The sequence below is a fragment of the Chenopodium quinoa genome, unplaced genomic scaffold (genome assembly GCF_001683475.1).
Source record: "Chenopodium quinoa cultivar QQ74 unplaced genomic scaffold, ASM168347v1, whole genome shotgun sequence".
Lineage (NCBI taxonomy): Eukaryota > Viridiplantae > Streptophyta > Magnoliopsida > Caryophyllales > Amaranthaceae > Chenopodium > Chenopodium quinoa.
The window spans coordinates 760,803-832,891 of NW_018743946.1; the positions used below are offsets into that span (position 1 = coordinate 760,803).

At 32.8% G+C, this 72,089-nt stretch overlaps 7 protein-coding genes and 1 pseudogene across 7 annotated transcripts; 2 read left to right on the forward strand and 6 right to left on the reverse strand.

Moving 5' to 3' along the window:
- Window positions 1–1,200: 1,200 nt before the first annotated feature.
- Window positions 1,201–4,839, forward strand: LOC110688951 (myb-related protein 306-like). The gene is made up of 3 exons (XM_021865698.1): window positions 1,201–1,570; window positions 2,231–2,360; window positions 3,703–4,839. Exons 1-3 carry the CDS (start codon window positions 1,438–1,440, stop codon window positions 4,505–4,507), a joined length of 1,068 nt encoding a protein of 355 aa, XP_021721390.1. The 5' UTR covers window positions 1,201–1,437; the 3' UTR covers window positions 4,508–4,839.
- Window positions 4,840–14,189: 9,350 nt separating this feature from the next.
- Window positions 14,190–15,464, reverse strand: LOC110689033 (protein FAR-RED IMPAIRED RESPONSE 1-like). Its single transcript, XM_021865783.1, has 3 exons — window positions 15,021–15,464; window positions 14,319–14,978; window positions 14,190–14,201 (listed from the first exon to the last, which is right to left on the reverse strand). Exons 1-3 carry the CDS (start codon window positions 15,462–15,464, stop codon window positions 14,190–14,192), a joined length of 1,116 nt encoding a protein of 371 aa, XP_021721475.1.
- A 16-nt stretch (window positions 15,465–15,480) lies between these two features.
- LOC110689034 (protein FAR1-RELATED SEQUENCE 5-like) lies at window positions 15,481–16,586 on the reverse strand. The gene is made up of 2 exons (XM_021865784.1): window positions 16,181–16,586; window positions 15,481–15,742 (listed from the first exon to the last, which is right to left on the reverse strand). The coding sequence occupies exons 1-2, from the start codon at window positions 16,462–16,464 to the stop codon at window positions 15,481–15,483; spliced, it is 546 nt and encodes a 181-aa protein (XP_021721476.1). The 5' UTR covers window positions 16,465–16,586.
- Window positions 16,587–40,501: 23,915 nt separating this feature from the next.
- LOC110689035 lies at window positions 40,502–41,766 on the reverse strand. Its single transcript, XM_021865785.1, has 2 exons — window positions 41,139–41,766; window positions 40,502–41,031 (listed from the first exon to the last, which is right to left on the reverse strand). Exons 1-2 carry the CDS (start codon window positions 41,764–41,766, stop codon window positions 40,502–40,504), a joined length of 1,158 nt encoding a protein of 385 aa, XP_021721477.1.
- Window positions 41,767–42,415: 649 nt separating this feature from the next.
- LOC110689036 (glutathione S-transferase T3-like) lies at window positions 42,416–43,498 on the reverse strand. The gene has a single exon (XM_021865786.1). The coding sequence runs from the start codon at window positions 43,496–43,498 to the stop codon at window positions 42,416–42,418; it is 1,083 nt and encodes a 360-aa protein (XP_021721478.1).
- A 2,359-nt stretch (window positions 43,499–45,857) lies between these two features.
- On the reverse strand, window positions 45,858–46,277 carry LOC110689037 (annotated as a pseudogene).
- A 5,409-nt stretch (window positions 46,278–51,686) lies between these two features.
- LOC110688952 (protein FAR1-RELATED SEQUENCE 5-like) lies at window positions 51,687–53,184 on the forward strand. Its single transcript, XM_021865699.1, has 2 exons — window positions 51,687–51,975; window positions 52,437–53,184. Exons 1-2 carry the CDS (start codon window positions 51,692–51,694, stop codon window positions 52,813–52,815), a joined length of 663 nt encoding a protein of 220 aa, XP_021721391.1. The 5' UTR covers window positions 51,687–51,691; the 3' UTR covers window positions 52,816–53,184.
- Window positions 53,185–60,875: 7,691 nt separating this feature from the next.
- LOC110689063 lies at window positions 60,876–64,869 on the reverse strand. The gene is made up of 3 exons (XM_021865808.1): window positions 64,693–64,869; window positions 62,324–62,398; window positions 60,876–61,658 (listed from the first exon to the last, which is right to left on the reverse strand). Exons 2-3 carry the CDS (start codon window positions 62,392–62,394, stop codon window positions 61,142–61,144), a joined length of 588 nt encoding a protein of 195 aa, XP_021721500.1. The 5' UTR covers window positions 62,395–62,398; window positions 64,693–64,869; the 3' UTR covers window positions 60,876–61,141.
- Between the last annotated feature and the right edge of the window lie 7,220 nt (window positions 64,870–72,089).

Below are 72,089 nucleotides of genomic sequence, written 5' to 3' on the forward strand. Positions count from 1 at the left end.
TTGTTTAATTTAATATCTTTATTTTGCCCTAGTTACCATTCAAAATTTTAAATCTAGCCAATAAGAATGGTAAAAGAGAAATGGAGGCTGATTGCTAACCCTTGTTGCCTAATTAATTTACACTTCCATAGCAAATTAACCAATATTATATCAATTCGTCTTGTGTGTGGCTAGCCAAGTCATGTGACCACTTAAAAAAAAATAACGAAATAACCCCTATAACATTGACCGAGTAACCCCTACACCATTGACTGAGTAACTCCCTTAATACTGACCAAGTAACCTCTATTACACTCACGAAAGAACCCCTACAATGGCTGGCCACACTGTGTGGCCAACTATATACGTAGTATAAGAATTTGTGTATCTATATTTATATTTATCTAGAAAAAATCAAGTATATAAGCTTATAATAAATGGCATGAAACCGATAACTAGTTGACTTTAACAAACATATAAATAGGTCGGGTTTCAAATTAAACATTGCATGTTCGACTTGAGCTTAATTGGTAAGAAATATTGGTGTTTGATCATGCTCGAGCTCGCTTGATGAGCTTGCCGCTTTTAATATTATTTTACGTTATGAGCTTGGTGGTGTTTTGTAAAAAACTTTCTCATCCTTAGCTTGTGCTTCTTCATGTGTATTTTGAGCTCGAATTACCTTTAAGTAAGTTCGGTTTAGCAAAAATGTTTTGGTACAAAGCAATGAAAAAAATATATACATTTCACAATGAGCTCTAAATGGATGATAAGAAGAGCTTTGTAAGTTAATCCCCAAAATAAATGGAATATGACATGTTTTGAGTAATTCTTGTTTAGTAAACAAGCCTTATATTATATATAGTTCAAATTTGTCCAATTTAAATGAGATTAAACTAATAAGCTTTAACCAAGCTTATTACAAGTTGTTCAAAAATAAACGCATATATGCAACTAACACAGTAACACTACATATATAAAATCTTATACGAGTAGTAGTTATTATAGAACCATTATATTGAGAGTATTTGTCTATTTGACAAGGTCATAGGTGACAATTGATTAGCCTAGTTGTTCAATAATAACTTTACCCTTCTTGTAAGCTTTATTTTGAAATCCAGCCGACTAGTAAATGCAATTTGCTGCCATCTTTTGACTCTCTCCACTCTCATCACATTTCTTTCTTGGACCCCCACTAAAGCTTTTGCTTCCTATATTAATACCTCACTCTTTCTCTCTCTCTTGGATCACCATTATTTCATTTCCTCGCTTAAACAAATTAAGTAGTTCTAATTTCTCTTCTTTCTATTTATGTAGTTTAAGCTTAACCAAAGTACTTGCACCTTTGCTTCACCACTTCAAGATAAAACTCAAATAAGAGTTTATATCATAAACTTTGAATATATAATCACATACATAATATAAAGCTAAAGCTTAAAGCTAAGAGTGTATTGTGAAATGGGAAGACCTCCATGTTGTGATAAAGAAGGTGTTAAGAAAGGACCTTGGACTCCTGAAGAAGATATCTTGTTAGTCTCTTATATTCAAGAACATGGTCCTGGTAATTGGAGGGCTGTTCCTACTGATACAGGTATACTTTTTTCTTCGATTTCTTTAAATCGTACTCCTTTCGTGTCTAAAAGTTTTCCCTGTTTTCAAGTTTTTGTGAGACAATTATTGTCTTGATAACAAGAAGTTATAGAGTAAGGAGATGTATATTGCACACTAAGATGTTGCTACTCCATGAATTTTACTTGTAAATTGTAATTATCTAGATAAAGTCTAATTTCAAGATTAGGGTTTAGGATCTAATCATTTGTTGCCTAAACCCTTTTTTCCTTCTATGTTACTGGATCTCTACTCGAACTCGAGTACTTGTGTTTGACACCGGTATTAATTTGTACATAAGTGTTAGATTTGACTACTTTATAAGTATACAAGTGTTAGATTTTGAGTATCATTAGTTCATTACCCATGTCTTAGTGTCTAAGTCAAGAATTCAAAACGGGTATTTGAAGTAAAATGAAGATTGGAGTTTGAGTAAAAAAAAAAACAGTATCTTTATGTCTTAAGTTCTTAATTGTATCAATACAATAGATTTTGATGTAGGGCAATAGATCTCATTTCTTTCATATTGCTTGATTTGTTCAAATATCAATAAATTAATCTGTAACACATTGAGCATAAAATTAGTTTTTGTTTGATATACTATAAATTATTGACTAATTAAGTGTGTTTTTATTTTGTTTAGGGTTACTTAGGTGTAGCAAGAGTTGTAGGCTGAGATGGACAAACTACCTAAGACCAGGAATCAAAAGAGGCAATTTTACAGATCAAGAGGAAAAGATGATCATCCATCTTCAAGCTCTTCTTGGAAATAGGTAAAAAAAAACAAAAACTCCAATTCCCAATCTTCTTAATGTAATTAATCTTCTGTCCATTTGTTAATTACAGGTCTATAACACAATTAATAGAGCTTAATTCTAGTTGGTTTGTATTATATTACCTCTCGTATCTCCAAAAGTTCTTATTTTGACGGTGATTGTCTCATCAGAAAAAGTCTTTTAGTGACTAATAAAGTAGTCGAAAGTTGAAATTTAAAAAACTAGCTAATCTATCTAAGTACAATAATTTTGATAATATTTCCTTAATAGATCTATGGATATTATTAAATGTAGAATCGGAAAAAAGAAATAAATATTTTTTTGCTTGTTAGGGTAAGACTGTGTACACTTGACTTGGCATGTTAGCATTAGGGTAGAGGTCCCCTAAGAGCAAACTTATTAAATGATTTGGCCCTACACATGCCATCCACAATTACGGTAAATTATGACATGACAGCTTGGATGATTTAGTTTAATAATCCCTCCATTTATTTATTTATTTTTTTAATTTTCCATGTTACATCCAATACACAGTTTTTAATGAACACGTTTAAACATAAATATGTTCAAGTATGTATTAATGAACACGGTTTCAAAAATTAAAAAAAAATGTATTAATGAATGACGCGTAATTTTGTCATGAATTCCTAACTTAATACCATTTCAACCAATATAATTTATCCTTATCTAACGCCCCGCGGCGCTCGTTAGCAAGATCGTTAAAAAAATTCAAGTTACTCCCTAATATTTTTAAATTACACATTGAAATGTCTAAGGTTATATTCTATAGAATATGTTCTTTCTTACTCCGTATATGTTTCGTGATCATTAAGTGATCATCGTATTACATTGTCATAAGAACCTTTCCAGATTTCAAAAAAAATAAAACAATATCTAGTGAAAGGTGTATAAGTTATATAGGTTTTATTTAATATAGTAGTTTTTATTCTTAATTGTAAAAGTAATCTAGAGTAAAATAAGCATAATTACTTTGTGTTTTTACCTAAGGCAGGATATATATCATTAATGAAACTACAAGTATAATTGTACTCTTTTTTAGATCCATCATTTTTTTTATGACCACACATGTGAATATTGAATGTGGTGGCCTTAAACATAATTGTGCAATAATGATCATCATATAGTAGCAAGATTCTCTCACTAATATACACAACAAAGTGTCCCTTTCCTATATTACTCCATCAAATATGAATTGTCACATATACTTGAGTATCAACTTACATTATTTAAATTACAATATCAACATGATTATTTGTTAAATTTCATGTAATTTACGAGGAATAATCGTATGTTAACCATGATTAATTTCGTGTTACAGATGGGCTGCAATAGCATCATACCTTCCACAACGAACAGACAACGATATAAAAAATTATTGGAACACCCATCTGAAAAAGAAGCTAAAAAAGAAACAATCGGATAATAATCATCATCAAAGCTCGAGATCAGATGGATTTATTTCGTCACCTTCTTCTCCTGAAAATCAGAGTTCGAATAGTCGAGGTCAATGGGAAAGAAGGCTTCAAACCGATATTCACATGGCGAAACAAGCCTTATGTGATGCCCTTTCAACAATGGATCAAAAACCAACCTCGAATATGCCTGATATGATGAACTCATCACAAAATATTAGCTTGAATACAAGCCATAATAATAGTAGTAAGCAAGGGCAAACGGCATCATCTATCTATGCTTCGAGTACTGAGAATATAGCGCGATTGCTACAAGGGTGGAACATGAAGTCCCCTAAGAAAGAGCAATCGAGCTCGGTGTCAACGGATCATCACTCTCTTAGTAGCACAATGGAGGTTGAGTATGGCCATGAACAAAAGCCTAAAGTTGCAAGTGATCATAATTTTTCGAAAAATGAGGCGTTTCACTCTTTGTTTGGTACAATCGAATCGAGTGAATCTCCATACTCGGATTTCTCTCAGACAGTGTCTCCGGAGGAGGCTAGCTTCTTCGAGCACGAAAGCAAGCCGTTGAGTGATGGCGGTCGAGGCACGTTGTCCGTGCTAGAGAAATGGTTGTTTGACGATTGTTCAATTCAACACTGTGGACCACAAAGCCAAGTTCATGATCTTATTGATATGCCCTTGCAAGAAACGGCTGATTTTGAATGAGGAATTTATTATTGGTATTATTATTATTATTATTATTATTATTATTATTATTATTATTATTGTTATTATTGAAAGTTTTTTTTCTTAGAAAAATTCTAAGGACAATGAAAATTAAAAAGGGTATCCTCATTTTCATATTCCTTGGAATTTTTCTTAGATTAAAACGTAGATTTTATTTAGTAGGACTAAGTCAACAAGCATAATAATCTTAGCTTGTTGTAACTAGGGCAGACCATTTGTTATTTGTGGGATAATTATTTATCGTAGTGCATGCGAATAATAAGACTCCTGATTCATTTGTTAATCTAGGCATTATATCATTTTCATTGTTATTGTTTATTAACATTATGACGGCATTATTAATTCGCCAGACATTTAAATTTTAGTACTAATGTGCTATCATATTATGGAGTATCTTTAATTTCTAAGTAAGTTAGTGATCGAGATATATTGTAAATAAAGATATACTCGGTATATACAACAAATTTAGGGTGGCCTTATCTCAAAACATGATCATAGTTACTTTTATTACTTCGTATATACTCTCTCCGTTTCATAATGTTAGTCTCATATACTATTTTGGGCGTTTTAAAAAGATATACTCATATTAAATATATTTCATTTATAACATGATTTTTTTTTTGAATTAATAAGTTGTGAATTTGGTTTGGATTGGATTGGATTGGATTGAATCTTAATTCGGTTTGGATTCGAATTGAGATTTCCGAAACCGAATTAATATTATAGGGGTGAAAGTTCGGTTTGCGGTTTGGATTATAGCCAAAACCGAATCCAGTCCGAATTAATTCGGTTTCGGAAATCTCAATCCGAATCCAAACCGAATTAAGATTCAATCCAATCCAAACCAAACCAAATTAATTCGGTTTTTCAAATTAGAATCCAATCCAAACCGAAATTTGTTCCCTTCTTTTGCAACATTCAAATCCGAAACTCAAATTTTACCCGAAAATTCCTACAATCATTTCTTGTTAACTACATTCTTTGTGAGAGATTAAGATATCGAGAAAGGAGAATTGAGAATTAGGTTCTTTTTTTTTTTAAGTTTATATATGAAAGGGGAAAGTGGTTGGATACTTTGAAAAAGAAAATGGGCTTAAAGTATTAGGTTAAAATTCGGTTTGTAATTCGGTTTTCGGTTTTTTAAAACCCCAAACCGAATCCAATCCGTAATCCATATTTTTTAATTTTTCCAATCCGATCCAATCCGAATTCAAAAAAATCCAAACCGAATTACTAATTCGGTTTGGTTTTCGGTTCGGTTCGGTTTTAATCCGAATTATATATATATATATATGAGAAGTTTGTTAAAATGAGAAGGATTTTATATGCATATGTGATTATATTGAATATGGAATTATTTTTTTTCAATTGAATGTGCATATATTTTTCGATTTATATTCGATGTGCATAAAAATTTAACAAACTGTGCATAAATTTACATCTAAATATGTATATTGTTTACTCATCTTATTCATTCACCTTAGAATAGTTTGGCAGAGAGTGCACAAATTCCAATAGACATTTCAAGTTATCCTTTAGATTTAATTTAGTTGCTTAGTTTTCTCATTCATTCACCTAAAAACACCCTAATTATCTTCTCTCTCATCCTCGATCTATTTCCATTAAATAGTTGTGGAACAACATTCATTGGCGATCATTGCGGGGAGCTTCAAAATGAAAATCTGATACACTACAAGAAAAATCACTTTTCGTAACGATTGTTCATTCGCTACAATATGCAAGTATGTTTGTGAAATAATTAAGGATGTCGTATCATTTTTACAATCGCCATGGTTTTCCCATATAAAATCGATACGGAAAGCATAATAATACATATCCACACTATTTTTACACATTTATATAATTTTGAGAAATCGTATCATTTACAATCGCCACTAAATCCTAAAAATCGATACAAAAAGCCTTTTCAACACTAGATATATAAATATTGTTTGACAAAGAATACATAAAATATGTCATAGCTTACTGGTGAAACATTTAATATAAGAGTTTAAGGTTGCATGTTCGAATCTTGTAAAGAGCATACGCATGTTTTTATTTTTTTGAAGAAAATGAGTTGAACATTTATAGCGATTGTAATCGCTACAATAATCACCACGATTAGATGTAGTTTTTCGTATCGATTATTGAGGCCAACCCCAACGATATTGAAAACCACTACTAAAGGCTAAGGCAACGGGGGTATTGTATCGAATGACCATTCGTTGGGAAAGCTTTTTGTTGCAATTACAATCGATACTAAAGGTTAAAATAATCGCTACGAAAAGGTTATTTTCTTGTAGTGATATGATCTAAAATGGTGAAGTTGTTCGCATTCCTTCTACTGGAAAGAAGAATTGAAGGCAAGGAAAATGTAATCATGAAACTTGTGGAACGAAGAGAGAGAAAAGACGAATATATAGTAAAAATTGGGGACGACGGTCGAACTTGAATAGATGGAAGAGAAGCGTGAATTTGTGGGAACTAAGCTCTATAATCAAGGATCTTTGATCAGTAGAGAGATGGTGAGAGAGATGAAGTAGAGTAGCGTGTTTTTTTGTTCTAATATCAACCGCTAGATTGCTCATATGAATGATTAAGATTCCTTCTCATCTTTCTCATTTTAAGATCCTTCTCATTGGAATTATTTTATAAAGGTAAATATCACTGCTATTTATATAGTAATTAAATTTTATAAATAATTTCTTTTAATAAATTTTCAATTAAATTATTTTTTTTTAAAAAAATACTAATGACACGCGAGAAGATGACATGTGTTATTGCTAATGTATCTTTTACTCCGTAGTATATAGTTGATGATTATTGATGATTGATTGCTTTTACATGTTATTTTAGACTTTTATACAATTTATTTACACATTCAGTTATAATACAAAGTATGAGTAAAAAAACAAAGTAATGTACAATCTTGTTAGATATTTCTCTATACATATACTTTAATTATAAATATATTGGTTCAATATTTTTCAATCTTTAAAAAACCAATATATAATGTTTGAATTGTGATTTGAAAAATGTTACCTCCTCATGTTATATTATGTAAGAAGTATGCAACAGAGGATGGATGTGTATGATTTACTTATTGGTAGATTATTTTGATTGTTGAGGATGTCACAAAAATTCGTTATGCATTGTCGACCTGTCTTCTTAATTCCATCAAATATTGTGAAGCTCATAGAATTTTATAGGCACACCATATATATATATATATATAGAAATGGGATCATATGAGACCACATCCCTTATGTGAGAACCCTATTATATGTGAGGAGTAATTATAACCGTTGGATCAATTACATCCAACGACCACAATTAAATCCCGGTCAAACAAAACTACTGTCTTTTTTCTCTCTTCTCCTTCCTCTTTCACGCACTATTTCCTCTCTCCTCACAATTTCACTATTTTCTACTCTCTTTCTCTCTGCTTTTCTCTCTGATTTCTCATCACTACTCCTCCAATCTTCATCAATTGTTTTTCAAGGTGAGTTTATTGTTTATATTTTCGTGTTCATCAATTAATTTTAGGTCACATTCAGTTACATTTTTTGATTTTCATTTTGATTTTCGTTTGATTTTCGCTGATTTCAGCTCACATTGTTTATCAATTTCTGTCGATAATGTTTTACTTTGTTTTTTTCATTGATTTCAGTTTTATTTTCGTTTTTTTGAGTAGTTATCAAGTTGATTTTGCTTATTTTCGTTATTGTCCAGTTTTTTTCGTTTTTTTGGAAACCTACAATTCACTGATAATTTGTGCTATTATGTTCATTTTAGCTTGATTTTAGGTATTTTAATTATTTTGTGTATTTTAATTTGATTTTCGGTTTACTTTAGTTCTCAATTATGTTTTATTTTCTGGTTTTATCTTATTTTTTGTTTGATTATATCTTTATTTGAGTAATTATTAGTTGATTTTAGTTTTCATTTTGCTTCATATGAGTAATTATCTTACATTTTCTTTGTTTTTTTTGGAAACCTAGAAGTAATTGCTATGGATTCTGCAAATGTTCCTCAAGAAAATACAATGTATGTGTTTCTGCTCATTTTATTTTTATTATTTGAGTTATTATTATTTTTGTTGTTGTTGTAGATTAGTTGATTAGTTGTATTACTTGTATGGGAGTTCTTGTAGATTAGTTGATAACTTGTTCATTTTATGTTTTGTTGTTCATTTATGAAATATTAGAATTTTAATTGACAGTTACAAGAAATAAAAAGTTGTAGATTATGTTGGGAAGTAATTTTCAATACATCTAAAACTGCCACAGGTTAATACTTGTATGTGAAAGCAAATAGGAAAAAAAAAACAGTTTAAGATGGGAAGTAATTTTCAATACATCTCTTTTGTTTGTCTTAGAAATTATCACAATCAAAATTCCCTGTGCAATGTTATTACTATCGTCACCACAAAGCTACCAACTTCGTTGTGTACTTAGTTCGGCTTTTCACATTAGAAGCCAAGAAACTGATAGTTAGAAGGCGTTTTACTGTTCGGCTTTTCACATCAGAAGCCTAGAAGTTAGTTCATTATGTTGCACATCAGGTCTTAAAGTATATATCAGTGAGAAAGAATTTGAGTTTAAAAACAAGTTCTCTAACTTCTTCACAGCTTTGAAAGTAGTTGATAACTTGTTCATTTTATGTTTTGTTTTTCATTTTAGCACTAAGTATTTGCTCATTTGAGAAATGAGCATTTAACTATTTGCTCATTTGAGAAATGAGCATTTAAGTTTTGTTCATTTTGTTAAATTAGTAGCTAAGTATTTGCTCATTTGACATCAAGGATACCTATTTTGTTGAGCAGGACATCTGTTGAGACAAATTCTGCTGTTAATGTTGGTGAGCAAGATGCAGCAGGGGCGGGACAGTTAAGAGTTATTGGTGGTGACCAAGATGCAGCAGGGGCAGCACAGTTAAGAGTTGGTGGTGACCAAGATGCAGCAGGGGCATCACAGTTAGGAGTTGTTGGTGGTGATGAAGATGCGGCAGGGCCAGCACAATTAGGAGTTGTTGGTCGTTCTACACAGCCACAATATAAAGTAATGAGTTTCAAGACAGGATCTTCTAATGACAAAGGAAAAATGGTTTTAAAGGACACATTAAAGAAAGAAAAACAGATGATTAAGGTAGTGGAGATGAAATCCAGCAATGAATTGCAAGTTTTGAAGTCAGGTAATGAAGTGGAAGGTTTGAAGTCTCACATTCATGGGACATTGCATAGTCGGATGTCACCCTCATCCATTGTTCAAGTTATGGAATCAGTTTTACTTTAACAAAATCAGTTGAAAGCAATTAGAGATATAGGATTTGGGTCGATGGAGTTTTTGAAGGTGACCCAACTGCCTTTGCGGTTGGGTTTATGGTTGGTGCAGCACTTTGATGCTAAGACGTGCTCATTAAATATTCCTGATTCTGATCCTTTCCGTATTATTGAAGACCATGTGCATGAAGTTCTTGGGTTGCCAATAGGGGGCATAGAGATTGATAAAAATAATTTTTCCAGAAATAAAAAAGTCATTCAACAATGGAAAAAGCAATTCCAAACCAACTCACTCTCTATCAAAATAGGGGAGCTTAAAGAGTTTTTGAAGGAGCATAAGTCAGCTGGTGCTATGTTCAAACGGAACTTTGTAGTTCTTTGTGTGTCTACACTGATGGATGGTAGTCTTCTTATTTTTATTATGCTCATTTTACTTTCAATTTGCTCATTTTCAATTTAGTTTGCTCATTTCTATTTTATTTTGCTCAGTTAAATTTCTATTTGCTCATTTCTCTTTTGTTTTGCTCATTTTTTTGTCAGGGAAACAAAACATGAATATTAATTATGATATTCTTACATTTCTTTCTGATGTTGATAAAATCAAGGACTTGAATTGGTCAAAGTATATCCTTGATTCTCTCGTGAAGGGCAAGCTTTTATGGGAAGAACGTCCAACTCGTTCTTTTCCTGGGTCTTTATTGTTTCTTATGGTATTACTATAATTTTTGTATATTTTTAATGTAGTATTTCTTACTTATTTGTTGATTTTTAATTTACTAATTTTTCTTTTCTTACTTGTTTGTAGTTATTATATGTTGATCAATTTGTACTTGAGGAAGTTCGAGCTGCACGTGAAATTCCAATCTTGAAAGGGTGGACAACAGCTATGCTGTCAACACGTGAGAAACTGGAACTCTTTAAAGGGAGGCTTGGAAATATTCGTGCTAAAAAACTTGATGTTGGTTCTTCTAGCATGACACAGCCTAAAATGGTGTTTAACTATAATTTTCTGTTTTATTTTTTTCCTTTTTATCCTACTTTTTTAACTTTTTTGTTTTTTATTTAGGAAAAATTCATTCCTTCTGAAGTGGAAACTCAAGTAGTTTCCAATAAGGTAACCATATATACTGTAATATTCTTTGTTCTTTTTGGAAATGACCAACTAATTTTTGTTCATTTGTCTAATGAGTAAGCAATTACTTACTCATATTTGAAATGAGCAAATAATTTTATACTCATTTGACAGATGAGCAAATTATGCAATTGGTTATGTGTTATAAGTAAGCTTGGTTTATATTTGTTAGGATATTTGGTTTCAACTTGTTCTAACTTTCTTTTTCTTTTTTTTAGTTTTGTTTATGTTTGTCTTTAGGAACAATTTGATCCAATTCGTACAAAAAATGAAGAAAGTGAACAAGATCCAAAGAAAGTATTTATATGAGTTTTCTGGAAGCCAATATTAATTTTTTGTTTATTTTTAGAGTTCTTCTCAGTATGATGCATAGAGGCAAGTGGCCATATGTGTGCTTTTGCATTACTCATATGCATGTCATGAATATAGAAAAAGTATTTTATGTAAATGTTGGTCTTTGGTTACTGCAATCTTGTGAAACTCATATATGATAAAGATGTGGATATTTCTTGTGAGCAGGAGCATTATAGTTCTTAATTTTTTGCTCATTTGTCAAATGAGCAAAAACTTCAATGCTCATATAAAGTTCAATTTGCTCATTTTTATATGACTTTGCTCATTCCATATCCACTTTGCTTATTCCATATTTACTCTTCTCATTTATATTTATCTTATTTATATATTTTTTATTTATTTATTTTTTTTTACAGAAATGCCTTATGGAGCTTGCAACAGCATCTACAAACCTGGTCTTGGCATACATGTATTTCAGTAAAAAACATGAAACTGCCATCAAGTATTTTCCAAACAACGAGAAGATACAAAAGTTGAAGGAAGATGCCATGGGCATTTGTGATGAGCATAAGATGAGCTCCAAAACTTTGACTGAAGATAATACTCTTTCATTTAGCCAAGATGAAGAGTATTGGCAAGATCCAGCAGTAATTGAAGCTTGGGATAGGTTTTCTCAGATTTCAAGCAACAAAAAGCATGCTGAATCTTCAATCAATGCAATGGTTGTTCATCCAAATGAATCGGAACCCATTGATGTTACTAAGATTGCTTCTGAAAGTGTTCAGATAGCAAGTTGTATCCCTGATGTTGGATGTTCAGATAGGACTGCTAAAAATGTGTTCAAAAAAATTGGAGATTCAAGTTTCAAATTTGCTTCAGGACATTCACTTGCCAAAGGATCTGGAACTCCTACATTCAGTTTAGGAGTCTTTTCTCAAGAAACTAATTCTCCCCCTAGCAATGCGCCTACTGAACCTGTAGTTGCTTCTGTCAGTGCACAAGTTGGTGCTTCTGTTGCTGATGCTTCTCAAGCTGTTGGTGATGCTCTGATTGCTAATCCTCAAGATCTCATTTCTGATGCTCAAGAAGCTTTAATTGTGCATAAGAGAAAAGGTGATACTGAAAAGAAGAGTTATATTCCAAAGAAACGCAAACCTCAGCCATCAGTGCTTCTTAGATCACCTTTTAAGTCCTGCATTATGATAATTTACAATCCATTATCACCAGTTCAGATGAGCGTCTTGAAGGCAATGTTTGCTGATGATAAAAATCGTTTGTAAGTATTTTTTTTATCTATAGAATTTATTATCTTGTACATTAACTTCCATTTATTTTAGACATACTAACTTTCTTTATTCTTTTTATGCAGTGAACCAGTATTTAATGGAGAGAATGGTCTTGAAATTCTGAGAGTACATCTTGAGAATCTTTATAATAAATATAAAGTTGATACAGAGATCATTAATGCTCGGTGTAGCATTCTGAATTATAATGAGCAGTTTAGAGATCCAAATTCTCCTGCTCGTTTCTTTTTTTACCTTAGTGCTACCGTAAGTTCAAATTCTTTCATTTATTTTGTTTTATTGAATTATTTTGTTTTTTTGTTGTAATTAATTTTTTTTTCTTTAACATGTAGGACTGTCTTATTCACTATGAGATAGATTCTGTTGCCCATCGGAATAAGATGTTTTTTGAGGTTGCTGAGAATTTGTACATGAAATCAGTTGTACCACACAAGGATATTCATCTTTTTTTCTTCCCAGTTTATGAAGAAGATCATTACTATTTGGTATGTTTTAACACTACCACACTGAATGGTAATATCGAGCTTTTTGATTATAACAAAGATGCTGGAGATCATAAACAGCTTTTAAAACATTTGGTATGGCTTAAAAGTTAATCTCTGTTCACATTATGTTTGTTTCTTTTACTTGAATGATTAGATTTTATTATGTTTTCTTATTTGATGTTTTGGTTTTCAGAGAACTGATTTTTCAAACTTTATTCAATGTGAAGGAAATGTACAGAGTTCTATTTTGGAAAATGATATCAAGCGGATGGAAATTTCTGTGATTAATGGTTCATGGAAGTCTTCGGATAAAAATCATTTGCATTGTGGAGTTGCAGTGATGAGACTCATGGAAACATACATGGGTTGTGCAAAGTGGGATCCTGGTTTGAAGAAAAATAATGTAAATTCTTTGCTCATTTGAGAAATGAGCAATTAACTTTTTGATTATTTGCTAAATGAGCAAGAAATTACTTGCTCATTTATCAAATGAGCAAAGAAATGTTTGCTCATTTGACAAATGAGCAAGGATTTACTTGTTCAGTTCATAAATGAACAAAGAAATGTTTGCTCATTTCACAAATGAGCAACTAATTCTTTTCTCATTTAAGAAATGAGCAATTAACTTTTTGATTATTTGCTAAATGAGCAAGAAATTACTTGCTCATTTATCAAATGAGCAAAGAAATGTTTGCTCATTTGACAAATGAGCAAGGATTCCTATCAAATGTTTACTTTAATTTTGAGGTCTATGGTCCATTAATCTAGCAATACCGTAGGCCATTGCCTTACAAGTTACAACTGCAACTTGTGGTGTTACTTTTACATGTTTGCTCATGTTATTGAAATCTCCTTAATTGTATAGGGTTTGATTATGTTATTTGTTTTGCAGCTGATAATCTTGACTAAACTTCGTGAAAAGTACACCCTGGGAATAATTAAAAGTGAAGTGAACACTATTCAATCTGTTAAAGAAATTGCTCAGAAGAAGAAAAAGCAAAGTAAAGTTTCTGTTGCTGACAAAGAAGAAAATGCTGAAAAAGAAAAGCCTGAAGAAGAAAAAGTTCAAGGAAGAAAGAGAAAAAGACTGAAGAAAGCTGAATGTTAGGGAATTAAATAGTTAGTAGTGATGATTTGTCTTTTTTGGTTTAGGGAATTGGGTAAATTAAGATTTTATCTACTTTTAAGTAGTCTTTGAATGATGTAAAACTTTTTTTGGACAATTTCTAATATCATGATGACTCAATTCACCACAACCTCTACATAATCTCTTCTTCTTTTGGTTTTGCTCTACAGCCTTTTCTTTTTCTCCCTTAAACCTTTTTGCACTTCTACCTCTTGTTTCAACATTTGACACATCAATCTCAGTCGCATTCTTTTTTGAAGTCTCTTCATTTGATACATGAACTCCAGTCCCTTTATTCTTTGAAACTTTTGGAGGTTTGACAATTATTTCAGTTGGCACACTAGCTCCAATCAATAGCTCAATGTCTTGCTCTTTGTTTTTTGCACTTCCTGCTGTTGTTTCATTATTTCTTGCAATCCTCTTTGCTTCCAAATCCTTTCTTATTCCTTGAAGATTTATCACAAGGTCTTGAATATCTTCATCTTTGCCTTCTGCCAAACTTACACAAGTGTGTATCTCTGACCATAAATCATTTAACAATTTTTTCTTGTCTATTATATTAGCACATTGCTCCAACAGGTTTCCTCCCAAGTCAAAAATTGGTTTCTTTAATGCCATAGTAGTCCACCTGTGTAGCATATACTGCTCGGGAATGGTTTCAAACCTTTTTGCTTTCCAAACCCAAATCTTATGTCTACATGGAATTCCTTGCCTATAAAATAGCTTGCAAGAACATGTGGTGTCATAGTTAGTTGGATTAAACACAACATCAAATGTTCTAGTCCGATTTCCTTCACTTACTGTTGCAACTTCCAATTCATTTTCTTTCTTCAATTCATCAACACCACAAGAAAAACAAGCAATTTCAACCTCGTATTGAAAATCATAAAAGACAGAGTTAGTATATAAATGTGAGGCATGCTTTTCTATCCCTAGTGGTGTTTTGCACTCAGGATATTTGTGCTTTGAATCATTATCAATCTGACCTTGAGTGTGTCTCTGGGCATCAATTGCAGCTTCATATCTCAAGTAAAACTCAACAAGTGACACATGAGGATTGATAAAGGAGCAGAAAAAGTTGTTTTCACTTTCGGATCTTGATGTTGTACGCATTATTCCTCCAAGGAACACATCTCTGAAATAGACCGGAATCCACTTGTCTCTTATCTTGTACATATAACCTAACCATTCATGTTGTTCCAAGTGGTATTCAATCATCACCTTGTTCCACCTTTCTTCAAACTCAGCAGGTTCAATTTCAAGGTGCCAAACGCAAGCACATAATTTTTTTAGGAAACCAGTTTCTTCTTGCATGATTGATTTCTCCACCTTATCTGGTAACTTTTTTCATTATGTGCCACATACAGAACCGATGTTCAGTCTTCTTAAACACACTTCTAATAGCAATTTTCATTGCTGGATCCTGATCTGTGATCATACAATTAGGTTCATTCCCACCCATTGCCTTGAGGAATGATCTGAACAACCATTCAAATGACACGATATCTTCCTTTGCTATGAAACCAGCAGCAAAATTAATGCAATTCTTATTATGGTCAACGCCTGTAAATGGAGTAAACACCATGTTGTACCTGTTTACACATACAAAATAAAGTTTAAATGAGCAAATAATTTAATACTCATTTGAAAAATTATCAAATAATCGATTGCTCATTTGTCAAATGAGCAAATAACTCAATGCTTATTTGTGAAATAAGCAAACAATTCTTTGCTCTTTTGTCAAATGTGCAAATAATTGAATGCTCATTTCTCATATGAGCAAATAACTCAATGCTCATTTGTGAAATGAGCAAACAATTCAATGCTCATTTGTCAAATGAGCAAATAATTCAATGCTCATTTGTCAAATGAACATGTAATTCAATGCCCATATACATACTCTTATCAAAGAATATTAGACTTATGGGGATATTCAATTTCCACATAGAAGTAATGAGCAATTAAAATAATTTTATTTAAAACAGTCATTAATTTCAGCCATAGCTAGTAATAACACATAAATGAATTACCTATTGGTTTGGTATGTGGTATCAAAGGATACCATATCACCAAATAGAGCATAACTCTTTTTACAAAGGGGGTCTGCCCACAATGCTCTACAAAGGCAATAATCTTCATCCATCTCAAAATCAAAGAAAAAAGCGCTCCACATCAGCTTTTTGTTGGTAAAGTTATCCACGAACATTTGAGCATCGCTTCCTTGAATGTATGCTTTTAAATCTCTATGAAAATTTTTGAAATCTTCCTTAGATGCACCAATGTTTTCATATCCTCCAACAATTTCCTTCACCATTCGAAAAGTTGTAACGGGACCAATATTCACCTATTTAAAGAACAAAACAGTTTGTCACATGAGCAAATAATTCAATGCTCATTTTTAAAATGAGCAAACAATTCAATGCTCATTTGTCAAATGAGAAAAAAATTATTTGCCCATTTGTCAAATGAGCAAACAGCTTTTATTAGAACATACAGAGAATCCATGAAACATAAGAGAATTTGAAACATAAGAGAATTCATGAAACAATTCAATGCTCATTTGGCAAATGAGCAAAAAATTATTTGCTCATTTGTCAAATGAGCAAACAACTTTTATTAGAACATACATAGAATTCATGAAACATAAGAGAATTTGAAAGTGTTACCTTAGAATTATTCACAATTATTTTTTTTTGTGTAAAATGTTCATTTTCCTTCCTTCTTTTTGGAATACATTGCAGCTAGGTATATAAAGTGCATGAGTATGTCCCTCATGAAATTTTGTCACTATGAATGTGTTATCATCACAATGCTTTAGGACAATATGTGCCTTGCACCCAACACGAGTAACGAGTCTCTTCCTTTTGATTGAAGATTTTTCTTCATTGTTTTCCCCTTCCTTGTTATTTAAATCTTTTTCTACAGTAGTCTTTCTTTTTTCTTTGTATCCTTCCTTATTGCACAAGATATACTGATATTTTAATTCTTTGCTTCTTCTTTGTCTTTTAGTTGTAGACTTCCTTGTATTGAAACCAGAAGAAAATGCATAGTCTTTATAAAATTCAAGGCCCTCTTCAAGATTATTAAACTTCATCCCTATAGCTGGTTTCAACTCATTGGGGCATATTGGATGCCATTCTTTTGTTCCTCCAGGAGTGATCAAAGGTGCTACTTTAGGAGAAACTACTATTGTAGGAGTAGTTGGCACATTTGTGATGGTACTTGATTGACTCTCAACTTGTTCGTTGTTGCTCATCATTTGTGAATATGCACCTCCTTAAACACACTTAAACACACACATACACTCTTAATAAGTAGAACTGGAATCAGATTCTTAAACAAACTTACACACACACAAACATAGATACACACTTACACACACACACACACATACACACACACACACTCAATAATTTCATAATCTATAATATAACTGAAATCAGTTTCTGAAATCAGAATTGCAAGCAGAAAGAGGAGGGGGCAGGGGGGGATAGGTTTGCTCATTTGTCAAATGAACATGCAATTCAATGCCCACATATATAAACTCTTACACTCAATCACACTTACACTCACACTCACACTCACACTCACACTCACACACAGACACACTGTTACACTCACTCACACACACACACACACTCTCTCTCACACACACACACGTACATACACAATTCTGTATACTTAGTGTTTTTACAAGCTAATATTTGCAAAACTTATAGATCCTTGAATTACTTATGAATGTCATTAATATTTGCTCATTTTAATTGTAGTTACCTCATTTTAAATGTTCTATTATACATATTTAGGTTTGCTCATTTTAATTTATTTGCTCATTTTGAATTTGATTGAAAATAAGAACATAATAACAGCAAAGTTCAATTTGCTCATTTTTATATGACTTTGATCATTCCATATCCACTTTGCTCATTTCATATCCACTTTGTTCTATTATACATATTTAGGTTTGCTCATTTTAATTTATTTGCTCATTTTGAATTTGATTGAATATAAGAAGATAAATAATTGATTCAATCACTATAAAGTTTAATCTGATATTATTAAAATCTCTATCAAATTAATCAAACCTAAATAATTGATTCAATTCAATCAAATAATTGATGCAATTAAACATTCAATTCGATTAATGTAATTCGAAAATTAACATGTAATTCAATTCGAAAATTAACATGCAATTCCAAATTTTTAAGAGATGTAAAATCAAAATATATTGAATATTCAGATTAACATGCAATTCAAAATTAAAATTACGAACAAACCTCAATGGCGGATGAAATTGCGACCGTTAAAATTTGCAAAAAGAAACCGTTGAAAATTGCAGAAAGAAACCGCTGAAATTTGCCGAAAGAAGAGCATACTCAGTGAATCGCCATTGATAAGTAAATCGCCATTGATGAGCTTTGAATTGCAGACAGAATAGAGGGGAGAGATAAATTAGATGCTGAAAGTTAGCTTGTAGGCAGGCTTATAATCTCAGCAGTTGGATTTCATCTAATCTAGCGGCTGAGATTTGTTCTCACATAAGGTGTGGGTTCTCACATAAAGGGTGGTTCTCATCGGATCCCGACCCTATATATATGATATGTACGTGCAATGCCATGTAAATCATGAAATAAAGTGGCACAAGGTAAACAAAAGTCATCCGAGCCCTCGGAAGTATTGGTCGGCAATTGCTAAGCCAAAGTAAATGCATCAAGTTGCAACAAGAATTAGGCAATAGATAATTGATGATTGATGGTCATAAGGGGTCGTCATAAGACAAAATTACTTTAAAAAAAAATAAAAAACTTTATGGACGGGATATTTTATAGGCACACCATATATATATATATATATATATATAATAATAATAATAATAATAATAATAATAATAATAAAAAAAAATTAAAAAAAAAAAAAAAAAAGCAAAAGTACCTATTTTGGGTAAAAATATCCCGTCCATGTGGACCAATAAGAGAGGGCCACATGTCAAGCATAGGCAGGTCCATTTGGGCCAATTTCCAGCTGACACGTATCAGCCTCAGATGTCTTCCTAAATTGCGGCCTTCAAGGTCCAATTCTCAAGAATGCTGCAAAACGGCGCAGCCCACCAAATCTAGGTCAAATGACTTAAGAGAGAGCACGTTCTCCAATGACCCTATAAATAGGGAGATATCCCCCAATTTTGGGACGACACATTTAATCATTTTTTACACCTACCCTACAGTCTCTCACATCAGAGAACACCTGATCTCGGAATCCTAGAAGATCTCATTTCACTTTCCGCACATCCTCCTACTTACATTCGAGTACTAACTTGATCGTCGGAGGTGGAGCTCCGAACACCCGGAGTCTCCGTTGTTTTGCAGGTACATGCCACATGCAACCAGTCTCTGAATTGTAACTCTCCCGAACGATAAAAACACGTACCTATTGTAAGTTCCATCCAAGTTGGCTGAGGCTCTGTGAAAGATTTGATACCTATTGTAGAGCTTTAACTTAATTTTGTGATAGTTAAAACTTTTTCAAATGGACTAAACAATAACTGTGAGACTAATTTTTTTTTTAGTATTAGGGCCATTTGTATTCCGCTATATGCTTTGTGTTGACCTAATTGTGAGAGATATTAGTTTATATTAGTAGGATTTTTCCCACTAAAAATTAAAATAAAAAGAAGACCAACCCTAGCTAGTAATTGTTTCAATTATGTTTCATCAACCAAGGTTAACTATCAAAATGTGATGGTTGATAATTACTTCAGCTCTATGCTTGAGCTAGTAAAGGAGATTATGGATTCCCTTGGCGATGAACATGAAGCAGTTTTATTAGAGGGCTAATTCAAATACATTTTTGGATAGTATATGAAATTTTAGATCATTAATCACTGGAAAATTTGCAAATTGCAGCCATTTAAAATTCGTATTTTGCAAATTGTAGCCTTTAAAAAAAATTGCAAACTGCAGCCCAAAATTTCATATAAATTGTAAATTGCAGCCCGATTCAACTTTTTCATCGGTTTACAAGATGAAAAATCTTCGATTAAGATTTTAGGGGCCATTTTAGTTCTTAAGGGACCGAATTGAGCTCGAAATTAGCAAAAAAGTAACGCAAGTATCTCGTTTTGCGTAACAAAAATGTATCGATTTGTGGAAAACTGTAAATATGAGACACTTACGTTATTTTTTTTGCTAATTCCGAGCTCAATTCGGGCCCTTAAGGGCTAAAGGGCTAAAATGGCCCTTAAAACCTTAACCGAATATTTTTTTCAACATGTAAACCGATGAAAAAATTAAATCGGGCTGCAATTTACAATTTATATGAACTTTTGGGCTGCAATTTGCAAAAAAAAAATTTAAATGGCTGCAATTTGCAAAATACGAACTTTAAATGGCTGCAATTTGCAAATTTTCCTTAATCACTCCTAATATTATTATAATCCTTCTATAGCTCTAAAACAACTTAAGATCGGTGTTCTTACTGCCCTAATTGTTAAGTACGAGTATAAAGTAAATAAAATGCTTTTTTCCCTTCACATTTGCCCTTTATGGCTTTATGTCATCGTTATCTTGCATTTAAAGCGTGTTTGACAAACATAAATTAAAACTCTTAACTTGAAAAGTTAATAGTGAAAAATATGGATATGCTTGGCACAACTGATTAAGTTGAAAAATACTTTTTAACTATTTTCTTACTTCGTACAAGTATTATTAATTTCGTCAAATTTGATTTGTTCACGTAGTATAGAATGACTAACTAAAGTCAACTTTAACTTGTTCACCAATTGGATCATCAATTTGCAACACGTTGAAATAATAAATTGTACGTCCTTGTATTAAATTTTGACTACGATTTTTTTATTTTTATATATTTTTTTATTTTATTTTATTTTTTGTGGGAGATTTATCCATCTAAGAATTGGGTTAATAGCAATAAGTGCATATGATATAGTGGTCATACCTAGCTATATAAAATAATAATATAAATAATAAAAATAATGGGTGTCTTAGAGTTTAAGGGCATGCTACATTATCCAACGCATTGACGCCTGTTGTTATAATTAATTTGTGTGTGTCAGTCAAACACAATTGAAGAAGTTGTATTATTTTAATGGAGTAGTAATTACTCCTTCCGTTAATGTTCCTGTTTTGAATCTTTGACTCTTTTAAGAAAAAGATAATCTTCTAAATTTGTCTTAATCTATAAGAGCAAATATAATCATGTGGGATCTAGTTTGATTCGTCTTGGTGAGTAGATTATTAATATCTAACTTTTATAATTTTTGCTAGTGTGAGATTAAAGATATTTGCGGTCAAAGATGGGTAAAATTTTGCATTGATTTGCGAAACAGGATCATTATGAAACGGAGGGAGTAAATTTTATTGGTGCTCACATTTAGGTCTTGGCAGACATTAAAAAAAAAAAAAAAAAAAAAAAAAAAAGCTTACAATTTACATGTGTTTATGTAGAAATTCAAATCTGTGTTATGCTGTACTAATTGACCGCAACTTTTGGGCAATTACTGACTACTGTAAGTCAACCTAGTTCATAATAACCGCTACTGTTATTTCATGTACCAAGGAAAACTGGCGTGGTCAAAATACAAAGGAGGTATGTAAGATAGTGAAATTTGGTTGATCAGGTAAAATAAGAAAATTCCGGAGTTTGATTAAAGGTGAATGAAAATAATAAGGAAGAGAATGTGCCTTATTTGATTAATTATATGTTAATATAAAAAAAAGATATGGAGTAGTTGTACTTTGTATAGCCCAACAATCTTTATATTAATCATTCTCCTTCTATTATTTCTTCGATATGGGATAATTAGTCTCAACTTACATGTAGATTGTGGTTGACTGGTAGATTGCCCTAACGTATTCTTTTAGTTTTCTGTGATCTTTAGACATAAACTCCTCTCTAATGAAGGGCCAATATGGTCATTGAAACAAATGACCATGTACCATCAAATTAAATAAGAATAGACTAATTTTTTAGTTGTGCTATACATTGGCTAAATATCCAATACACGTGATGTAATATATATATTTTTTTTTATAATACATATGTCAATATGTATATATGCTTGTTTTGAAAAATTACTAAATTTTTGGAAGTTTGAAGGAAAAATTGTATGTTTTTATAAAGGTAGAAAATAAAATTATAAAACTGATTCAATAAACATAACCAATTCATTTACATATAGGAAATGACATAGAAAGATGTTTATCAATTGAAGGAATAACCCGATGGAGAGGAGGAGAGTGTAAAGGAGACATGTGACATCATAACATGCAAACTTCCTTGTTATAGATCGACGTATCGTATGAGGATAGATATATGCATGTGATCGTTTCTTATGAAATTATAGACCACATTGCACATACATATGAGTTACTAACCATGAAAAAAATAGGGTTACCGTTGGGCGATAATTGATCATGCCTAAATGAGGTTATTATGTGATAACCAATGAGAATGCTACTAATACAACGTAACGATGAAGCAACTACTATAGTTATAGAAGGCTATTGCTAATGATTTGACGGGGTATTGATTATGTATGTTGCACCATCAAATCATCCATTGAGCATGTAACACCTCAAACTAAATACTACTAACTAATTAATTAACCACATTCATGGGAAAATCATCAAATTTCCAAAATAAATTTGGAGCACAGCACGTTCAAAAACCACAAATGCAATAAACTTGTAGTTTGTAAGACTATGCAATCATTTACACAAATTGGTTCTAAAATGATTGGCTGGTAAAATTCCCATTATCATGGGAACTCATTGACATATAAGTGGAATTCTCGTGCACATCTTTTATCCCTTAGCTTAACAAATTAAAGCAATGGTATTGTCTTTCATGCATGCTTGCTTGCAAATTAAAAGTAGGAAGAAATAAGAAAGAATGTATTTTTTCGTGCACAAGCTTAATTAGTTATACACGTGCAAAGGGCAAAAACTATAATAATATAACATAAGATTATTATTTTTTTTTTCAAATCTATTTATATTTTAATTCAAGTGTAAATATGATAATTTAAAAGTTACTTGTCATGAGAGTGTACCAAAAGTCCACTCTAAAAATCTTATGCAATAGACATGCTAAGCCATTGATTTTTGTCCAAACCTCTTTGTTGTCCACAAGTGAACTGTTTCACACTGGAGAAAAAATAGAATAAGTAAATGCTCCCTCTATTTTAATTTAAGTGCTTCAATTTGACTGCACATTTATCAGTATATAACTTTGACTAATAATATATTTAGTTATTATAAGTTGGCAAATGTTAAACGGGCTATGTATAACCATTAATACATGTCTAGATTCTCTTATATTTTCAATAAAAATAATAGTGTACACGTTTAATATTTATGGGGAATAATAAAAAAAACAACAAGTCAATAAATAGCACATATGCACACAAATATGTTAATTCCCCATGAAACTAATGCTTGGCGCCTAAATTAGAATCAGATTTTTCATCTTACTTATACCATAAAAATATATGAGGAAAAAAAAAAAAAACTGAAGTCTCCATCAAATCATCTTACAACATTTCCTCTTCGTCATTTTACATCTTTACTATCTATACTAGTGGGGAAAAAAAAAAGGTAGCAAGAGTCTTATGAATTATTTTTTATTCTAAAAGGTATGTCTTTTGGTCTTTTATGAGATGAATATTTTGTTTTAATGAGTAATGATCATCAATTCATCACCATCAGTATTGCGAAAATATTTTGCATTGTGATAATCTTATTGCCCACAACCTGTTTGATAAATTGTCTTTTTTTTTTCTTTTTTCCTGTTAATGATGTAATGTATACTGGTTTGATGAATTGTTTATTTATTTATTTATTTTTTAATGAAGTAAATTACGATCATGCTAGTTGTTTTAATACTTGTGATTCTACCCTAACATTATAACCCACTCTTACGTATTTGGAGTAAAAAAGAAGGATACAAATCCTAATTGACTTGCTGATATTGTCTACTAACTTCTTGAAATATATTTTACTATTTTAATTGTAAAATTTCTTAAATCAAGTAGTTAATCTTTTTACTTTTGAAAATTTTAGATTGATATTGCTGTTCAAGAAATTGTTCAAGGACGAATATATAATATTATGACTGTCATACTTAGACCAATTCCAGTGAAATCAAAGTCGTTAAAATAATCGTGTGCTCTTTTTTTTATTTTTCCCTTTATAAAAAAAAAATTGCTTTCAAGATGATTTACAGAATTGCAGTACAATGAACGTATTTTATTTCCTAAAATAATGTGTATAACTAATAAGTGGGTAGGAAATAATTATATTTTAATAAATACAATTTAATGAGAATTGAATGATGGTCTAATTATTAATATTAAGTTTGTCATAGATTCCATTGGAATAAGATATATACCATTATCCGGAGGAATTTGCTCGTTTTTATGCATAGCCCTTAGGGCTATGAATAACAAAACCGTTATAAGTTTAAACTATAAAAAGTCGATATTTGAAACATATGTGTTGAGACAATTCCAACAAGTACCCACATAACTATATTACATCTTATATATAAAGCAAAAACATTGATCATGTAAAACGGTGCAAGTGAATAGTGCCAAAGTTAAAATGGGACACTAAAATAAAAAACGGAGGGAGTATCACCTTATAAGTTATAAGCTAAAGGAATTACTCCTATTATATCATCAGTTAGTTTTAAGCCCCGTTTGGTGGTGGGACTTGTTAAACATCGCCCGCGTTTTTCTACATAAAGCCCACAATTTATAAAATTTTGACAACTTTGCCCTTGTTCTAATTTTAACCTAAAACGAAATTTTGTCTCACCCAAAATGTGGAACAGCGCCGGATCGCCGAGGGACACCAAAGAGCCGCCGTCGTCGCCGGAAAACGAGGTTTGAAGTGGTTAAAAATCAAGTTTTGGCGGCGAACGTCTGGCCGGGACGCCGCCACCGTGGAGGTGGCGCCTGGCCAGGACGCCGCCACCGTGGCTGGGGCGCCTGGCCAGGACGCCATCACCGTGGCTGGGGCGCCTGGCCAGGACGCCGCCACCATGGTAGTGGCGTCCTGGCCAGGCGCCCCAGCCACGGTGGTGGCGTCCTGGCCAGGCGCCACCTCCTCGGTATATTTTTTTTTAAATCTTTTTTTTCGTTTTGGTTTTTTTTTTTTTTTTTATTTTGTTTGAATTTTGATAAATTTGAATTTTTTTTAAAAAAAACAAAATAAAATATTAATTTATTTTGAAAATATGCTTTAGTAAATTCAAAAAATAAACAAAATTAGAAAGAAAAAACCAAAATAATAAAAAAATTTAGGAAACAAAAACATAATAAAGAAAAAAATTGCAATGAAAATCTAAAAAACAAAATACATTTTAAAAAAAAAATAGGAAAAAAAATTTGAAAAAAAAAATTAAAAAAAATTTGAAAAAAAAAAAAAAAAAGGCTACTGGCGCCTGGCCAGGACGCCACCGCCACGGTGGCGGCGCCTGGGCAAGACGCCGTAGCCACGGTCGTGGCGTCTTCAGTGGACGCCGCCACCGTGGCCACGGCGTCTTGCCCAGGCGCCGCCACCGTGGCGGTGGCGTCCTGGCCAGGCGCCAGTAGCCTTGGTTGTGGCGCCTGGGTGGGGCGCTGCCACCACGGCTCCTTCGCGATCCGGCGACTTTGTTTACTTCCACCGCGAAACCGCCTCCGGTGCCGCCACTTCCCGTTTATTAGCCATAACAGTGTGTTTTAAGATAAAAGTGTGTTTTTGATGTTGAAGGCAAAAATGTCATTTCATTTCAAATTTGTGGGCTTTATGTGGAGATTTGCGGGCGATGTTTAGCGTTTCACTTGGTTTAATGTAAAACATTTTCAATGGAAAATTAGTTTTCATGGAAAACATATTTTCAAGGAAAAACACAATTGCAAATTAGTTTTCCTTTGTTTGGCTGCATACAAGAAAAGTTCAAGAAAAATAAAAAATAAGAGTGGAAATGTAAGGATGAATGAGAGGGAAGTAAAAAAAGAGGTAAGGAGAAGAGAGGAAAATGTGGCTTCCCTTGTTTTTAGAAGGAAAATGTTTTCCATCATTAAGGATGGAATTTTCCACCCTTGAAAAATTGTTTTCCACTCCTTAACAAACCAAACAAAGGAAAATGGGAAAAAATGGAAAATTCATTTTCTATGAAAACATTTTACATCAAACCAAACAGGGCCTTAGTACGAAACTTCATAGATATTGAGCTTTTAAGTGGACTAAACTTTCCTCCTTATCATTTAATGGGTGATTTTTTTCTAAGGCAAAAACGTCTCGAGAGTGTTGGATAAAATAATTAAAAGTAAAAATATTAGATTGAAATAAATATTAATTACATCAATCGATTCATGATTTTGGCATGCATTATCAAATTAATACTATTTTAGGAAATATTTTATAATTATCCAATGCCTCGGGACGCTTGTTAGAAAGATAAGTTGCATGATATTAAGTGTGCATTGAAATATTACATGAAAAGGGTCTATTCTCATTTACTGAATTGAGCTGAATATTTTATGAGAGAAAAAAATTAAAAACTGAGTTGAAAATAAAGTGAAGAGAACATGCCAAATACTTTGTTACCGTTGACTTACATATCCTTTACTCGTAGCGATTATCTAACTTTATTAAAAGTAAGTATTTAGCTACATAATAATTCAAACATACCTTTTATTTTCTTAGAAGGGGGGCTCAAAAATAGGTGAAGTTCACAGAGTAAAAGTAATGCAACAAAACACAGGGAATCACACGATAAGTTTGGTAACAAAATTAAAGAGGGTTGTCTTTGGCTATCTTTATCATGATACCTTTACTATTGTTTTATTATTAATGTCAAAAGCTGTTGAAATTGATCATAAGAATTTACTGAGAATCTACATGAAATATCAATTAATGTAACCCATGTGAACTTCTTGTGGTATTCATTTTCATAGACTAGCATGTAGTTTTTCTTGTCTCTCCTTTTTTTTCTTTAGGATAAAGTATAAAATAAAGTATAAACCAATTAATCTTTGCCACGCAAATGTATTGTGCCAATCTGTAAATTATAAAGTGTAATTCTAGTCATTTAATGTAAGTTTTTATGTCTTCAAAATACTTGTATCAAGCATATAGGCTGTCAAGTGCTGGAAACTTGATTATTTTTTCCTTATTTCTTCTATTATTCCAACTTTTTTGGGTTGTGGAGGAACAAGTTACTAGGTGTCAAAAACTGATCCGATCAATCCGATTAATCCATGAGTACAATAATTTAGCATGACACAAACCTTAACAAGCCCGACCCTATTACCCGAATTGAAAGCTCTAGCTCAAAGTGCTTTTTATTTCGGATTATTTCATTTTTTTTTTATTTGGTACGACATAGCTTCGTAATTTATTTTTTAAAAACTTTTGTATACACTCGTTTTGCAATAATATCAGGGTACATCAAACAATTATAGGGTAACTTTTAGTCAATTTGGGGTAACTTTTAATTCTTTGGGGTAACTTTAAACATGGTGAGATTTTAAAGTATATTGAAAACGGAATAAGTTTTATAAAGGTGATATATTTACTTTTACTCATTGAAATTTGAGTTTACAAATCATTAGGGTAATGTAACATATCAGTAAAACATAAATTACTTTATATATATATATATAAGTTATATATATATATATATATATATATATATTACTCCATCCGTCCCTAAATTACATTACTCTTTGGAAATTTACACGGGAATTAAGGAAGAAAGAATAGGACAAATAACAATAATTAGATAATGCAATGGGAAGTACAAAGATAGATTAGTTATTACTCATGACATGTCATCAATCCTTTGCAAAAAAAAAAGGACCAATCACATGCTTCTAATTGAAAATTTTTAACCAATCATATTCATTGTAATTTGGCACAAGGATTATGAGTGAGATTAGGTATGGATGAGTGAGAAAGCATTAAATATAAAACAGAAAAAGAGAGTTGATTTACTAAAAAAAACTTACCAAAAATAGAAAGGAGGAATGTAATTTTGGAATACCAAAAATAAAAAGGAGGAATGTAATTTAGGGACGGAGGGAGTATGACAACTTTGCAATAGATGTACAATATTCATTATACACTCGATTTTTTTTTATTATTATTTTGAAATAGAGATAAATTTCAGCAAACGTATTTTGTCCTAAATTATATGTCAAAATGAATGGCTTGTTTTTCTTCAATTCTTTACTTTCTATGTACCATTGATTTAAGTTGTTGTACTCCACATCAAACATTATTGTTGTGGTAAATTGTGTATTTGGTTTTAAAACTATGTTTATAACATGCCGAGTAAATGTTAGCCAATTTTATTTGTTTAAGTACGTGTATTGTATGGGCCTAATCTAGCAAGTTATAAAGAATGAGTTTACATGTGAAAGGAGTGTATAAACACAACACACGTTATGAAATGAGTTGTAATGCAAAGAAGAAGAGTGATGGGGATAAGCATGCAAGTCTTATTCGAATGTTATGTAGTTTAATCCGATGTGAAGTTTGTTTAATTAACCCATTTAATTAATATCTATCAAAGTTCTTCTAGTTTACAAAGTTGGTATAATCATTTAAAGCCCAATTGTATGATCAGATTATCAAAGTTGATTTGTGTTTTATACGAAGAAATTTTCTTTGGTAATAAATTGGGTGGGGCACGCTAAATAATAAAATTGATCCTCACATTATTGAGGGTGAAGGCCAAAAATGTACGTATATTTGTTTCCTCGTTTAGTCTTTGGCTTATTTCTTTGTGTGAAATTGACAGATATTGCAGCATTTTCTTAGGCCAAATCGTTATATGGCCATTGCACGAATTATATATAGCATACCGTTGTGTTCATTGTTTAACATGTTCGAAATTTTTCTAAGACGTTTGTTTTGGACTTCTGGGTCCATTAATAGATATGGATGTATATAACATTATTATGTTTTTTTAATAACGTAAACAATTTTTTAACAACTAACAAGTAATAATAATAAATACTACATCCATTAACTATTATTTGCAACAAAGGAATATTTTATATCTCACAAATAATACCCCTTTGTTGCAAATAATAGTTAACGGAGGTAGTAATTAATTTTATGGAGCATCATACTTGCAATTGTTGTAAATAAAAGATTTTTATTAGTGTTAGTCACATGATATTTCCTTGTTTATTGATTTATCATTATGATGTGAGATAGCGCATGTAAGATACTTTGTAATTAACAATAAACATTTACGTAGAACAAATTAGATTACATCCTATGATTAATATGAGTTAACTTATAAACATATTATGTTGTCCAAAAAAAAAAAAAAACTTTTACACATAAACTCTAGTTCCTTATAATTAACAAACATATACAATAATCAAGATATTGATCCTTGGACATAATTATTTTCTTACATTTACATAATCTTGAAAGAAGTCACACCTAATTTCCTCCGTGTATCTAATTATCTAAAACAAAAGTTATCTAAAGTTAATATACTTCATAATGTTAAAGTGATGTAACTCTAAAGATGTAAGTAACTATTGAAATACCTTAGTAATTAGGGGTCGTTTGGTTCACCTAAGGAATTCAGATTGGAATGAAGAAAGGGAATCAAAGAGAATGGAATGAAGAAAGGGAATCATTCTTTTTAACATGTTGTTTGTTTTTAAAAAAAAACACCCAAGAATCATACCGCCACAACACATACAACCACAACACCTCCAATTTCAACAGTTGTAGCTACCCACAGGCCACAGCCTAGCCGCGCCCCTCCCGCTGTTGCTGGCTTCCCTTACCTTCGCCGCTCCTCCCGTCCTAAAAAATCCACCCCCTCCCATCACGCCGTTACCCCCACCCTCGAAACCCTAGCGGCGGTTTCAACCTCAACAGTCCTCGAAGTAAAAGTATTTGCAGAAACCGAAGCTCCGGAAATGGTTCAAAACGCGGTTTCCGGCCCACCAACTCTAGTCGGTTGTCGTGTCGGGTCGGATCTATCGTCGAAACAAAGAGAATGAGAAGGAGAGAAAAAATGATCGGAAGAAGTAGGAGAGAGAAAACGAGCAGAAGAGGTTGTTCCACCGCAAAAACAACCGGGTCTTGGTGGTTATGGTTGCTAGAATCGAAGCTCTTGTTATGGTGGTGGCTGTTATGGTGGTTGTACTTAGGTTTGAGACATGGGATGGGGCGGGGCAGCGATGACAGGGGAGAGGTGGCAAGGTGGCTAGACGGTGGGGTAGGGCAGCAAGGTGATGGTTGGTGTGAGGTTGGTGGTGTAGTGGTGATGAGGGGAATGGGAATGCAAGGGGGGGGGGGTGGGGAATGAGTGTAGAGGGAAAGTGCGTGAACCCAAAAATAAAAAGTGGTAAAGGAAATGGGAAAATGGGGCAAACAAACAATAACAAAGGGAATGAAACCCTCTCATTCTCATTCCCTCTGATTATTACCCCCAACCAAACGCCCCCTTAAAGTTTTTCAAATTTCTTTTATTTTGATGCGTCATAAATGTTTAAAATTACCAAAATTTATAAAAATTATTGAATTTAATGAAATTTCATTGGTTTAACAGAAAAAAAAAACTCCATACCCCTATGTAACATGCTTACGAGTTACGATTGGACTATTGCACTTGAAATTTAGGTCTTTAAGCATGTTGTGTCAAAGTGACATATTGCACTTATGAAAGAGAGCTACCATGTTAACTGGCATGCGTACTCATTCTTCTTAGCATAATTTAAGACTTTTTAATGTAAGATGCATGAGATCAAAAATCCGACCAATTAAGGCTTGACTCACTTAATACGGTTATATTCTAAATTTATTATTGTATAAAGATTCCAGGTTTAAATCTCGAACGGTTAGGGAGTGCTTATAGCTAGGGGTGGTGATTCGCTTATCCTCTCCTTACTCCAGAAGTTCAAAGCATCTAGTTTGTAATATAATACTAGACCGTACCAAAATTTGTAAATCTATGATGATTGAGTTTTGAACAGGGTTCTTTTCCTATCCAAAAAATTATAAAAGAAAGACCAAAAATCCTTTCATTGGACCCATTTGTTATGTGTAATACAAGCAATTTTGGAAGAATTAAATCCATAAATTCCCACCATTGTACTCTTGTAAAATGATAAGGAAATGTCCCTACAATATCTTGTTTTGAAAATAAGTCACATTGTATTGCGTATTCACCCTAAAAAGTCATAGCCAACTACGACATTGTCATGTGCCTTTGAGACTGACTTCAATGAGCCTTATATATGCTGTATTTAGTGTTTGCAAGTGGCTACAATAACTAATTGAATGACGTTGATGTTTGAATAGGTTTCTTCTATATTTGGCAAATCTCCCTTTACTAATTTGGATTTAATTTTTCTAAAATTCAAGAACTAATACTACATGTATTATTTCTACAAACTTACATGATAGATAAAAAAAATAGTGATGCATTCGTTTTGTCTCAACGCAATTGTCACATGATGACTTATACAAAATTTTAATACAACTTCCACTTTATATTATTTACAACGATTAGACATTTTTTCTCTCTATTTTATGTCACATCGTTGCAAATAATATGAAACGGAGATAGTACATGAGTTATAAGCATATCTATTCTATGAAGAAGCCAATATTATTACATTTATTAGAGATGTAGATGCAATGAGAAATTTAATCAATTAAAGGAATGAAAGAGAATAGTGTAAGACATACGAAGTACAATAGCTTTTTGCAGTGGGGAAGAAAAAAAAAATGAAGTAGAATTATAAACTTGTATGCTTGTAATATACTCAAAAGTTTATATCCATCTCACCATTCTCTTGGTGAAATAAACGAGACTCGCACAATACATTCACAATAGGACCTGTTCTCATTGGTTGAACTCAGCTGAACTGAATTAAACTCAGCTGAATTGAAGTAAAATGAATATTTTATATGAGAAGGAAATTAAGAACTGAACTGAACTGAATTGAAAATAAACATATGAGAACAGACCCTAAATATATGAGACATAAGCAATTTCCTAACATCACATTCTAGTTAGATTAAGAAAAAAGAAAAATGAATTACAATGTTAGTTATTTGTGGTGACTTGAATGAAATCAGGTTTAATGGTGAAGGGAAGAAATGCATATATCTTATAAAAGATCTTGAAGTCATTTACATTGGATGTGATTTGTTTCAAAAGCTTTTCAACAACAAGTTATAAGTTCATCCATGATAAGAAACTATGGATATTATTTTTTTTAGAAAATTTTATTTTGAAGCTAAAAGTTTTTCAAACAAAGTTCATCCACATGAACATTTGGGAAATTCGCCAATTTTCATTTTCTCTCAATTTTATTTCTAACTAATTATTGGCTCGGGCGATGCCCGACTCATTATAAATTTATGATCATGTGAGTTTGATCAAACTTAAATTTAAAAAGGGGTTGATTTTCAACGATATTAATGAGTGAATGAAAAAAAAAACTTTTTTCTTAATTTTACATCAATAGAATTGCACTTTTGTTATTTGGAAGTCCATACTACTAACATTATATCTCGTATTCTATAACTACAGTTTTATCATTAAATGCACATATTTCTTTTTAAAAAGGACTTTTTTTTTTTACAACATCATGAGTGATATTATTAACTTGTAATGTAATTTCAATTGAATAAACAATGCTATGTAAATGATTTGACCAAGTTGTTTACTTATAATAGACAATTGTTTAAATTGAAAGGTTAAGAATATGAAGAGTTTTTCCTGCCGAATAAGTTTTATTAATTCTTAATGTTAATTATTGCGAAACAGTAATTTGTGTTTATTATTAGAGTCGTGCTTGAATAGACACGATATATAATAGCCAAAATTGGTCTGAAAAAGATGATTTTACAGCGGTCGTTTGAAAAATGACTACTATATTATTTTAATGATATATAATATAATCGGTTCATTTTTTCACTTTATAAAATGGCCACAATTACACAAATAAAATCTACAACGTAAATATAAATTTTAAAAATTTGGGATATTCTCAATGGTAACACTCAACTTTTTATTTTTCTCTTTGGTAACGGGGTTAAGTTTTCATTCTCTCTAATAACATTATATTTTTGCATTATATTAAATATAACATTAATGATTCATTTTTTAACTATAGTTAAGGTTTTAGGATAGTTTTTTATTTTTTAATAATTAAAATATTAATTAAAGAATTTAATAAAATTAAAAAACCAACCCTTCCCTCAGCCACCAGCCCACCCCCTCCATTGTTGGCACCAACCTCCCTCACCCCTCCCCTGTCGTCGTTGGCTAGCCCCACACCTTTCCTTGTCGGCGTCGGCCAACCCCACACCCTCCCTTGTCGGCGCCGGCCATTCCACTCAGCCTTCCCCACCCCCACAGAACCAACCCGACCTCCACCTCTCCCCATTGCCCCCACCTACCTTGACTTCCACCCTAGAAAACCATATCCCCCTCATCGGAATTGCCCCCTCCCTTGTTTTTCATCCCCTAACCCTAATTCCCCAACCAAAAACCCGTTGAACCCAAAATATTGGAAACCCGAAAAACCAGATTTCTGTGTTTTTAACGACTTTTTGGGTGGGGAACTAAAATTGGGGGCGGAAAAGGGGGGAGGGGTTGATTCCGAAGGGTAGTCGGGTTTCGGAGGTGAGGATAGGGGTCGGAAAGGGGCTGAAACCGGCAAGGGGTAAAGAGAGAGGGGGCAATGTCGGGGTTCTGCGCGAGTGGTGGTGGGTAAAGAAATTGGGAATGAGAAATGGGAGGAGTGGGGGCGTCCGTGGGTTTGGGAGGAGGGATGGGGAACCTTTCCGGCACCGGTGGCGGGCTCGCCGGCCACTGAAGGGGAGGGGGTGGGTTGGCAGTGGGTGGGGGGAGAGGGAGGGGGTGATTGTTTGTTTTTATTTATTGTTTTAATTATTAAAAAATATAAATTTAACTATGGTTAAGCTTTTTTTATTAAAATGGTTGTTAAATATGATAACCAATTGTTAGATGTTATTACAGAGAATGAAAACTTAACCCCTTTACCAAAGAGAAAAATAAAAAGTTGAGTGTTACCGGTGAGAATTTCCCTAAAAATTTTAATTCAACATAAAATATATAGTTTTTTGAGAAACTATTAAATAAGAATAAAAATTACATAAATGAAACTAAAAATTTGATTAATCAAAAAAAGTTGACAATTGTAGACACCTAAAAATGTCTCCCCAAAACCACATCCGATAATGAACAACCTTTCACCACCATTATTGGTTGGGTTGAGTATTTAATCTTTGGAGTGATTAAATCCATATTTCCATTTCATAAACTAACCAATTCCTATCCCATTTTCCGAAAACATAACTTATTTTCTTCTTTTCGTGCCTTTAAACCCAAAATAATTCATTTCGTATCCTTTAAAATCAATCATTTCGTGTCCTTTTTATAAAAATTATTTAGTCCATTTGATTTTGGTTCATAATCTGGGTACAATAATTTAATAGTTGGATGAGACTTTAAAAGAGCTTTCCAACGATATATTATAAGCCCAAATCCGAGTTATAACGAATAAGTTATGGTCAAAATACGCATATTCTTAGGTGTAACCTCTTGCACCTAGTGTAGGTGCAACAACATGAAACGCAGGAATTTATGCATGAAACGCAGCCCAAACTCAAATCATACAACCTACTTCTAACGTTTTCCCGCGTTAGTTTGTTTCTTTTTTAAAAAAAATTTAGTTTCCTTCTTCCCAATTCTATCTTTTCTCTTTTCTTTCCTAATTCTCATCAAAAATTTTGATCATTAATTTTATTATAATTTTCTTTAACTCTGTTTTTCTCCTTCCTTTTTTAATTCCAATTGATTCATCAAATCCAACCATGCATGTTGTTGAAGATTGTTCTTAATCAAAAATTTGCAATAATGATGATATAATTACAATGATCTCCATTCCTTCGTCATTTTGTGAAATGATTTTGAGTTTCAGAGAACTAATGGAGAAGAAGGTGGGTTTTATTTTATTTTCTCTCTCCTCCTTTTTTTTTAATATATATATTTTTTTCATAATCAATCATAGATCAATAATTATTTTATCTATGATGAATCAAGATTAGATTTAAGATATATAATCAATTTTTTGAGTTGGAATAATAATAATCGAATATTTGTATAATTTCTGTAAGAAAAATGAACATGTAATAATTTTAAAATGAACATTTATTACAAAATGAACATTAGTACATTAAACATGAACATTTACTACAACAAAAATGAGCATGTTTATTATATACAATGAATTTGAACTATTTGAATATGAAAATCATGTTCATTTTTAATATACTAAATGTTTATAACTTTGTTTAACATGTTCATTTTTGAACGTGTTCATTTTTTTGTAAAGGTTATATTCAATTTCAATTGTATTTTGTTAAATTTCTATCAATTTGATCTATGTATGAATTTCGATTTATTATGTGGTGGTTTTGTAATGAACTTTGATCAATTTGATTAGGTTTGTGAACATGTAATTCATATTAAATGAATTTACGACCTTTAATTATGAATTGAAGAAATAAAAAATAAAATGATTATGAAAGATACACATTATAAGTATTAAAAAAATATGAACATGCATTAAAAATATGAATATGCACATTTTAGAAAATGAATATACGCATTCAAAATATGTACATATGCATTATTGGTTCATTTTTTGAATGTGCATGAACATAAGCAATTCATAAGGTGAACATATACATAAAAAATATGAATATATGGATTTCAGAATGTTTACATAAGCATTCAAATATATGAGTATAAACATTTAAGAAATTGAACATATGCATAAAAAATATGAGCATATGCATTTCAGAAAGTGAACCTACTTAAGCATTTGAAATATGAACATAAGCATAATCCGACAAAATGAGAACATTTTATGAGCATTAAGAATATTTATCATATGAACAACAAATACTAATATTATGAACATTTCAAAACATTTTAAAATATAAACATATAAAATATATTTATGAATATAATACATTATGAATATTTGAGATTATATATGAACATATAAAATATTATTATGAATATAATACATTTAATTATGAACATAAAAATTTGAAGAAATAAAAAATAATATGATTATGAAACATATGCATTATAAGTATTAAATGTTTATTTTGTTTACGTGTTCATTTTTTATTATTAAATGTTCATATTTTTTTCATGTTTATATTTTTTTTACTAAATGTTCATTTTGTAGAGCGTAGTGTTGATTTTGGCGGATTGCGGATATGTTGTCTGAGTTATTAATTTGGGCCGCGCGTTTTGGGCTTCCCTTTGTTACACCTATCTTAGGTGCATAAGGATGCACCTAAGACCAATTGGTCAAAATATTAAACTGAGCCCAAATCGAACCTAAGCCCGCCTTACCTACGACCCAATGATCATGTGGAGGGTCCAAAGGATTTAATCCCAATTCTAAACCAATTAAGATTAATTGGAATCTTCTATAAGTTTCTAAAATATCTTAATTATCCTTTTTGAAAAGATAAGATTAAAGAGTTTGAAATAATTGAATAAAACTTTTCTTTTTGAAAGTCTTGTAATCTATCCGAATTGAAAGATATTATTTTCGTGCCTCACAGTTTTTATCCAAATATTATATGGTTGGATAGCCCTTGAAATTATATTTCCAATGATATATTATTTTATCAATTTCGACCTATAACGGAAAAGATATGAATAAAATATCAAACTCTATCCAAAACTGACACCGTCTCACTATTTCGTCCATATCTTTTATTCTACAAAATATTTTAATCTGACTCCAATTGGTTTAGAAAGTAGACTTCAAGATCTTTCCAAGATATCTTATTTATCTTATTCCGATGTTTGGATCAAAATATATGATAAAAACAAAAACCGCAAAAACTGCAGTCTATCAAGTTATATTCCGATTTAATTCGGATCTTATCTTGTTTTTACGACCCTTCTTTTTTCATTATAAATAGAGGTCATATCACCCCTTTTTCAATCATCAACAAGCTTGGATCTTGATCATCAAGATATTCTCTTCTCCCTCTTTAGCCTAAACACTAGCCTTCCTATTCTTCCATAATACTTCCCCTAAGCACTCCAAGGAGTCCATACAATACCTGAAGCTCTATAGTTTAACCAAGGCGTGATAGGTAGAATTAACTGAGGGTTTGGACCAAATCAACTCTATTTTTAATTTAATTTAATTTCCATTTGATTTATATATTTATTGAAGTTACTAACAGTTTATTTATGATGTAGCAATTCAAGGAAACGTGGAAAGTAAGTAATTAATTCACTTAATTACTCTTATTATTTTATATTGCTAGTATCATGATTATGGTTATTATTATTATTTGATTTGACTAACATTATTATGGTTAATACTAATGTTTATTCTATTATTTGTTGATCACCATATTGCATGTTAAAGGAAATATGTAATTGAAAATCACGCTTAATAAGATAATTTGGATGACTGGTTTAGGTTCCTTTTTATAATCAAGTGATCACTAATATTTTAGAATTATATGTTGCATTAATATTAAACCAATTAAGCATAATTATAGTTTGGAGCAAATTGAATATTTTGTTTGCATGCCTTTGAGATCGCAGGAATCACTTTTCCCTATAAGAATCGAATAGAGGCCAATACGGGCGAATGTGACTCCATGACTCACTTCGTACCATCATCCCCGATCTTCCTTTCGTGGTTCCGAACCATATAGAGTTAGTAATCTCATGGATTATGAATGGGGTGTAACCTTCACGGGTCAATCGTTGTTGCCTTCGTTGTCCCTTTATCGTGGTTGCCTTTTATGATCCGTGAACGGTTTACAAGTTCCTTAAAAACTTGTTGGCGGCTCCCTAATTTCTTTGTCCCTAATCGTATACGTCAATTTCCACTTCCTATGAGTGCCAAGCATATTCACACATGCTTTAGCGTAGGCGCACTTCAATCGACGCCTACAACAATACTATTTAATATCATTAATAAAGTAATATAAATAATTACTTGGAATAAATATGTCAATTATGAACTATGGCTTGGATGCACCCAACACCCTATACTCGTAGTAGCCAAAACACCACAAACTAATGACTTGGGTGAAAAGCGTACTTTTAGTGAGTTTTTTCGGCCAGCATTCTCGCTAGAGCCAATGAATTAAATTCTAATTTTTCAATTTGTGTGCCAAAAAATGTCTCATTAAGGTTTCGGGGAGGGGGGGGGAGGGTCATTTTGGTCCTTGAGGGTCAAAATTGAGCTGAGAATAAGCAAAAAAAATAGCATAAAAGAGATTTTTCTCCTCTTATAATGAGCTTTTTTTAAAACAAATTTTTGAGTCCAAAAAGCTCTTTTAATAAGCTATTTACCAAATGCTCAAATTAGCTTTTTTAATTAGTCAAACCTCTAATTGGGCAAAATAAGCTAAAAGCTCTTTAAAAAGCTATTTACCAAACAAGGCTAGTATATGTATAATAGAAGCTAGGAACTAATCTAGACCGTTAGATCTAACACAAAAGGCGCGTGATCTAACGGTCCAGATTCATCATGCAACTTTCTCACTTTAAATTCTCTGCTCTGGTCAATCTCTCTCCTCCATTGAAGCAAGTGCACTAAATAATTCTCCATTGATACGGCTTCCAAGCTTTCCGTACTCCATCGACGCAGGTTTCGAGCTTTCTCTACCCCATTGAAGCAACTTTTGAGATAAGAAGTTTAATTTATGTCTGTTTTGTAATCATTGAATTTCGATTTCATTATTTAGGGTTTATCGTTAATTCTTAAATCGAACTCTTTGAATTTCTTCATAAGTTCAATTTTGATATCAAGTTTACATTTAGTATTACCAGTTCTTCAATTAGAAAATGATTTTAGAGATTGATTTTGTTGCTAGATTTTTCCTAATAAACTAGATATGATTACGCTGGCATCCAAATTTATGTGAATTTTGGTGAGTTTTCGAACAAATAATTTATGTGAATTAAGTGAACTCTTGTTATAAATTCATATCGATTGAATTTACATGATTTTTTTGGATGTTTAGCTTACATTTTTAATTTTTTGTAGCTTTGATTTTAAACACTTGTTAGTTATTCAGCACTGAAGCTGAACCTATAGCTTAAATTACTTGTTACATACTATCCTAAAATTAAACTATTAGTGTTTCCTATTTTATTTTTATCAATTTTAAAAGTTGATAGAAACCAAGTTAAAGTAGACCAATTACATTTTAAAGTGAATAAAAAAAAAACTAACGTATAATTTGTATAGTATATGAGCAATCACAGAAATGAATCTGGAATATTGATTTTTTCTTGTTCGTATTACAGTATTACTATGAATGAAAGCAAGTAAATCCTACATAGCTAGGTTGGAGAAAGTCCTAAGGTAGATACAAAATACTTAAAAGTAAATCGAAATATTTCAAAAGTAATTTAACACTCTAAATATATAGATGATGCATCAGATAATCGCCATATGCGGGTGCTTTAGTTTGGGGTCATGCCTAAGGCCACCGATGCTGGTAGAGTACGTAGAAGGTTGCTTTTCGCCCCATTAGGGTAATAGGGTATTAATTATTTTTTTCTAGCTTGTGTAAAGTCAGAAAGTTATACTCTGCATGATGACTGTAATGTGTCCTTTTTCAATCCAGCGTATAAGAGCATGAGCATTGGTGAGGTTACTCACCATTATCCACCTCACTTTCAACTATCTATTTTATTTATTTTTTTTTCCAAATCATCTTCCACCTCACCTTTCACTATCATAAGCTACTAGTGTGAGTCACCTTATTTATTTATCTACAATGGTGAGGTTACTCACCATTCTCTCTCCTAACTACCCCATCATTTTCTCTTTCTCACTCTTGTTTTATTTTATATTTTTTAAACATGTATTAATCTCTATTATTTATTTGTAATTTTTGAACTTACATAATTAATTAAAAAAAGTTAGACATTCTTTAGTGCAATATTAATAGTCATTATAAATAGTACAATATTAATAATCACTTATGTATGTAAATTGAAACAATTTTTTTTTCTAATTTTTGAAATAAAAAGTACAAAAATAATACAATATATAAATAACATAGTTTATTTAGCAAAGACATCCATTAAAATTTAAAATACAATATTCATTAACAGCGACTTTTGTCATCTCTTCATTCGTTGCCGAAACGTCCCCATATATGTTCAACCAAGTCATTCTTTAGTGCAATATGGGTCTCCCTATCACGAACATTATTTCTATTTTCCATATAACCATTTAGATTGAGCCTATCCAATCATCCACTTCTCACAATAAATGGTTGGTTGTTGTTACTAGTTGATGATTCAGCTACATTTTGGGGTTGGTCATTGATAAATTCAGTTGCATCATAATGCAAATATCCATCTCGCTCATCTTCAACAATCATATTGTGCATGATAATACAAGTCATTACAATTTTCCATAAAATTCCGGTCGACCATGCTAGACTTGGTTGACGTATTATTGCAAATCGAGCTTGTAACACTCCAAAGGCACGTTCAACGTCCTTTCGATAACTCTCTTGCTTCTTGGTAAATAATTTGTGCTTACCAGTTTGTGGATGTTTGATTGTTGGGATAAATGTTGCCCATTTCGGATAGATACCGTCTGTAAGATAGTAACCCATATTGTATGTATTTCCGTTGACATTGAAGGTAACCTCTGGAGCTTTTCCCTCACATATATCAGAGAACACCGGTGACCGTTGGAGGACATTTATATCATTACAAGAACCCGGGGTTCCAAAAAAGCGTGCCATATCCACAAGTCTTGCGAAGCAACAACCTCCAAGATCACCGTTGTTGTTTTACTTCTACCTTGATACATTCCTTTCCATGCACGCGGACAATTTTTCCACTCCCAATGCATGCAATCAATGCTGCCCATCATACCAGGAAATCCACGAGCATAACTTTCACGGAGGAGCCGTTCAGTATCCATAATATTTGCTCTCCTCAAGTACTCTGGTCCAAATTGAGCTACAACCCCTTCAACAAAGTGAGCCAGACCTTCTCTTGCAGTACTTGATGCGATTTTAAGATACTCGTCAACTGCATCGGCAGATGTACCGTATGCTAACATTCGAATTGCTGCAGTGCATTTTTGGAGGGGGGATGCACCTAGTCTTCCGGTGGCATCCGACCTTTGTTGAAAGTAAACATCACTTTCGCTTAGTTGATTAACAATGCGTGTGAACACATTCTTACGCATGCGAAACCGTCGCCGAAACATATTAGCAGGGTACAATGGTTGGGGACTAAAGTAATCGTTATATAACTGAATATCAGCATATTCTCGATCTCTTGGTACATACCACCTTTGGTACGTAGGTTCAAGAGTGAATGGGACCTGATAAGTTGATGTTACAAAGGGAACAACAGTTGTATTGATCGCTTCCTCGATCAATTCATCTTCTTTTTTCCTTTGGGTAATTGATTCATGCCACTCTACATAGTCGTTCACCATGTAATCAAATAACCCTGAACTAGATGAACTAGAAGAATTTGAATCAGAGTTCATTTTGTAATATTTTTTTGTAAAGAGGAAGAGTGAATTTTGTTTTTTATTTTTTTTTTTATTTTTTTTTTGTTTTTGTAGAAATAATACTTATATTTATGTATTGAAATATGAAGTGTACCCCCTTATTTATAACTTCTAAAATAATTAAAAAAAATGACTATTTCTGATAAGGTTTGTAGATATATGAGATATGATTTTCGATAAGGTTTACAGATTTTCTACATTGGTAATTCGTTGAATGGATAAACAACTCAAAAAGATTACATTTCTGATAAGGTTTGTAGATTTATTTTGTATGACAATTCAATGTATGGGTACACAAAACAGTAAAAGATGAGATTCTCTGATATTATTGCTTACAGATTTCTTGTCAACATGTGACATTTCAATGTAGCATTGCATGTCGGTAATATTTTACAACATTTCTCATTATTGAGCTAATTTTATATTATTATTATTTACAAGATATAATTTATTAGGTAATAAACAAAGAGCAATTATATTTATTAAAACATTTACTTCAATGCATTAAGAAAAAACAACAAAATATTACAAAGGAAATTGTTAAAGCAACATAAGTAACATACATTACATCAATTAAAACTAGAATAATACACATGTAGTTTGACTACCTTAATTGATATTTAAACTAGCCTAGAAGATGTGCAAATTCTTGTTTTAATTTTAGATATATTTCTTTTTCTTCTTCAGATAGAATTGGTTTTGCAAGAAGGACACTAAATAGCTTGAACCTTTTTTCTTCTTGTTTCTTCCGAGCTTTGATGGCATCTCGCTCCTTCTGATACTCTAGCATACGTTCTGCTACATCAATTCGCCTTTCATTAACATCTTTGTGTTGACCTTTCATTACATTCATCTCTGATAGGGCTTGAGTAAACGACTCTAAATTTTTAATTTCAGAACTACCCCCAATTTGAATTCCAGAATTGAAAACAGATTTACCTTTTCTTTTAGATGCTTTCACCCCGTCAGGACGACGGCGACGAGTATGAGTTTTTGGACCTTCATCAATTGGAGTATCTGACTCTGATCTTTTCGAATTGCCACCATCACTAGAAGGTAAATCCAGGTCTATTGGCTTCCATTTGTCTAACTCTCTCAACATCTCCCAACAACCAATTAAACCAAAGCGTGAACCATTACATGTTCCTCTATATATTTCATGAGCTTCGGTCATTTCATCATGAGTGTTGGTACCACTCATATATCTTTTTTTTGCTTCACTATAGCAACCAACCCATATACTCACATCTTTATTTATTCTTGCCCACCGACTTTTAATAGATCTTAAAGTTCTAGGGCGCATGGTGGATGGATTTTCTTCTCTAGCTTGATCATAAAGGGATTTTATGTTCCTCCACATTACCGCCAAACTTTGATCAGTTGTCGTCTCTGGATCTTCAACTGCACACTCTACCCAAGCCGAAACGAGGGCATCATCTTCTTTTGCACCCCATTTTTCTGCCCTTACATTAGTGTTGCTCCCGTGGGGACCTTGAACAACATCCTTTGAGAATTGTTGTACAAATTGTTGGTTTGGATGCGTTGGTTGGTTAGGAATGTTATAAAATAACATCCTTTGAGCATTTGGATTATAAGGGTTATTTGGATCAAAATGAAAATTACTTTGAAAATTTGGAGAATTGGAAGATTGGTTATTTGGATTATTTTGAGAGGAACCACTTCCGTAATTAGGATTATTAAGATCCATAATCACAAATTATTTTTATAATGAAAAAAGAAGAGTGAAATTTTAAGGGTGAGAAACTATAGATAAAATTATAATTATACCGTAGGTGAAATTATTTTTTGGAAATATGTTTAAATGAAGTGAGAAACTACCGTTGGAGCATTATAGCAATACTAACTGTTAAAAATTAATATAGCCGTTGCATTCTACAGCAAACATCAAACACAAATAGCAAACATCAAACACAACTTGCAATATTCATGACAAGTGTCCTGTGATAATTGGACCTAAAAAAAAATCAGATTCTTTGGTTTAGAAAGTCAGCAACTCACGCTCATACTCAGTGCCGCTTCAAACGTTGCTACCTCATACTGTGAGTAAGTAATGAGTCAGATATTTCAATGGTAAGCTAACTCAAAAAAAGTGAGAGATAGTTCTGAGGAGGGTATGACTCACCGTTGTACATGCTCTAAGGTCATGAAGGATATAATATATAGTGGGTGATTTGGTTGGAAAAGAATGACAAGATTTTCTGTAGTTTGGAATCTTCTTTGATTACTTTATGGGAGCCAATGATCTTTTTAACTTATCTTCGGTCTCACACTCCTGGAGACTTTTTATTATTTTGTGCTTGTTCCTTATTAATGGATTTTTGATTTTTGGTCCTTTGGGTTTTTTTTTTTTTTTTTTTTTTTTTTTAAGTTTGACAGCAATGTATTTTTTGACTGTGAAATGTATTGTTTATTATGGAATTGCCTCTGTATTTGCATTCATATTAATTACTTTATCGCCTTTGTATATTCTGAGTTGCCTTTTCCTTTTGGGTGGGTGGTAGTAGAACTGGAATTTCTTTGAGTAATTTGATTATTTTCTTTCTGAAGATTGCTTGTGCTACAGCTGGAGAAGCTCAAAAATGGTTGGAAGCTTTTGAGCAAGCAAAGCAACAGGTATTGAATTAAAACTTGATGTTGATTTTAGCAAGTTGTTTCATGCTGTGAAGATTATTACTTAAAAGTTGTTATACACATTGTTAGATGAGATTAAATCTGATTCTATTGGAATTATTACTTTCTCATCCATTATCTGTTAATTATTGTTGAAGAAGGGAAACTCCTTTCCAATGCTTGTGAAGCCACATCTACCGTCAGAAGACTCAACCTACAGATGGTTTTTCGGATGTAGTGATTCTTGACATTTCAAGTCTTCCTTAATAAAATTTGCTTGTTTGCTTTGTACAAAAAATAAATAAATAAGTAAACCTATTAGCTCAAATGGTAGAGCACTATGCGGATGCATGAAGATGTAGGTTCGATTCCTACATATGTTACCTCTAAAAGTAAATACAAATCATTCAAAGTTATAAAAACACCTCAAAAGTAAATCAAAGTAAGTAAAAAGTAAAACAAATTAGCTCTTAAGTTATAAGAAAAAAGCATATGGAGCTTATGGTAAAGGTTTTCAAATATAAAGTAGATAAAGCAATACCAAAAGTGAATTATAAAGAAAATCAAAAAAAAATTACTGTATATGTATAACGAAATAATTGAAAGTGAGAAATGGGCATTAAAACCGAGTCATATATCCTTTTATATCTCTCTAAAAATGAATAGGTAATAAACCACGAGAAAAACATATGAGTTGAGGTTGAAGTAAAGGTTTTCAAACTAAAAGTACATAAATAAGTGTAAAAAGTAAACAATTTTATTTTTTTCGTAGAAAATGAATAAAACATCTATAGATTATTTTCAACTAATTAATAAATAAACCTACGTGGGAATCGAACCCACATCCTTTGCGCGTTTGCACAATGCTCTACCAATTGAGCTAGTAGGTTAGTGTTATCAATCAATGTTACTCAAAAGTAAACCAAACGATCTCAAAGTAAATCTATGCCCACATTAGTTAATAATTCAGCCCACATTAGTTAAACCGATACTATACCTTCCATCTCATTTTATCATGCTGCTATTGTGGGCTGCTCATGGAGCAAGCCATGGCAGGGCAGAATCTGCAGTTGCAGCTGCAGGCCATGTTAAGGTAGTAGTTGCAGCAGGTGTTGCAGCAACCTTGGCAAGGCCTACAAGGCTGCGACAGCACCTTGGCAGGGCCTACAGGGCTGCGACAGCACCTTGGCAGCTTGTACAGCAGCATCAGCCTTGCATTAGTAGAGCAGCAGCTGTAAGCTTGGCAGAGCCTCCCAAGGCAGCAGCTAGAAGCTTGGCACGGCCTCCATGGCAGCAGTTGTAGCCTTGGCAGGGCCTCCAGGGCAGCAGTTGCAGCCTTGGCAAGGCCTGTAGGGAAGCAGTTGCAGCCTTGGCAGGGTTTGCATGGCAGGGTTTGCATGGCAGGTTAACAATAGACAATTCCGCAAATGGCATATCTAAATCTTGAATGAGAAAAGTTAGATATGTGACCAGATGAATAAGATGATACATAATGGAAAGAGTTGAATTACCTTTCTAAGTGTATTTGCTGAAAGAAGGGCAATAACCATGATGTCATCCCACCTGCGAAGCTCAATGTGAAGGACATTGTCACCTATTTTACTCAAACTAGACCATTCATCCTCATCTGTGTACAACATCACATCCTCTAGAATTGTTACGGTGTCAATAAAATGCAATGCAGATTTAGTTGCCACTGCTTTTACATCATCCCATTAAGAAAAGCAATGACACATGTTCCCAAACTTGATCGCAACAACACTTCCACTTGCAGCTAGAAGGATCCTGGGTCTCCTAGGTGTGTTATTAGCCTGTACAGGTTCTATGTGAGTAGTAACAGGCTCTCCTTGTGCCATGACTAAAGAACAAGCCAACTCTGTTAAAAAATCTGAGATATATCCATAGCCATAATGTCACAAATCAAAACAGCGTACTTCATTCTGCCTAATTTAATGCAGCTAATAAAATAATCTCAAAAGTAAATAATATAAACTCAAAAGTAAATAATATAAATTGGCTCTAAGATTTACAAGCAATTAATTGGGTTTGAAGGCCTCTATGTATCATTAAACCGAAAAACTTTGGGGTTGTCATATTTTTTCTAGATTGGCAGAGGACCTCAGCTCTATTTCTACCTCCAAATATCTCTAATGTAAATCAACTAAGAGAGAAATATATGAGTTGAGGTTAAAGTGAAGGTTTTCACATTATAAGTTAATAAATTAATGTAAAAAGTAAATAATTTTATATTTTGGAAGAAAACTACTTAAACAATTATAGTTATAATTTCAACTAATAAATCAACCTACATGGGAATTGAACCCACATCCTTTGCGCATTTGCACAATGCTCTACCAATTGAGCTAGAAGGTTAGTATATATTAAACATTTGAAGTAAAGAAAAAGTAAATTACGGAATCACAAAAGTTAATAACAATATCGCAAAAGTAACAAAAAAATAAAAAAAAATATAGAGTTTGTTTTGGCAAACTAATAATGGCATATTCTTCCTCAATACTATAAAAGCCCACATTGTGTGATAAGAGTATCTGGTAATCTTAAATCTTACTGAGTGCCCAACGACTAGAATCACTGCATCATAACTCAACTCCTGGCTATGGATTAGTGGGTTTTTTGTTACATCTACAAATTTGACTCTTTTTATAGTAGCACCCTCCAAAAGCAAATCATCAACCTTATTTCCAGGTTTGATGGTGACCAAACAATATAAAATATTGAACGATATGAGAGAAAGAGATCAGTAGCACTAAAGGAGGGGTGAGGGACATTGAGTGAGAAACACCCAAGGCCTGCAAATGATGCCTAAAACTACAAATAAGTGGAACCAATACATAATATGAAAATAAAAATAACTCAGAAGTAAACAAAAAAAATCTCAAAAGTAAATAAAAAGGTCTATATAGTATATGTAAAAAGAAGAGTTTACACCTAGAAAGTAGAAACTACCCACAATTGGGTACTAGTGTAAATGCAAGAACACAAAATTTCATCAGGATACCTTAAGAATATTGCTTCCACTTATGTTAATTCCATAGCTTTGTACTGAACATCAGATCATGTCCGAATTCTATCGGCACCAACACCACAATAGTATCTGAACCCTAGAAATACCAAATTCACATTCATAAATAAACATTATTCTATAAAAGAACAAATCTTATTTAAAAGAAATGTAAGTGAAATGGGGGTAAATTACAGGAATTGGGACAAATATAAGCTCCTACGGGACATCCCAAGTGCTAATTAACAATTTGTTAAATCAGCATGTGTTTTAGCTCTATTCCAAACCTGTAGAAGGATAATTGAAAAATACGATATTATGTTGTCAAGCAATTTGAAATCCTATCCCTACATAATTTTTCAATATGAAAGCTTAGCTTCTACCTGAAGCACAAATGGGGTCATCTTTATGGTGAAGATCCTTTGGCAAACTAAGAAAGTTACTCAAACTCAAAATTATATTATATTATATCAAAAGTTAATCAAAGTATGTCAAAAGTAAGCCAAAATTACTCAAATTTAATGACATTTATTAATCATTCATCATAAAGGAAGGATTAATGTTTATCTCTAATAATTTATCAGACTACACGGTAATATCAATGGTACTTTAATTTAACAAAAAACCAATAAATGCTCTAAGAAAATCAACAATAGCTAGTTGCCAATCAAGTGCGAAAATCAATAGTTGCTAGTAGCATTAGGCTTTCATTAAGTCCCCACTGTTTTAACTTTAAATAGCAGTAGCAACCTTGGCAGGGTAGCAGCCTTGGCAAGGCAGCAACACTCAACCACTTCCCGGATTCAGAGCTCCTCCATGCAACTTCATTACATACACCTCATTCCCCTTCAATTGCAACAAAATATAACACATTATGAAACATCAACACCACAAAACAATGTACAAAACTTAATCATTACAATCAACACAAAAGTAAATAATTCAAGCTCAAAAGTAACAACTCATGAAAACAAAATCTCACTTGTTTAACACCTCATTCCTCCTTAACCAGATTTAGGTGAACATTAAAAAAGAAAGTAAAAAAAAAATGCATCAAATTATAAAAAAAAAAATAAAACTAAAATCGATTAAAAAGCAACAAAATAGAATAAGAAACGAAAACCCTGACAAAATAAAATAAGACATAACTCATAGTCAAGAATGCAAGCTATACTATCATTCATTTCCTACAAGTAGAGATTAATGTACCAGCGAATTATAAGCCATTTCCACTACATCAATACATTGAGCAAGATACTATTGCCTCGCAAATCGCAATTGTGAACTCAAGGCATAAAAGTGAAACAAAAACTCATAAAAGTGAATAAGATTATAATAAAAGTAACTATCCAAAAGTAAATTATTATCCAACCACCAAAAGCATATCCCTAATGATAATCCAATACACCATTGAATTATCCCCTGGGAAAAAACAGATGAAATTTCCAGTATGGAAGCGTAGAACAAAAGTATCGATTGAAGCCATAATTTTAGAATATCACATACAAAACCCCTAAAATCAGTCAAATTTGAAGAAAACCTCAAATGAACAAATAAATTATACAAATTTCAAACTAACTATTATTTCCAAAAGACATAATGTGAAATTATAACAATACCAAATCAAATATCTGATTTTAAAAAATGCAGACAAAAATTAATCAAACAAAAATGGCAAAAACCTAACTTCACACCAAATCGAACAAAACATATCGAAATCGATAAAAAAAATTCACTAAATCACAAAAATTATAATAAATAAAAAAGAATTACCTCAAACAATGACGAAAATCAAAGAATTATAGCAAAAAAAATTATCAACGAAGAACAAAAACCCGAATTTGATACAAGAGAAACGAAAATACAGAGAGATTTGAGAGTAGAGAGAGAAAGAGCAAGAGAGGAGAGAGAAACAAAAGAGTTGCGAAAAGAACAGGAGAAATGTCATTCAACTTGTGAAATTACCAAATTCCCTTGATAATATTGAAAAAGGCGGGTGAAACACAAGCTGTCGGATTAAGAGCAATCAACGATCATGATGAGTTCCTATTATAGGACTTGGTTCTTTCATGATCCCAACTCTCTTTCTCTCTCTCTCTCTCTATATATATATATAGGGTCGGGATCCGGTGAGAACCACATTCTATGTGAGAACACATCCTATATGTGAGAACCAATCTCAGCCATCAAATTGTATTCAATCCAACGCATGTGATTAATCACATAAAACTTCTAAAATCACACCTAACTGTCATCTCTCTCCACCTAGCTAACTAACTTCTCTCTCCACCAAGAGTTTCATCAATGGCGCCTAATCAGTAACGCTGTTTCTCATTGCTTCAGATTGCTTCATCAATTGCTTCATCAAAGTAATCATAAGCAAGTTCACACCGACCTTGCTCGCCTTGCGCTATATTACTAATCGCGATTGCAATCGCTGCTACAATTCAAATTCGCCAGGTTATTGAATTGAATGTTAATTGGATGATAATTTTTGATTTTTTGGTTTGTTCTGTTCTTATTAATTTTCATATTTAATTGCATCAATCGCCAGGTTATGAATTGCATGTTAATTGCATGATAATTTTCGATTTTTGTGGTTTGTTCTGTTCTCATTCAATTGCTTGTTTAATTGCATCAATTATGGATTTGATTGAATTTACTTCTTTGAAATTTTTTGAATTAAATCAACAATTTAGGTTTGATTAATTTGATAGAAATTGAAAAATTGCAATCAAATTTAAAATGAGCAAATGAATATAAAATGAGCAAACCTAAATATTTGTAATAATATAAAAAAACATATAATGAGCAAACATAATTAAATTGAGCAAATCCAAATATTTAAGTTGTAGAAGCAATGAAAATGAAAGAGGTAGCTGTAGCTAATGAGCAAATATTTAATTGCTCATTTATCAAATGAGCAAGTGGTTGTGCTTCTTAGATTTAGCACTTCTGTGTGCTATGATAATATGAAATTACTGTGTGTGTGTGTGTGTGTGTGTCTAAGAATGTATGGTTTTTGTACGCAAACATGCTATACTGAATGCTATATATGCTAGGTTTTGCAAATCATAGTGAAGGGTAGCATTATCAACTTTTACTCCTTTTCAAATCATCTAGTTTCTGCTATCAAAGCATTGAGTTCCTTGGTTTTCTTGCCTGCACACAAGCCCCACCCCCCTTCTTCTTGGTCTGTTTCCTGCACACCAACCACACTCCCTTCTTACACTTCCTTATACAAACCTATTCCCCCCTCCCCCCTCATCTTCTGTTTGCAATTCTGATTCTGAATCTGATTTTAGATTCTGAAATTTTTTTTTTTGTGTGTGTGTGTGTGTGAGAGAGAGAGTAAGTGTAAGAGTTCTGCTGTAAGTAGTAATTAGTATGGTTAAAAACATGATTTAGCAACACATATGAGATTTTTAATGAGCTTCCTTAAACTATTTTATGGAATTGTTACTAACCTGTTATTTCTATTATATTTAATGTCAGAAATGATGAGCAACAACGAAGAACTTGACAGTCATTCTAGTACCATCACAAATGTGGCAACTACTCCTACAATAGTAGTTTCTCCTAAAGTAGCACCTTTGCTCACTCCTCCTGGAGGAACAAAAGAATGGCTTCCAATATGCCCCAATGAGTTGAAACCAGCTATAGGGATGAAGTTTAATAATCTTGAAGAGGGCCTTGAATTTTATAAAAGATACGCATTTGCTGCTGGATTCAACACAAGAAAGTCTACAACTAAAAGGCAAAGAAGAAGCAAAGAATTGAAATCACAGTATATCTTATGCAATAAAGAAGGATACAAAGAGAAAAGAAAGCCTACTGTTGAAAAAGATTCAAATAACAACGAAGGAGAAAGCAATGAAGAAAAAACTTCAATCAAAAGGAAGAGACTCGTTACTCGTGTTGGGTGCAAGGCACATATTGTCATAAAGCATTGTGATGATAACAAATTCATAGTGTCACAATTTCATGAGGGACATACTCATGCACTTTATACACCTAGTTGCAATCTCTTCCAAAAAGAAGGAAGAAAAATGAACATATTGCACAAAAAAATAATTGTGAATAATTCTAAGGTACGACTTTCAAAGTCTCTTATGTTTCATGAATTCTCTGTATGTTCTAATAAAAGTAGTATGCTCATTTGAAAAATGAGCATTAAATTATTTGCTCATTTGACAAATTGTTTTGTTCTTTAAATAGGTGAATATTGGTCCTGTTGCAACTTTTCGAATGATGAAGGAAATTGTTGGAGGATATGATAACATCGGTGCATCTAAGCAAGATTTAAAAAAATTTCATAGAGATTTGAAAGCATACATTCAAGGAAGTGATGCTCAAATGTTCGTGGATAACTTTACCAACAAAAAGCTAATGTGGAGTGCTTTTTTCTTTGATTTTGAGATGGATGAAGATTATTGCCTTTGTAGAGCATTATGGGCTGACCCCCTTTGTAAAAAGAGTTACGCTCTTTTTGGTGATATGGTATCCTTTGATACCACATACCAAACCAATAGGTAATTCATAAAAATCACAATTCATTTTTATGTTATAACTATAGCTTAAATTAATAACTTTGTTTTAAATGAACTTAGTATAACTGTTTTCTTATTTCACAAATGAGCATTGACTTATTTGCTCATTTCAGAAATGAGCATTTAATTATTTGCTCATTTGACAAAAAAACAAACAATTGTTTGCTTATTTCACAAATTAGCATTGAGTTATAAGCTCATTTGACAAATGAGCAATCAATTATTTGCTCATTTGTCAAATGAGCATTGAATTATTTCAGTAGCTGATGACAATTCTGATTTCATAATCTGATTTCAGATTCTATTACAGATTGTGAGTGCGTGTATGTATGTGTATGTGTGTGTGTGTGCGTGTGTGTGTCTGTGTCTAAGTACATGTGTGTGTATGTATGTGTGTGTGTAATTATTTGATCAATTAAAATTTAATCTGTATGTGTAAACAGGTACAACATGGTGTTTACTCCATTTACAGGGGTTGACCATCATAAGAGCTGCATTACTTTTGCTGCTGGTTTCATAGCGAAGGAAGATATAGTGTCATTTGAGTGGTTGTTCAGATCATTTCTTAAAGCAATGGGTGGAAATGAACCGAATTGTATGATTACAGATCAAGATCCAGCAATGAAAATTGCTGTTAAAAGTGTGTTTAACAAGACTGAACATCGGTTCTGTATGTGGCACATAATGAAAAAGTTACCAGATAAGGTGGAGAAATCAATCATGCAAGAAGAAACTGGTTTCCTAAAAAAATTATGTGCTTGTGTTTGGCATCTTGAAATTGAACCTACTGAGTTTGAAGAAAGGTGGAACAAGGATGGTTGAATACCACTTGGAAGAACATGAGTGGTTAGGTTATATGTACAAGATAAGGAACAAGTGGATTCCGGCGTATTTCAGAGATGTGTTCCTTGGAGGAATAATGCGTACAACATCAAGATCCGAAAGCAAAAACAACTTTTTCTGCTCCTTTATCAATCCTCATGTGTCACTTGTTGAGTTTTACTTGAGATATGAAGCTGCAATTGATGCCTAGAGACACACTCAAGGTTAGAATGATAATGATTCAAAGCACAAATATCCTGAGTGCAAAACACCACTAGGGATAGAAAAGCATGCCTCGCATTTATATACTAAATCTGTCTTTTATGAATTTCAATATGAGGTTGAAATTGCTTGTTTTTCTTGTTGGTGTTGATGAATTGAAGAAAGAAAATGGATTGGAAGTTGCAAAAGTAAGTGAAGGAAATCGAATTAGAACATTTGATGTTGTGTTTAATCCAACTAACTATGACACCACATGTTCTTGCAAGTTGTTTTATAGACAAGGTATTCCATGCAGACATATGATTTGGGTTTGGAAAGCAAAAAGGTTTGAAACCATTCCTGAGCAGTATATGCTACACAGATGGACTACTATGGCACTAAAAAAAACCAATTTTTGACTTGGGTGGAAACCTGTTGGAGCAATGTGCTAATTTAATTGACAAGAAAAAATTGTTAAATGACTTATGGTCAGAGATACACACTTGTGTAAGTTTGGCAGAAGGAAATGATGAAGATATTCAAGATCTTGTGATAAATCTTCAAGGAATAAGAAAGGATTTGGAAGCTAAGAGGATTGCAAGAAATAATGAAACAACAGGAAGTGCAAACAACAAAGCACAAGACATTGAGCTATTGATTGGAGCTAGTGTGCCAACTGAAATAATTGTCAAACCTCCAAAAATTTCAAAGAATAAAGGGACTGGAGTTCATGTATCAAATGAAGAGACTTCAAAAGAGAAAGGGGCTGGGATTGATGTGCCAAATGTTGAAACAAGAGGTAGAAGTGCAAAAAGGCTGAAGGGAGAAAAAGAAAAGGTTGTAGAACAAAACCAGAAAAAGAAGAGATTATGTAGAGGTTGTGGTGAATTGAGTCACCATGATATTAGAAATTGTCCAAAAAAAGTGTAATGATAACTTTACATAAATATAAGATTTAATATTTTTGGCACATCTCCTCATTATATATTAAACATTTCAATTCAGTAGCTGATCATAATTCTGATTCCATAAATTAATTTCAAAATCTAATTCTGAATCTAATTACAAAATCTGATTTCAGATTGTATTACAGGTTGTGAGTGCGTGTAAGTATGTGCATCTGTTTTTGTGTGTGTCTGTGTGTGTGTCTGTGTGTGTGTGTGTCTGTGTGTGTGTGTGTCTGTGTCAGTGTGTGTGTATGTGCATCTGTCTGTGTGTGTGTCTGTGTGTGTATCTGTGTGTGTGTGTGTGTATCTGTGTGTATCTATGTGTGTATCTGTTTGTGTGTGTCTGTGTCAGTGTGTGTGAATGCATATATGTGTGTCTGTGTCTGTGTGCGTGTGTATGTGTATTTATGTGTATATGTGTGTGTAAGTGTGTGTGTGTGTGTGTGTGTGTGTTCTTGTTTAAGGGAGGAAGGGGGTTGCAGGTGATACTGCTATTTTTCAAACAATAAAATGCAACACATAAAAAAATACCATAAGAAATAATAAAGATCCTGGAAATTTGTGTTTTAAATTTTGTTAATATTCTGTTGATTTTATATTTCTTAACAGAATCAATTATTTACTCATTTGGAAAATGAACAATCAATTTTTTGCTCATTTAGCAAATGAGCAAATAGTTAGTTGCTCATTTGTCAAATGAGCAAATAGTTAGTTGCTCATTTGTCAAATAAGCAAAATTTATTTTTAACCATTCATTAAATAAACAAGCATTTCTTCGCTCATTTGTTAAATGAGCAAATTATTCTTTGCTCATTTGTCAAATGAGTAATTTGTTCTTTGTTTATTTTTCAAATGAGTTAATTATTCTTTGCTCATTTGTCAATTGAGCAAATAGTTAGTTGCTCATTTGACAAATGAGCAAAGAATAATTTGCTCTACCCTTGAGCAAATAATTGTTCTTTGTTTATTTGCTCAAATAAGCAAATGTTTATTTGCTCAAATAGTTCGTTGCTCATTTGTAAATCAACAAATAGTTCAAAAAAACGGTAGGTATAAATGACAAAGTATTTCAGGTAAACACAAAAGTCACCATAATCAAAAGTCACCATTTTTACATCATTCAAAAATAACAATTTACAAGTTGATTAAATCATTGTTTCTCTACCTCCCTAAAATTAGAAAGCTATGTCAACACCTTAATCAATACTACACCAAGCAAAATATTGAGGTAACACTAACAAGTAGCCTTTTCATCTTAAGCTTTTTCTTCTTCACCATTTTGTTCTTCAACTTTTTCTTCTTCAGTCTTAGGAGAAACTTTCTTCTGCTTTTTCTTCTTTTGAGGAATTTCTTTAACGGATTGAATTGTGTTTATTTCGCTTGAAATTATTGCCAAGGTGTACTTCATACGAAGTTTTTCCATGATTATCACCTGTAAGAAATAGGAAAGAAAAAATAAAACAAGAAAATTTTAAAAAATATAAATGTATAAAACAGGGTGAAGCACGAAGCACGTAGAAGAAGAATAGAATAAGTAATAAGAAACCCAAATTCTGATTCCTTTACATTTATTTAAAAAGAAAAGTAGCTTGAAATCTTGCTAAAGGTTCACTGGGTTCACTGAATTTTGGTTCAATTGCTCTACAGTTTATAGTCCAAGTTTCATCTGAGTTGGAAAAGGGAAGGTGGATGATTGGTGTGCAAGGTCACTCAGAACCATCTGCTACTTATATTGGACATAAACAGAATTCTATTAGAAGTTGTGGAAATTATGTCCTGTTTTTTTAATTATTGAAATGTTGGTGCAAAGCCTCTACTTCAAGAGAAAAAAAAAACAGAGTAGGAAGCTGCCTTAGTGTGCTACCTTTTCTGCTATGCATAAACAGATGGAAGCTTGGAAGATTTCACTTATCAAGGATGCATAATCCACAGCCTAGAGCACTAGTTGATGCCAGTTTAAGTATGTGCATGTGTTTCTGTGTGTGTGTCTGTGTGTGTGTGTCTGTGTCAGTGTGTGTATATGTGCATCTGTCTGTGTGTGTATCTATGTGTGTGTGTCTGTGTGTGTATCTATGTGTGTGTCTGTGTGTGTATCTGTGTGCGTGTGTATGTGTATTTATGTGTATATGTGTGTGTAAGTGTGTGTGTGTGTTCTTGTTTAAGGGAGGAAGGGGGTTGCAGGTGATCCTGCTATTTTTCAAATAATAAACAGAATTCAAATTAATTCAGTCAAATAATTGCTTGCTCATTTGAAATATGAGCAAATTATTGGCTGCTCATTTGACAAATGAGCAAGATTTATTTAAATTTCTATATAAGAATAATAAAAAAAATATTTTGGTGGTGCATATAAACATACTAATATCCTTTTATTATCATGAATTTTCTTTATCATTCAAATTTGCACTTTACATATCCATATTCTTATAAACTCAGAGAGTATTAGAAATTAACAAGTAAAAATTGTACACCTTGTAAAATCCAGCAAACAAGTATCTAAGGACAATTCATATAAGATGAAAGACTTACATTATTCTTCTTCAAACCTGAAGCCCACTTTGACAAACCCATGTATGTTTCCATAATCCTCATCAATGCAATTCCACAGTGCAAATGATTATTATCTGTAGACTTCCAAGGAGAATCAAGTGTAACATGCTCCATGCGCTTGATATCACTTGACAACACAGAGCTCTGTACATTTCCTTCATATTGCATAAAATTGCAAAATGCACTTCTCTGAAAATAAACATGTCAAATGAGAAAAGATAATAGATATTTTTAAAATCTAATAATTTTACTGAAATAAGCAAACATAATGTTAATAGAAATTAACTTTTAAATCGTACCAAATGTTTTAAAAGCTGTGTATGATCTCCGGAATCTTCACTATAATCAATAACCTCAATATTACCATGCTCTGTGGTAGTGTTGAAACATACCAAGAAATAATGACCTATTTCGTAAACTGGGAAGAAGAAAAGTTGAATGTCCTTCTTTGGGACAACACTTTGGCTGTATAACTTCTGAGCAACCTCACGAAACATAGTATTCCGATAACTAACAGAATCAATCTCATAATGAACAAGACACTCCTACATGTTTAAAAAAAATAAAAATTAATACAACTGGAATACTGTAAAATACTTCAATAAAATAAAATAAATTAAAGAATATGAACTTACAGTAGCAGTAACATTAAAAAAGAAACGAGCAGGAGAACTTGAGTCTCTAAATTGCTCATTATAATTCAAAATACTACACCAAGCATTAATGATTTCTGAATCAATTTTAAGGTGAGTATACAGCTTTTCAAGTTGAAATCTCACGACTTCAACATCATGCACTCCATTAACTTTGGATAAAAAGACTAGATCACTGCATAAAGGAATTAAAAAAGTTAATATCACTAAAGAAAATATGAATTAGTATACAAGATAACAAATTCTATAATAAAAAAATACTTACAAACGATTTTTATCATCATCAAACAGAGCTTCCAAGACAGTTTTCTGAACTTCTGATAATGTAGTGTAAATGTTGATAATCCGTGCCTTAAAAGGTGATCTAAGAAGCATTGATGGTTGAACTTTACGCTTCTTCAAAACAGGAACATCAGCACCACCTACAGCACAAGGAACATCAGCATCGGCAGCATCGGTAGCAACTGAAGGTCGTACAGGAACATCAACATCAACAGCTACTAAAGGTTGTACAATAGTTGGGGAGTTCTTCGGATCATCAAATCCTAAACTGAAAGTAGGAGTTCCAAATCCTTTTTTAACTGAAGATCTCAAACCAGATCGAATACTTGAACCTCCTACAACTTTTTCAGTTTCAACTACAATAGCAGGACCTTCATTTTCAGAAAGACTATTTGCTATCTGAACACTTTCAGCCGCAATCTTTGTAACATCAATGGCTCCTGTTACGGTTGGACAATCAGCCCTAGCAAAGACTGAGGATTCAACATTCTTCTCATTAGCAGAAATCTTGGAAAATCTATCCCAAGCTTCAATGACGGCTGGATCTTGCCAATACTCATCGTCTTGGCTAAAAGAAAAGCTATGATTTTCTGGCCTAGCTTGAGAACTCAATCTTTGCTCGTCACAAATACCCATTGCATCTTCCTTCAGCTTTCGTATTTTCTCATTGTGAGGAAATACGACTGGAATACTGTAAAATACTTCAATAAAATAAAATAAATTAAAGAATATGAACTTACAGTAGCAGTAACATTAAAAAAGAAACGAGCAGGAGAACTTGAGTCTCTAAATTGCTCATTATAATTCAAAATACTACACCAAGCATTAATGATTTTTGAATCAATTTTAAGGTGAGTATACAGCTTTTCAAGTTGAAATCTCACGACTTCAACATCATGCACTCCATTAACTTTGGATAAAAAGACTAGATCACTGCATAAAGGAATTAAAAAAGTTAATATCACTAAAGAAAATATGAATTAGTATACAAGACAGCAAATTCTATAATAAAAAAATACTTACAAACGATTTTTATCATCATCAAACAGAGCTTCCAAGACAGTTTTCTGAACTTCTGATAATGTAGTGTAAATGTTGATAATCCGTGCCTTAAAAGGTGATCTAAGAAGCATTGATGGTTGAACTTTACGCTTCTTCAAAACAGGAACATCAGCACCACCTACAGCACAAGGAACATCAGCATCGGCAGCATCGGTAGCAACTGAAGGTCGTACAGGAACATCAACATCAACATCTACTAAAGGTTGTACAATAGTTGGGGAGTTCTTCGGATCATCAAATCCTAAACTGAAAGTAGGAGTTCCAAATCCTTTTTTAACTGAAGATCTCAAACCAGATCGAATACTTGAACCTCCTACAACTTTTTCAGTTTCAACTACAATAGCAGGACCTTCATTTTCAGAAAGACTATTTGCTATCTGAACACTTTCAGCCGCAATCTTTGTAACATCAATGGCTCCTGTTACGGTTGGACAATCAGCCCTAGCAAAGACTGAGGATTCAACATTCTTCTCATTAGCAGAAATCTTGGAAAATCTATCCCAAGCTTCAATGACGGCTGGATCTTGCCAATACCCATCGTCTTGGCTAAAAGAAAAGCTATGATTTTCTGGCATAGCTTGAGAACTCAATCTTTGCTCGTCACAAATACCCATTGTATCTTCCTTCAGCTTTCGTATTTTCTCATTGTGAGGAAAATGCTTCACAGCTAGTTCATGTTTTTCATGAAAGTCCATGTATGCCAACACCAGCTTAGTCGAAGACGCTGCAAGATCCATTAAGCATTTCTAGAAAAAAAAACATAAATAAATAAGATAAATATAAAACAAAAGACTAAATAAAAAAAACATAAATAAAAAATCAATGGTAAAATATTTGCTCATTTGTCAAATGAGCAATTAATTTTTTGCTCATTTGTCAAATGAGCACTAAGGTTTTTGCTCATTTGACAAATGAGCAAAAAATTAAATGCTCATTTGACAAATGAGCAAATATTTTTTTGCTGATTTCTCTACTCCATTGATGCACCATAATAGAATGCCACATTGCATCATTATTCAACTGTTGCTGATACTCCACAACCCAATTTTGCCAACCAAACTTCACAGAATAGAATTTAGAACATTGAGTTAGAATGGATGTCATTAAACAACAAAATAAATTAATATTAGATCTACATTAAAAATCATATAAATACCTTCTTTGGATCTACTTCAACATCTTCATTAGTTTGTGGAACAGTTGGAACAGATGTTTCCTGAATGCAAAAAAAAAAAAAAAAAAAATAAAAAAAAAATAAAAAGTCAGAATAAGTTGGGATCGTTTGCAATGAAATCTAACAAGATTTGGTCCAATTCAATTTAATTCTAAAAGGCAAAAAAGCTAAGTATTGATTGAAAGTGAAATACCATTTTTGGTTGTTTGCTGCCAGAAGGACCAACAACCTTCAGATTTTTATCGAAAATTCCAAGCCTCCCCTTAAAAATTTCCAATTTCTCACGGCTAGACAACATATTCGTTGTCCAGCCTTTGAGAACAGGAGTTTCTCGTTTCGCTCTAACTTCCTCAATGACAAAATGATCAACATATAATAGCTACAAACAAGTAAGATAGAAAAGATTAGTATTAAAATTAAACAAATAAATAACAGTTAATGCATAAAAAATAAAAAAATAAAACTTAGAAAATACCAGAACCAGCCCTTACTGAAACCTACCCACACATTTCAATTCTGATTTCAGATTCTATTATAGGTTGTGAGTGCATGTATGTATGTGCATCTGTCTGTGTGTGTGTGTATCTCTGTGTGTGTCTGTGTGTATGTGTCAGTGTCAGTGTCAGTGTGTGTGTGCATATATGTGTGTTTGTGTGCTTGTATATGTGTATTTATGTGTATGTGTATGTGTGTGTGTAAGTGTGTGTGTGTGTGTTCTTGTTTAAGGGAGGAAGGGGGTTGCAGGTGATCCTGCTATTTTTCAAACAATAAAATGCAACACATAAAAACATACCATAAGAAATAATAAAGATCCTGGAAAGTAGCGAGTAGGAAGCTCATCCCATTTGATCTCCGCCTTCACAAGAGAATCAAGGATAAACTTCGACCAATTTAAATCCTTGATTTTAGCAACATTACTCAAATATCTGAGAATGTCATGATTAACATTCTTGTTTTGTCCTCCTAACATAAAATAACAAAATTAAAAAAATATGATAAAACAAAAACTAAAATGAGCAAAATGAAACTAAAATGAGCAAAATGAAATTAAAATGAACAAAATGAAATTAAAATAAGAGATATGAAAATGAAAAAACTACCTGACATTAAAGTGGAAACACAAAGAACTACGAAATTGCGTTTGAACATTGGCCCAGCTGATTTATGGTTCTTCAAGTACATTGGAAGTTCCCCAATGTTCACAGATAATGAGTTCTTTGGGAACTGTTTTTTCCACTGGTTAATAACTTTATCATCCTTTGAAAAAAGATTAGCATCCATCTCCATGCCTCCAGCTGGCAGCCCTAGGACATCATGTACATGTTGTTCCGTAATTTTGAAAGGATCGGAATCAGGAATATTCAACGTACAACTATGAGCATCAAAGTGCTTGACTAACCAAAAACCCAATTGCAAAGGCAGTTGGGACACTTTCAAAAACTCCAAAGACCCAAATCCTATAGCTCATTAACAAGAGATGAAGGTGACATCCTATTATGTAACTCCTTAAAAACATTAACAAGAGATGAAGGTGACATCCTATTACGCAACGTCCCATAAACAACAGATTTTGATTTCTGCACTTCATCAACAACATCTTCACTGTCTGGATCCTCAAACTTCACATTATGCTTTTCTTTCACTCTTTTTTCAACCTTTTTTTCTTTACCCTTTGTAGCAACTACTTGGATTTTCTTTTTCTTCTTTTCAATGATCTTCTCCTCTGCTACTAGAGCCCCTGATGAACCTGCCTCGGCAACAGCCCCTGATGAACCTGCCTCGGCAGCAGCCCCTGATGAACCAGCCTCGGCAGCAACCCCTGGTGAACCAGCCTCGACACCAGCCCCTAATGAACCAGCCTCGACAGCAACCCCTAGTGAACCAGCCTCGTCAGCAGCCCCTGATGAACCGGCATCGACAGTAGCCGCCCCTGATGAACCGGCATTCGCACCAGACTCCTTTTCAATAGAATTCCTGCTGATACAATATCATAAAAAAAGTCAAATATCACATAGATTTAACGAATAAGGAAAAACATAGATGCTCATTTCTCAAATGAACAAATAGTTAGTTGCTCATTTGTGAAATGAGCAAACATTAGTTTGCTCATTTGTGAAATGAGCAAACATTAGTTTGCTCATTTGTGAAATGAGCAAACATTAGTTTGCTCATTTGTGAAATGAGCAAACATTAGTTTGCTCATTTGTCAAATGAGCAAATAATTTGTTACTTATTTCTAAAATAAGCAAAATAGATAGTTGCTCATTTGTCAAATGAGCAAATACTTAGTTGCTAATTTAACAAATGAGCAAATAGTTAGTTGCCCATTTGTCAAATGATCAAATATTTAGTTGCTAATTTTACACAAATGAGCAAAAACATAGATGTTCATTTGTGAAATGAGCAAACACATAGATGTTCATTTATGAAATGAGCAAATAGTTAGTTGCTCATTTGGGAAATGAGCAATCAGTTTTTTGCTCATTTGGGAAATGAGCAAACAGTTTTTTGCTCATTTAGAAAATAAGCATATAGTTATTTGCTCATATGTCAAATTAGCAAGCATTTCTTTAATAATTCATTAAATCAACAAGCATTTAATAAGACAACATAAAATAAGGAAATAACAAAACACGTACATTATCCTTTCCAAATGTACATCTGTATAATCTTTAGCATTGTTAATATCAGTAGCAACTGAAGAATCCATAGCACTGTTACAAAAAACCAAAAAAAATGTAAGGTAACTTAATCTACAATGTTGCATCTATAAACAGAAGCCAACAACTAATAAATAGAAGATGGACAAGAGCCCAAGTCAGATGGTTGTTTCAACTTAGGAATGCAAGCTAGTTTCTGTTTGTTTCCTTATTGGTTTTCTGTTTTTTCTGGTTGTATTTTGTCTGTGGTGTTTTTTTCTGTTTTGATGCAGAGGCTTATGCCATGGTCACTAGTGACTCAAACACACAGTTTAGCAGAACGAAGGATATAAGGCCATATGACTGAGTCATTGCCGATTTGCTCCTTTAAGCTATTCCAGGGTACCACATACTTCAAAAAGAAAAACCTAACTCACTGAAAACTGAGTTTTACTTGTTGTAGTACGAGTATTATCCAACACGACTTTGTCAATCAACTTTATAATAATCATAATAATAATAATACTTCTATATACCTTGGTGTATTATTTATTGTTATTATATGAAATGGGATATAAAGATATACTAGTAATAATTTAACAGAAATTAAGACGACTTTTGACCAATAATTTTATACAATCATTAATTTTAGTGGTGAAATATTTATTTATTAAAGAAAAATATATGTGAGGCTATCAACAAAAAAAGAACTATGCTTGGAATGGTCAAAAGATGATAATGCAGGCAACGGATAGTTGAAATGATGCCATTGTTCTCTGTAGTTGGTGGCTGACTAGCTTGCTTTCGCTTCTACTCCTGATAAAATAATTCTCTCTATTTTATTTTACACACAGCTAAAGAACAGCTACCAAATCAGACAAATATTGCCAATGAGATCTAGAGTGCTTTGGCACTACGAAAACCATAATTTCAGCTATTATATAAAAAAAAAATTGGAGCTACTTGAGCTGTCAAACGAATTGACCAAAAAAATTTTGGTTGATTCGTAGTTATCTGCTGGTTTGTCGATAGTTCTAGCTTATAAGTCAAACGCTAACATCAAATAGGTTCAGATCAGGTTTTGCAAACTCAGTTCTTCTACATACTGTTCAAGTCAAGAGCTCATGCAAAAAGAACGTGGTACATCAAACACAAATGTAGCAGCAATAAGCAAGTTTCATAAACTGAGTTCTCCATAATACCGTTCTGGTCCAGAAATTTTGCACAAAGAACAGAACGGTGGTACTTCAAACACAAATGTAGCAACAACAGGCAAGGATGAAAAATCAGCAACCAAACCAAAAGAAAAGGAAATTTAGCAGTTTGGGGAACTGGTTCAGAGTTCAGCTATTTTGAATCAAATCCCAAAAGAATAAATAACCATTATCTTATAAATTTACACACATGTTGCTAGAATGTCATTCCAAACTTTGTTTTCTTTCGAGCTATACTAACAACTCATATATATCCATCTATAAACTCTAATCAATTTAGATTTATGATAAGGCATGCTTAGGAAGTGCTCTCTATGATCTTTAAGACCTTCTTTTGTACTTCAAGTGTAGCAGTAGTTAAGGACCTTAACTAAAGCATTTAGCATACATAGTCCTGCCATTGACAAAAACAGTTATATACAACATCCACTGTTGCTAGAGTAGATTTTAATAGCCTATAGCCCCATAAATCCAAGCCCCGACATTATAAAAAACAAAGCACATTTAACATACATACAAGCTTCGATCCGAAAGCAATTAAAGGATTAGTTTAATTGAGTGTCATCATTCATAGCAGTCATAAAATTGAGTGTCTCCACGGTCTGACTTCCCACCCCCCCCCCCCTTTCCCTCCAAACAACTGCTTAATGTTTGCACGAAGCTCTTGTAAAGTTTCTACAAAAAAATAGAGCAACAAAAATCGCAACAAAACCACAACATAATTTCTCAAATACACAACCAAAGCAAGAAGACTTGTAAAAACCTAAATTCAGACAAAATAAAACTAAAAATAACTTGATAATTACTCAAAAAAACGAAAAAAACTAAAATCAACAAAAAAAAACAAACTAAAAGATAATCGACACAAAGTAACCTAAAATTAATGAGCTAAAATCAGAACAAATTAAACGAAAAGAAAAACGAAAATCAAGCAAAAATCGCAACAAAATCAAAGCAAGGACACTTAGTAAGACCTAAATTCAGCCAAATAAAACTAAAATTAACTTGATAATTACTCAAGAAAACGAAAATAAAACTATAATCAACAAAAAAACGATAATAAAAACAAATTAAACGAAAATCAAAACGAAAATAAACAATGAATGTAACATAAAATTAATTGAAAAACAACAAATATATAAACAATAGACTCACATTAACGAAGAATTGATGAAGATTGAAGAACTTGTGATGAAAAATCAAAGAGCAACAGAGTAGAAAACGGTAATATTGAAGGAGGAGAGAGAAAATTGAGCGAAAGGAAGAAGGAGGAGAGAGAAAAAACGCAGGAAATGAATTTGAAATAAATGAGCTTTGTTTTACCGGGTTGTATTATGACTGTTGGATGAAATTGATCCAACGGTTGTAATATTTCCTCACATATAATAGGGTTCTCACATAAGGGGGGTGGTCTCATATGACCCTATTTCTATATATATATATATATATATATATATATATATATATATATATATATATATATATATATATATATATATATATATATATATATATATAGTTGAAGTAATTAAGGCCCTATGTTTTTAGACTTAATTTCAATTCATTTCAAGTTAGATCAGTTGAATTTAGCACAACTCAAATTAAGAGAACATGGCCATACACTCTCACAAATGAAGAGGAGATATGATGTTATTGTTAGGGTTTGGTGAGTCCGACTCACCGCGGAAACAACCCCGACCCAAGGAACCACTCGCAATTAATAAAACCATAAAGCATAACAAATAATCACAAAAAGGGTAAAATCAGAATTTACCTTTGAGGCGTGCTTCGCCCTTAAAGACAGGCTCTTACTTGAAAACTCGAGCTCCGAAAATACGCGAGCCTCCTACGGTAATCCACCCGCAAAAACTACTAGCGACTTTTAGGTCCGTTACCTCGAGGTTAGCGAGGTCCGACCAAAACCTGAGTATTATATGAGTTTAAGAGTTTTTGCTAATGCAATGCTCTATTGAACTCCTACTCAAGCACTCTTCCCATAAACCTAAGATGGGTATTTATAGGCAAGAGGGAGAGTGGGAATTTCTATCCTATCAATATGGGATCATGAAATTCCTCAATTTATTTTAAAGCTAAAATAAATTAAATAAGCAAGTAAGTAATAAATCAACAAGTGTCATCATTGTATGTAAAGGGAAGTGAGGACCACTTGGAGAGGAGGGGACCATACTTGCTCCCCACTCCTTCCTTTCCTTGTGCCACTTGTCCCTCACACTTGAGGACTCCCTCACATGCACTCCCATAGACCACGACCTTAGCTACCCGGCCCAGCCAAGCCCCGCACATGCGGGCTTCTTGCTGCCAGCCTCTTCGGCCAGTACGCCCACGCACGCTTGTGGGCTGCTGCTAGCATGCCTCGCACATGTGCGGGCTAGCTGCAGCGTGCCAGCAAGCCACGCATTATGTGCGGGCTGCTGGCCGTAGCTTGCTAGCAAGCCTCGCACATGGTGCGGGCTGCTAACTTACCTAACCCCTAGCACCCGGGGTTCCGATGCTAGGGGTATTTTGGCCATTGTTGATTTATTACTAATTTTGCCGTCTCGTCTTTTACTATTTTTTACTCGACTTTTGAAGCTCGGTTTCGACGCTCTAACCTCGAATTTCTGACGTCTAAATATTTAATACTCAGGCGACGAATTAATTTCTTCTTAATTAATTCGTCAATTCGATTCGTTTACTACTAAGGTTGTAACCCGAAGGGTTCAGTCAAGATTAAGTTGTAATATAAATTATGTATTAATATTACTGATTGGAAGCGGCCTCCACCTAGGCGTTCTGATCACTTGACCTTACTGAATATATTAGCTTTCTAATAATTTTGAACCCACTATCAGCATAATACACTTGTTCGAAGGACACCATTCCTTTGAATCTCCCACTTGTCCTTTCGGACAAGTGCGCTTTCAGTGTATAATCCCTTTCTTATGTCTCTTCATGAACTATAGGGTAAGATTATTCGTCATCCCTATTACGTCCAAAAGTGTTTCTCGAAATCCGAGTTTGACTGTCAATAAGCGGATGATTTCTAAAATCCATCTGAGCACGGCCATGCATTTTCACAGTCTTGCTCTTCGAGAGGCCTTGTAAACAACAAGACATATTCCCTATTATTAGTAGGGGGACGGACATTCCCAATCTCGTAATGTAGCTTCTCTTACTAAGAGGACCTAGCCGTCGTTATAATCCCCAATTACGACAGACGTTTGACCGACATCATAAACAGACTAGTACTCAAACAAGAGACCCCACAATACTCATGGTCAAGGAAAAGAGTTCCGATAGCAATAATGAGAAATATACTTATGACGATTTCAAATCTCTTAAAGTATTCTCATAGGTCGATCCAGTATGGTTCTAAACCAATACCTGTGCAAATGATTTATGTCCTCATAGCAGAAGAAACGGTGCTATAAATCATACTACACACTAATCTCTAATGGTCATTAATCGTCCACAAAATAAATGACCTTGATTAGGGATAATTTTCGATCAAAATATTTAATGTTCACTTAATAGGTGTTTCTTTATCCAAGACATTGTCTTGATACCCTATTTTGAATATTCTTTAAAATCGAATGGACTCATTATTTAATCTTAAACCACAATTAAATAGTTTTGTCGAATATTTAGAAAATTTTTATTCCACTATGAAACTTCACAATGTTTCATCTTATGATAAATGGTTTTCCCAAATGTTTTAAAGAGCAGTACTCTTCATTAAACATTTAATGAAATCACACCCATATCTAATATGCTTGATTTCTTTCAAGCAATTTGTGAATGTTGTCGTTCACTTATTGCATAGGTTTAGTTATAATTACTTTGCAAATCTTAGCATCTTCATTATAGACCATTTCCATATTAAGATGATGAAATTTAGAGAGTGTTAATGAATTACGTGTGATTTAGGATTTATTGTCCAAGCAATGGCTCCCACTCATTTTCATGATTTGTGACCTTCATCTTGACAACCTACAATCATCAACGTTCAACATCGAACTTTCCATTTAACATCTTCTTTACTATTGCCTTTTAAGGCAACAATGTTCTCATCATATACTTTAGTAGACTTCTTGATGATGCATTGCTTGGGTTTCACTCCTAACGGCTCACAATGATTTGGAATACCCTAATCACTTGTGATCATGGAAATTTACCTTAAATTTTCACACATTATACATGGATGCACATCCATGTTACTATTTCTCAAGCAACGACGCTTCTTACCACGTCCTTACAAATGGCTTCCTTATTAAGGATTTCATCCTTATTTAAAGTTTGTGCTTGCATCATCAATGCTCAAATTATATTTGTTTTCATGCGTCAAGAAGTCATCCTCTAACTCATCCAAGTGTTTTGGATATTCTTGACTATAATCTAATACTTAGAATCAAGTTGATTGGTACTATATACGTACTTCACATGCACTAAGCAAGTAAGTCGTGTGACGATACCATATCATAGCTTTACATGATGGATTTAATTATAGAATGCTTCTAAATCTTTATCCCATCAATTTGACATTTTAGCTCATTCAGTTTCACTGAGTCTTTGCTAAATTGTTCGCTATGTGATATGGTTAAAAGTCTCTTACTAGAGTCTTTCTTGTTTGACTTAGTATTTAGCCTAGCTTATACTTAGTTCAAACATTTACTTAGTTTTATACATATGGGTCGAAAGCCTTTCAAAGTCCTTCATGTTTAATATGGTAAATTCCTTTACTCGTTTAAACATTTAATTAAGTCTATACCCTAGAACTCAATTCCCAATATGTATACTAAGTATTGCCTTTAGCTTGGTCCATTGTCAAAATACTTTCAAATCTAAACATTTAGCATTTGATAGTTGTTTCACAATAGAGTTCGTAAACTTCTTGTTGGACCTTTACTTTTGCTCCAACTAAACTTCTTATTCATCAGGCCAATCCTCTTATTAACTTTATGAGAAAACACGTTCCAATTCCTATATGCAATGCTTCCTTTAATCCCATGACGGATTCCTTGAGCTTGCTTTCAAATCTAGCATTATTTAGATTTTCAAAACCCTTAGACTATTCCATAGTCACTTCCAAAATCCTATTTTGGGAAGGCAGTTTTGGTATCTATTTTGCCATATTTCATATGTGCAATTTTGCTAGATCAATCACGAAAAAACTTAAGCATTTCGATTAGTGAATAGGTTTTTTATGAAAATCAACTCCATGAATTTAATTGTATCCTTTACATCCAATCTAGCTATGTATGCATAAACATTTCCACATTTGTTAGTTTTTCTCCTTGAAAACTTATTTGCAATCGATGGGTCTTTCACCCTTCATGCAAATTAATCAAGTTTCAAACATGATTTTCAAACATGGGGTCTGTTTCAGATTTTCATAGCCTCTAACCATTATTCGAAATTTGGATTTATCGTAGCTATCTTACAAGGCATTATTCCTTTATTATCTAATAGTAAATAGTATGCTTGTAAGTCTTAGGTGTATTTCTAACTTAATAGAAAATTTATAGGATTCAACCCAAACCTTTGGTGAATTCTATACATATACAGGGCAATTGCATCAACCACTGAGTTTCAAGGCGCTTCCAAAGCCCTTTTATTATGTTGATCTTACTCCAACATTTCTGATGTTTTGTGAGTAATGAATTCTCTTTTAAGGCACCTGTACAGTCCTTTTGAGTATTCTTGATCAAGCATTCTCACGAAGTCCTTTTAAGGTCTTCCGACATTCTCAGTTTTAGTTTGTTGCTAATCTCGATTGTCATCGAGTTCATTTTTCTCCTACTTGTCGTTTTGGAAATGTGTTACTTTCCAGAAAGACACCACTTAGAGAAACAAACACTATGTTCTCAATTAGGTTATGGAGGTAATTCCCGTGGTCCCACTTGAATGCTTACAAAGAGACATGTATATTGTCTTTGGGTAAAAAGTCGTTGTAAAACAAACAGTTAGCTCCCACTTGAGCTATCTTAGTCTTCAATGAGCCATTAAGCTCCCACTCAACCACCTAGCTCTTACTAAGCCGGTGAGCTCCCACTGAGTCACTTAGCTCCCATTGAGCTAGTGAACTCCCACTGTGGCTAAGACTTTTAGACATATACTTGAAAAGACATTTAGAAGATAATTTTATCCATAACTGAATATGACATCCCTTTCTTAGCTTCGACATTTTGTTTAGTGTAACATTAGTCCTTCGTGCAAATCTTAAGAACTTTATAAGAAGGGATGTGATTCATCATTATTCGAGTCATTTTTAAATGGCATCGAGGTCTCACACTATGTTCTTTGTAGAGTTATTTATGAAAATTTCAATTTCATAATTTTGTGATGGTCACGCTTAGCTTAAGCAAACATCGCTCGATCTAATCTAGACGTTTTGATATCTTGCCAAGTCGATTTTGTACTTCACTGAACTCTTGAGCTACTCATGTCAAGTTTGTTCACATTTGATGAATATAGCCATATCCATTCAAATTCTTTGTGAAAACGTTGAAGTAATTGAATCCTCTTTAGCATTCGGAGTCAACTTTCTATACAAAGAACAATAGCTCTTTGCTTTGTCGGTTTCAACAAGTAAGACTTGATTGTCTTAGAACGATTTCGAATCGAGCAACTATCAAGAGCCTATCTAATAGAGCCTTAAGTACGTTATTGTCGATGTGACATTGCTAAAGATGTTCGGAACGCAAATCATGCCCATGACTTGAACTTAGTGAGTTTACCTTGTTAGGGAAATGTTTGTTTATAACAAGAATTCTTGACTCAACGCTTGGATAACCATGCCATTCAAATAAATTCACAACTATTGCTCCTTTACTTTGACTGTGAGTCTTTCCGTGTGTGAACGGATCATTTGCTGATTATGGAACATAATAATAACCATTATTTGCTCTAGCCTTTTTGCTTAAAAGGTATTTAAACAAAGCATACGACCTTACAACTTATGTAGCTCTTGTTGCTTCATTCTAAGCTTGTAAGTCGATAACTTAGCTTAACTTCAGTAGTTTGAGGTCACTTTCAAAGTGGAACATTTAAGCAGTATTCGATACTTGTGAAGATAAAAAGTTGCTAAGTTAACTACAATAACATGAACTCATGTGTTGAAATGGAATCTTATTCCTTTTCTCCGTTTCTTGTTTCCTATATTTCTTATCATACAATATATCATGAACTTACTTTAAGAACCATTTCTTTAAGTACCTTGACTTTTATACTTTGCTAGGCATAATTAAGCATCTAATGCGTCGTAAAACAAAGTTCCATCTTTTTCTTTAATTCACGCTTGAATTACTACATCGATGAGTCCTACTCATTTATGTATGAAGCGAAAAGATATGTTGGTTGTCAAATATTGACAATTTGAGTTTGGAACTCAATACTTCATGTTTTATCAAAACTACCTAGTATTTTGAATACATGATGTCCAACCGTCCTTTCCGACTTTGTTATAAAAGTCATTTATGAGAATTGTATTTTAGAAATGCTTTACTTTTCTTTGAGAACCATTCTCAAAGATTTCCTTTACCAATCATGAAAACAATATAGTTTGGTTTGGAATTCTACAAATATAAGTGCAAAGTATATCCATTTATCAAGTAAATAACATAATAGTTTTGAAAATTAAAAGGTATTCATGCAAATTTTCAATCTTATTAAACGTCTTATCCACGCATTAAATTTGTCCCCATTTGGCGAGAATAAGTCGATTCCAAGATCCAAAGAAACAAAGAGTGGTTAAGCATGCTTTGGCTTGTCTTAGCACTCAATCTCCCAAGGTAAGCAACGCTTTGCTAATGGCTCTAAGCCACTCTTGGTTGAATAAATCATCGCATCTAATGCTCTCTCAACAATTTATCAACTTTTCCACGACATGTTAGGACTCCATCACTCATATCGTTGAGTACAACCAAAACCAACTTGCATACCCGGTATTGCTTATGAGTCTAGGGAGTAGTAGTGATGACTTGCTTTGGTGTAGCCCATCACTGCTCTCAATAGGTCGATAAGTGTTGTTTTGGATTGGCAATTTTACTCAATATTTAGGGACCTAGGGTTTCTATGTTGGTTGATTTAAGTGAACTTAATTAATCATCACATCATTCAAAATCTTAAACATGCATCTAACATATAATTCATATAAAATAATCGTGAATATGTAAAGCATAAGCATTTTGATGCATATTGGCAACTAGCATGACCCCTTGAATTCTTCAAGTCTTCAAAAGGTCATCTTTTGCAACTTCATAGTTCTTCCAAGAATCTCCATCTTCAAGACTTGACCACAATTATGCAACTACTAGTAACTACGATTAGGACTAATCTAAATATTAAGGTACAAAAATACTCTACGGTACGCAAACCATATTTAGATTTACAAAAATACATCACGACACGCAGTCCGTATTTTCTATCCTAATCGCGTCCCACTAGTTGCCATTTTTATATACCTATGAGAGAATATACATTCCATTCATCCATTCACTATATGTGAATGGCCCATGCATTTTACAACAAACAAGTAATAATGCATTAAACAC

Coding starts and splice junctions, on each gene's coding strand:
- LOC110688951 (XM_021865698.1), top strand. CDS start 1,438: ATGGGAAGACCTCCATGTTGTGATAAAGAAGGTGTTAAGAAAGGACCT. Junction 1,571..2,230: donor GGCTGTTCCTACTGATACAG/GTATACTTTTTT, acceptor TATTTTGTTTAG/GGTTACTTAGGTGTAGCAAG. Junction 2,361..3,702: donor CAAGCTCTTCTTGGAAATAG/GTAAAAAAAAAC, acceptor TTCGTGTTACAG/ATGGGCTGCAATAGCATCAT.
- LOC110689033 (XM_021865783.1), bottom strand. CDS start 15,464: ATGCAAGAAGAAACTGGTTTCCTAAAAAAATTATGTGCTTGCGTTTGG. Junction 14,979..15,020: donor TTTATGATTTTCAATACGAG/GTTGAAATTGCT, acceptor GATGAATTGAAG/AAAGAAAATGAATTGGAAGT.
- LOC110689034 (XM_021865784.1), bottom strand. CDS start 16,464: ATGGTGAAGGAAATTGTTGGAGGATATGAAAACATTGGTGCATCTAAG. Junction 15,743..16,180: donor ACCACATACCAAACCAATAG/GTAATTCATTTA, acceptor ATGTGTAAACAG/GTACAACATGGTGTTTACTC.
- LOC110689035 (XM_021865785.1), bottom strand. CDS start 41,766: ATGAACTCTGATTCAAATTCTTCTAGTTCATCTAGTTCAGGGTTATTT. Junction 41,032..41,138: donor TTATGCTCGTGGATTTCCTG/GTATGATGGGCA, acceptor GTGATCTTGGAG/GTTGTTGCTTCGCAAGACTT.
- LOC110689036 (XM_021865786.1), bottom strand. CDS start 43,498: ATGGATCTTAATAATCCTAATTACGGAAGTGGTTCCTCTCAAAATAAT.
- LOC110688952 (XM_021865699.1), top strand. CDS start 51,692: ATGATGAAGGAAATTGTTGGAGGATATGATAACATCGGTGCATCTAAG. Junction 51,976..52,436: donor ACCACATACCAAACCAATAG/GTAATTCATAAA, acceptor ATGTGTAAACAG/GTACAACATGGTGTTTACTC.
- LOC110689063 (XM_021865808.1), bottom strand. CDS start 62,394: ATGGATTCTTCAGTTGCTACTGATATTAACAATGCTAAAGATTATACA. Junction 61,659..62,323: donor GTACATTTGGAAAGGATAAT/GTACGTGTTTTG, acceptor TTGTATCAGCAG/GAATTCTATTGAAAAGGAGT.